The sequence below is a fragment of the Castanea sativa genome, chromosome 3 (assembly GCF_040712315.1).
Source record: "Castanea sativa cultivar Marrone di Chiusa Pesio chromosome 3, ASM4071231v1".
NCBI lineage: Eukaryota > Viridiplantae > Streptophyta > Magnoliopsida > Fagales > Fagaceae > Castanea > Castanea sativa.
The window spans coordinates 46,518,464-46,575,383 of NC_134015.1; the positions used below are offsets into that span (position 1 = coordinate 46,518,464).

The 56,920-nt window shown below is 34.3% G+C and overlaps 3 protein-coding genes across 7 annotated transcripts; 2 read left to right on the forward strand and 1 right to left on the reverse strand.

Moving 5' to 3' along the window:
* Positions 1 to 23,491: 23,491 nt before the first annotated feature.
* On the reverse strand, positions 23,492 to 25,155 carry LOC142626721 (cytochrome P450 71B34-like). Its single transcript, XM_075800429.1, has 2 exons — positions 24,227 to 25,155; positions 23,492 to 24,113 (listed from the first exon to the last, which is right to left on the reverse strand). Exons 1-2 carry the CDS (start codon positions 25,130 to 25,132, stop codon positions 23,499 to 23,501), a joined length of 1,521 nt encoding a protein of 506 aa, XP_075656544.1. The 5' UTR covers positions 25,133 to 25,155; the 3' UTR covers positions 23,492 to 23,498.
* A 15,022-nt stretch (positions 25,156 to 40,177) lies between these two features.
* Positions 40,178 to 41,884, forward strand: LOC142629048 (uncharacterized). Its single transcript, XM_075803044.1, has 4 exons — positions 40,178 to 40,275; positions 40,500 to 40,623; positions 40,804 to 40,889; positions 41,699 to 41,884. The coding sequence occupies exons 1-4, from the start codon at positions 40,186 to 40,188 to the stop codon at positions 41,882 to 41,884; spliced, it is 486 nt and encodes a 161-aa protein (XP_075659159.1). The 5' UTR covers positions 40,178 to 40,185.
* A 5,633-nt stretch (positions 41,885 to 47,517) lies between these two features.
* LOC142627049 (4-hydroxybenzoate polyprenyltransferase, mitochondrial-like) lies at positions 47,518 to 54,044 on the forward strand. Of its 5 annotated transcripts, none has more exons than XR_012842748.1 (10): positions 47,518 to 48,028; positions 48,122 to 48,257; positions 49,465 to 49,586; positions 50,602 to 50,671; positions 50,799 to 50,948; positions 52,082 to 52,217; positions 52,380 to 52,476; positions 52,629 to 52,700; positions 52,911 to 52,994; positions 53,593 to 54,044. XR_012842748.1 is itself a non-coding variant. In XM_075800835.1 (9 exons), the coding sequence occupies exons 1-8, from the start codon at positions 47,604 to 47,606 to the stop codon at positions 52,696 to 52,698; spliced, it is 1,206 nt and encodes a 401-aa protein (XP_075656950.1). In that variant the 5' UTR covers positions 47,518 to 47,603; the 3' UTR covers positions 52,699 to 52,700; positions 53,593 to 54,044. The 5 variants fall into 5 exon arrangements, 1 of the variants encoding a protein (XP_075656950.1); XR_012842750.1 differs by having other exon boundaries at positions 53,612 to 54,044; XR_012842747.1 differs by having other exon boundaries at positions 47,519 to 48,028; positions 52,935 to 52,994.
* Positions 54,045 to 56,920: the final 2,876 nt, after the last annotated feature.

Sequence of the window (56,920 nt, forward strand, 5' to 3'; positions counted from 1 at the left end):
TACACGATCTTAACAGAAACTAAAAAACAGCCCACTTAGCCGAAATAAAGCCAAGTGGTAACAGATACTTGAAACAAATCAAATACACATAAATATCCCTAAAGTCTAGGACTTTATTCTAACAGAAAAACAGCTGTAAACTCCTTCATGAAGATGGGCTTTTATTATGTTTCTTTTCTTTTGGGCCATAATGGGATGAGCCATTTTAACTGTTACTCTCTCTCCCAGCCCAGTATTAGTTTTCTCCTCCCCAAAACACACAACACTCTCTGTTCTAAAAAAGTAAATAAATCTCCGACCATCTGACTTGTAGCGTGCACATCCTCAAAGGGTCGTTAACCGGTGAACTTGTGACAATTGTTATTAATAAATTATTTTAAGAAAATTTTTATATAACTTTTATGAAAAATTGAAAAATTGATTAAAATATTAGGGTATGTTTGGAAACTGTTTTTTCTCATTATTTTTTGTTTCCAAAAACAATTTTTTATTTTTGAGACTAAAAAACTTGTTAGGCAATGCAAAATAGACAGAAAACAAAAACTGTTCTCAAAACTCAATTTGTAAAGAAAACTGAAAACATGTAAAATATTGTTTTCAGTTTCTAATTTTAAAAAGTTAATGAAAATACGTATTTAATTTAATGAATCTGTCTCATTTAATGAATTAGTATTAAAGTTCAAATCCTAATAACAACATATTTTAGTCTTTTCTAGTTTTTACTTCATTTTTTTAAAAAAATTTCAACTAACCAAACATTTTTTTTTATTTAAAAAATACAAGAAATTTTTTTTTCTTTATATTCTCAAAAACAAGTTTTTGAAAATAGAAAACAAAAATTGTTACCAAACATAACCTTAATTTTTTCTTTTTCTTTTTCCATAAATATTTTCTAAAATGATTTACTAATAAATGTCATTAGGGCACTCATTAACTTTTCCAAATCAAAAGTTATATTTTTCATTCAAAGATGGTTATACCACACAACCATGGATTCTTAATAGAACAAAATTGTGTACCTCTCTTAGCAACTCAAGAGTGTTGCCTCCCAAGGTATTCATGTTTTTCTCTCTGTTTCTTTTTGGGTTTTCAGATGACTACAATATCACTTTAGTGGTTCTGATGGTCAACTATAGATGTGAAAATTAAAAATCTTATTTGTATAAAGACTTGTAAAACCCAAAAGAGAGAGAGGACGTGGGATCATTAATAGTTTTTAAATGTTATTGACTTAACTTGAAACTTTTTTTCTTCTAAAAAAAAAAAAACTTGAAACTCTTTCAAAAATTATTCCTTTATTTTGTCAACTATGTCAAGAAAATATTTGAACTTCTACAGATTGCAATAATGTCCACCAACACACTGCAATACATATGAGGTTCTATTACTTACAATTTTATATAGGTGAAAAACTCATTTTCATCCCTATATTTTCACGCAATTCCCACTTTGGTCCTTTTTTTTTCACCGCTTTTAGTCCATATTTACAAAAAAGCCTTTCATTTTAGTCATTTTTGTCAGTACCCTAACGGCAAAGTCCTACGTGGCAGACGGAACAATTAAAATAATAATAAAATTTTTTATTTTGACATTAAAAAATTTCACGTCAGCATCTGATTTAAGAAATTAATTTATTAATTTTAACTAAATAAAAAAATTAAAAACAGAAATAAAAACCAAAAATCACATTAATTGAAATCTAAATGTGCCTTGAACAAGAACAATAAGACCACAAACTCAGATCTAAGAACACAAAATTAAAATTTAAAAATCACAAACCCAGAAAATAAGAACGGAAAATTAAACTATAATCCACATAAGAACACATGCCTAGATTTTCTAGCATTTTCTTGCCCTTTCTTGTCAACTAAACACAAAAACACAAACACAAACTAATTTCTAGCAAGAACAAAAACACAAACACAAACCCAGCAACAAATCTTCCTTGTCAACCAAACACAAAAGCAACAAACACAAACCCAATTAGAAGCAAACAACCAAACCCACCGGCCACCACCAAATATCACCACCAATCATAGGCGAAACCTATTGGCACCGCCATAGCCTAACCCTTCAATCACCAAACCCATTTGCACCACCAACCCCACCAGCGAAACCCACTCACACCACCGAACCAACCAATCATCGGCGAAACCCTCTTGCACCACTGAACTCACCAATCATCGGCAAAACCCACAAAGTCAAGACCCAAAAATACAAAGAAATTTCACAGCAAACCCACCATAAAACAAACCCATAACAAACCTCAGTTTCTTTCTCAAACTCGAAATCAACAGTGGAGAAACCAAGATTCGACGCCGTTCGTAGTGGTGGTGGTCAACGGCGATGGACTAAGATTGTGGTTTTGGCCTTGGATGCCTCACGGTGAAAAAAAAAAAGAGGAGAGAGAGATAAAGCCAGTGATACACAACGATGAACTCCAGAGATGGTGAATAGTGGTCTGAGGAAGGAGTAGCATAGCTTGAGTTTGTCCATGGAGGTTTAAGCCGTGAGAGAAAGAGAGAGAGATAGCAGAGAGTGTGAGAGAGGGAGAGTAGTGGCCAGAGAGTGAGAGAGAGAGTCAGACTGTTTTTAATTCTTTGCTTCTAACTGGGTTTGTGTTTGTTGCTTTTGTGTTTAGTTGACAAGGAAGATCTGTTGCTAGGTGTGTGTTTGCGTTTGAAATCAGTTTGTGTTTGTGTTTTTGTGTTTGGTTGACAAGAAAGGAAAAGAAAATGCTAGAAAATCTGGGCATGTGTTCTTATGAGGATCTATAGTTTAATTTTCCATTCTTATTTTCTAGGTTTGTGATTTTGGAATTTGAATTTTGTGTTTTTAGATCTGGGTTTGTGTTCTTGTTCAAGACACACTTAGATCTCAATTAATGTGATTTTTGGTTTTTATTTTTGTTTTTAATTTTTTATTTAGTTAAAATTAATAAATTAATTTTTTTACTTTAGATACTCACATTGCATTTTTTAATGTCAAAATAAAATTTTTTAGGCAAAAATCACTTTTTCGTCCCTACATTTTCAGTCAATTCTCACTTTAGTCCCTATATTTTATTTTTACCGAATTTAGTCTCTATCCTAAAAAACGCTTCTCGGTTTGGTCCCTATCGTTACATCAAAGACGGAATAAGGTGACATGGCAGATAGTAGAAATAAAAAATAATAAACTATTGTCCACGTGGCCTACTGCCCTTAGTTAGTTCCTGTGCCCGCCCTTACTTAGTCACGTGGCCCTCACGTGACAGTCCCTAACCCATAAAATTAGTTAAATTAATTTTTTTTTCTTTTTTTTTTGGAAGAACATGAAGAACTTAGCTTGCCCAGAAAATGTGTTCTTCCCCAACTAAGTTTGCCCAGAAAATTAAAAATTTACTTTTCTTTTCTTGCATTTTCTTAGCAACCAAACCCATAAAATCACTCAGATTTACAAAATAAAAAGGCATGCCCATAAAAATTTACAAAACACAAACATTCAACAAGATTTTCTTATGCTTTGAAACCAAACACAAAAAACACAAAACACAAAACTCAAACCCAGATTTTCGGCATCCATGCACGACCAAACCATAAACAACCACACAACCTCTCACTCAGTTCTTTTCCCTCTCTCCATCTTTCAGCTCTCTTACTCACTGACTGACGCCCACCCACTCATCGGCACCACTAACCGACGCCGACCCACTCATCGACGCCTACCCACTTACCATTGCCCACGCACTAACTGACGCCACTAACCCATCTTCTATTGCCTCTTGCACAGCCCCTGGGTCTGACGATAGTCTTGGGTTTTTGGTGGCTACCCAATCTTGCCTCCGTTGGGTTAGATTTTCAGATTTTTTTTTTCGATTTGGGTTTACGGAGATTTTTCTTAGCTCTCTGATCTAGATTTTTGTTTGATGCTGGTTGTCTTTTGGGTGGTTGGCAGTGGTTTGATGGTTGGTTGCAATTTTGGTAGCTGTTTTTTGAATGGTTTATGGTGTTTTTTTGAATTGTTAATGGTAGTTTGGTGGCTGGTGGTGTTTTGGTGGCCGCTTTTTTCTTCCGATGTGGAGTTTTCTGGGCAAGCTTTATTGGGGAAGAACACATTTTCTGGGCAAGCTGAGTTCTTCATGTTTTTCCAAAAAAAAGAAAAAATTAATTTAACTAATTTCTTTTCTTTTTTTTTTTTTTAAAACTAGGTTAGAAATTTTTATATTAGTTTTATCTGATGTGGCTTTTAAAAAAAAAATTAAATTGCTGATGTGGCATTTTTAAAAATGTAAATAATTTTTTTAATATTATTTTAATGGACATGTCAACATTTATTGTTGGACCGTTTGCCACGTAGGATAATTCTGTTAAATGAGTAACGGTAGGGACCAAATCGGGGAGCTTTAGGATAGAGACTAAATCTGGTAAAAATAAAGGCGTAAATGCACTTTTAGTCCCTACATTTTGGCGTTTTTTCATGTTAGTCCCTATATTTTAATTTTACTACTTTTAGTCCTTAATTCAATTAATGTGTTCCATTTTGGTCATTTTTGTTAGCCCACCAACGAAAATTGCTTAGGTGGCAAACTGATGCTGACGTGGTCAATTAAAAAATAATAAAAAATTTTAATTAGCATTAAAAATGCCATGTCAACTTCTAAATACAAAAAAAAAAAAAAATTATTAATCAATTTTAACGAAATTAAAAAAGAAAAAACAAAATTAAAAACAATAAAATAGATCAATTTAGATCTAATTCATTTTGAACAATAACACAATCACAAATTTAAACATCAACACAAGAACATGAAGCATAACCCAGAACAAAACACAAAAAACACAAACATTAACACAAGATCACAAACAAAAAGAACACAATAAAAAAAACATAAACTCCTGAGACCCATAAAACAAGATCACCACCTAAAACTCACCATCAACACCATCACAACACCATCCACAACTCACAATACAAAATCAACCAAAGTCCCACACCATAAACCCACGAAATCAACCCATAACCTAGAAACTCAGATCGGTGAGGGGCAAGACCAGTGGCGAGTTGGCGGCATGTAAGGTCGGCAGTGGTGAGATTGGCAACTTGTAAGGCAGCGGTGGTGAGATCCATAGCAAAACCAATCGAAATCCACCTCGCCGTGACCCATGCTGATCTCCACCAAACCCATCACCAATCTGAGCAACCCAGAAAAATCCACCCCCATCTCCACCTCACCGTGACCTTGCCAAAGACCCACACCATAAACCCACGAAATCAACCCACAACCCAAAAACTCAGATCGGTGAAGGGCGAGACCAGTGGCGAGTTGGTGGCATGTAAGGTCGGCAGTGGTGAGATCGACAACTTGTAAGGCAACAGTGGTGAGATCCATAGCAAAACCCATCGGAATCCACCTTGTTGTGACCCACGCCGATCTCCACCAAACCCATCACCAATCTGAGCAACCCAAAAAAATCCACCCCTATCTCCACCTCGCCGCGGCCTCGTCGACAACCAACAAAACCCAGCAACACCGAACTTGAGAGAACCACGACCTATAACCCACTTCAGCCATACCCACCTCTTCCTTTAAGCACCAGTCATAGCAAAAAAAAAAAAAAAAAAAAAAAAAACCCACAGAACCCACTGGAACAACCACAGAAAATGAACCACTGTGATGTTAATGTTGATGTTGATGTTGGGAGGAGGATGGTGTTTGAGTTTGAAGAGTTTATGTTTGTTATTGTGTTCTTTGTGTTTGTGTTTATTGTTTTTAATTTTGTTTTTTCTTTTTTAATTTCGTTAAAATTAATTAATAATTTTTTTTTTGTATTTAGAAGCTGACATGGCATTTTTTTTAAATGCTAATTAAAAATTTTTATTATTTTTTAATTGACCAAGTCAGCATCAGTTTGCTACCTAAGCAATTTCCGTTGGTGGGCTAACGAAAAGGACCAAAATGGAACGCGTCAATTGAATTAGGGACTAAAAGTGGTAAAATTAAAATGTAGGGACTAAAATGAAAAAAAACACCAAAATGTAGGGACTAAAAGTGCATTTACGCCAAAATAAAATGTAGGGACTAAAGTGAGAATTGACTGAAAATGTAGGGACGAAAAAGTGATTTCCGCCAATTTTTTATTATTACTTTACTAGTTTTGTCTGGCCACGAAAAACTTTGCCGTTAGGGCACTGATGGAAAGGACTAAAATGAAAGACATTTTTCTAAATAGGGACTAAAAGCGGTGAAAAAAAAAGAAAATAGGAACCAACATGGAAATTGCGTGAAAATGTAGGGACGAAAATGAGTTTTTCGCCTTTTATATATTTGTCCATCCACCACACCATATTCCCATAAGTCACTAGAATTGGATTAATATTATTATCATGTCTCTAGCTTAGGGGTTGTTTGGTAAGAGTATTTAAATATAGTTTTTTGTTTTGCAATCCATAAAATAGTGGATCCCACACTTAAATTTATTACTTGGCTAATATTTTCTAAATATAGTTTTCAAAAAACTGTATTCTATTTTCCTAATTTAATAAATCAATTACAAATCTACGGTTTACAAACGGTGTAACTCTTGTCAAATTACACCAGGTGTAACTTGAACTCATATATATATATATATATATATATATATATATATATATATATATATATATATATATATATATATATATATATATATATATTTTGATATCTTCATTTACAATGGAGAAATAGAATGGTGGGTATAGATGATATATATACAAATTGAATATGATCTAATCAATGCCCATTCGGGTGGCTATCCTAAGTTCTCAAATTATTTGGTCAATGTTTTTGTCTAGTCGGATAAAATTGCATACGTATGTTTCTAATCCCTGTGAAAGCTTGGCAAATATCCATCATTATTGTCGGATAATATCCCTGTAAAAGGAGTAAATTGCTATACTCCTTCTAACATACCAACTATGCTTTTAAAATTCCACTCTTATCATCTTTTTTCCCGGAATGTAGAGTGAGCAAAGAAGACCAGTAAGTAAATTTTAAGCTAAAAGTTAATTCTAGAGTCTAAAAACCGACCTCAAAAATAAAATTATACTTATCAATCACTTTCGCAGGCATGTCACTAGTCCCATTTCCCATGGCCCATACTTGTCCGCGTATATATATACACATATTTGGCAATGTTTGGCAATAACAATTACCAAGTCAAATACGTAAATAACTGCAATCATTAATATAACAAGGCACACAATATATTCTCGAAATCGTGGCTCTTCGACAATAATTTAACCATGTTTCATATAGTTTTAGATAATGACATTGGAGTGTACAATTCTATCATGTCTTCGTTCCAAAGGATGAGCTAGGCCGAACGCTTGTAAAGTGTTTGGCTGTTATCCCCATTCCTCAAATGAAAATTATTTTAAACATTTCTGTTGAAAACATTAGGAGGTGCTGCCAATTGAATTATAAGGTTCTTGACATTCTCGAACGAATATTATCAAATTAAAAATCCAAAACTAACCACAATAATTCAATTGTATATGAAAAAAAAATCTTCAAGAAAATAAAAATCTAAAATCTCATGTGCGCAAAAACTAAATCACAAAAAAACCAATTTTATTCCAAAGAGCTTGATCTTGTTTCAAGTGCATTCATCTGGGCTAAGTCTATGTTTGAAATAGGTTGGACTAAAACAAATAGCAAAACCTATGAACTTTATCGAGTTTTTAACTAATTGGGTGACCACGTATGGCTCGTTTATTTTTTTCATTGTTGACGCTAGAAAAAAAGCCCAAATTGCATATCTCAAGTATCAACCTCCTACATGTGAGGAGCTTCTTGGCAACGTGTAATCCAAGTGTGTGATTTGTGTCCTACACTAGGGTGATGTGGGTGCGAGTCTATTCTTTGTCTTTCCTTTTTAGAATCACCACTAACCATTGGTTTCTAGGGTGCAATTGGTCACCTATATGTCTAATCCCTTTATAACTATTTAACTAAGGATTTCCCTAAAGGTTCCTAAGCTAATGGGTAAAGCAAATGTCTTGAATAAAAGGCATGAACTCGACGTCTAGAAAAACTATTAGGCACCCTACAATGCCTATTCTAAGATAGTATATTGTTTTGATTTAATCATAACTTCTATCATTTGAAATGTGACTCATTTATTTGGCATTTGGGTTCAAGGAAAGATGTGAGGATGCATGTACATGTGAGCATGTAAAAATGTTTGTGCATGTGAGAATGCATGGCATGTGAGATTTATGTGCATGTGAGATACTAGGTACTAGCATACAAGATACTATGTACTAGCATGTGAGAAAATACAATTAGGAATACATAGATGAATTATTCTGTGCAAGAAACCTACCTCCCTCCATTAAAATTTTTAGCATTGCAAAATAAACACTAATGAAAAGATTAGTGCTTAGGGCGTGGAGATTTGTTGGCTTATTGATGGGCCATGGGCTTAATTGCTTTGAAGTGTGACTCATTTATTTGGCATTTGGATTCAAGGAAACACATGATGAGGATGTGTAGGGGGATTTTTCGGTGCGCAACCATGTGCTGTCTGCTAAAGGGGTGACCTTGGTAGACCCGGGTTTGTATGGGGAGTTGCATCCAAAACTTGAAATTGGGTTGCATAGTCAAATAGCTTCTAGCGTATTTTTAAGCCTACAAAATGAGTAAAGCCCAAAGTCTAAAGATCATGATAATGGTTTAAATAATAAATAATATGTGTTTGATATAATAGCTTTGATTAATTGTTGTAATAGTAGTTGAAATAAAGTAATATATATTTAAAGGTGAAGTAATCATGTATTTAATAATGTAAATTTAGAGATATGGAAACTTAGTGACTTATCTTTGTATGGTTTGTAGTTCCAGCTGTATAGCATCAATAAGTTGATAGCATTCTAGCAGGATGACTCTAGCGGTGGAGAGATAGTTTGCCGTGATAACTTCAAGATTGAAGAGAAAAAAATGGGTGCAAATAGAGGGAGAGAAAGTATGTCCAGCTATGTGTAGAGGCTGGTTAAGTTTATCCCCTTTATCATGCACTTAAATGAATTTCCTCTTGATAATGCTCTTTTAGTTATTGTGAAGTTATGAATAGTATTGTCTTCCATGGAAAGGGCTTTTGTAAGATAGGTTTGTGCCTTCCATGAGAATGGTATTTGTAAGAAGTATTTGTGCCTTCTAGGAGAAGGGTTTTAGTATTAGAAGTTTATGCCTTCCATGAGAAAGGCTTTTAGTATGTGTGTTTGATATCTCTTGAGAAGTATGAAAATAATAAAAGATATAGAAGTTGTGTGCGATGTAGTATTTGTAATTTGTAAGCTACATGGAAGTATAAGAGATATGAAGGTTAAAGATAGCAAAAACATAAGATTATAGCTACTGGAGAAGTTATAATGATGATTTGTGTTGCTTTCTAAGAGGAAAGATTTTGTAAGAGAAGAGGTTTTGTAAGAGAAATGAAGAGGGAGATGTGTTTAGAGGATATGGGCAGCAAGATAGATGTCTTTTCTGAATATGTAGAGTGGGAGAATGAGCATAAGAAGAGTAATGGTGTTGTAGTTTGTTTAGCAATGTTGTTGAGATTTTCTACTGGATGTTGGATAAAGGCTTATGAGTAGTGATATGAGGGGCATTTGTGAGCTAAGGGCTGAAGAAATTAGTTTCTAATTAGGAAACTAATATCTCAGAATCTCATAACCTCATTAAGAGTTTAAGAAGATAATTAGAGAGATAGGCAAAATAGAAAAGTTTATGAGAGAGTTGTTCTTCTCTATTGGTATGCTTTGGTATGTTGATGAAGGGATTTTTTTATAGTTGAGTTTAAGGGGGTACTTAGCAAAGAATCTCAACCAAAATCTGTCACAGTTAGCAACAAATCTTCAGACAATTCATCCTAGGATTTGACTGAAAATGGTATGTTCAGCTTTAAGGAGTTTTTGTTATTTTGGGTAATATCAGTTGGAGGAAATATCAGCAAAAAAAAGGAAAGGATTTTAGCAAAAAAAAAAGATAGTTTCTTTAGTTGGTTTTGGTTTTTAGCTAAATAAAGAAATTCAGTAATGTTAAGGCTGTTAGGTCAGCTGTCACAACTATTCTGACAAAGCTGTCCTAGCTATCAGAAAAAATGTCACAGCTGTCATAAGACAGCTGTTGCTTGGGGCTGAAGTAGATGAAGTTAGCTAGATGATGTCAAGCTGCTAGAGAGAATATTTAGCATTTATTTCATGAATTTGGCTGAAAATTGTAAGATCTATTTTAAGGATATCTTGCTATTTTGGTTATAGTAGCTGGCTGCTGGGATTGAGCATTAAATAGATGGTGATGTCACTTTTAGCTAGGTGTCAAGTGCTAAACATTCTATTGGTGTTATACTGGAAATGTTTCCTCTTTTGGGTATTTATATTTTTGGTTCAAAATTATATTACTATACATCTTTCATAAGTAATAGAATAATTAATTAATAGTTAATGAAGTTTTAGAGATCTAGTCAATGTCTCATTGTATTGTGACTTATTGGATTTCAGCCGAAAATAGTAATATAATTTATGTATAATAATATGATTAGGTTTCCAAATTTGTATAGGAACAGCTGGAGATTGAATGAATAGTTATTTGATCAGCATTTAGATGGCTGGAGATATTGAATATATGTTATATGACAAGTATTAAGTTTTACTCAAAGAGCAGTGGGGAGTTTTATCATTTTAAGTGTTTATTTGATAAGAGAAGCTTACCATATGCTACCTGTTACACACTGACTCGTCAGAGTTTAAGGAGGTGGAGAAGACACCATGGTTTTAAAAATCAGACCGGCCGGATCAATCGGTTCAACCGGGAACCGAACCTTAATCTAGTCCAGTTATTATTAAAAACCAAAAATTAAGAAAAAACCAGAAAAACCTCTGGTTTAACCGAAAAAATGGAAACCAGTACGGTTAAACCGGCTTTAAGCCGTTTTGTTCATAAACACTTCAGCCACTGTGTTTCTAATAAATAAATAAAAAAAGATAAGAGATTTTGTTTCAGATTTAAGAAGACGAGAGATTTTGACCTTGAAGATGTTGTTAAGTCTACAGCTGTGAAACTTAAGACACCCACATTGACACTAGAAATATCAGATTTACTCTTGATGAGTTGACACAATTGAGGAAGCCCAACTTCCCATTGGTGCATCCCAATGGTGGTGTGCTGCAGCTCAAGGGACGAGCTTGACGCCGTTTGCTCCACCGTTTCTAACCTCCCTTACATTTTTTTGACCTCTCTGTATAATGACCTAGCGGAGGCAGAATGTGCTCTAGTTTTAGACAAATTTCGGCAAGCCACAATGAACTAGAACCAGAATATCAGTGCCTAACTAGGAGAGAACAATGAAGTTTTTTTTTGGAATCTGGAGAGGACAGTGAAGTTGGAAAAGATGAACAATAAAAACAAAAAAACAAAGTGTGGATGTAAGATTTCAAAATATGTGGTAGGTGGAGAGTTACTGGAGTATCAACGTGTAAAGGACTAAAGGTAGATATGTGGTGGAAAAGATATGGAGTGTGGTACGGTCAACGTGTAAAGCAATAAAGGTAGATATGTGTTCGAAAAGAAATATTGGGAAATGATATTGTTACTCACTCTAGTGGCTTTTTGTTATTTAAAATATGAAAGAATAACTATAATAATTTTTGTAGTGGGCTTAAGTTTCATTGTCTAATATATAAATTAAGAGAGATGCTATATTCACAATATTTTTACAATATTTTCACAACAAATCATAAGTGGTTAGTTGTTATTAGTTCAAATTTGAACTTAACACTAAAATTACTTTTTTGCCCTAACAATAACAACTAGTAACAACTTGCCACTTAGAATTTGTTGTAAAAATGTTGTGAAAATGTTGTGGACATATCATTTCTTATAAATTAAAGTTAAAGTTTAATGTTTTACTATTATTTAATTTAATTTTTTATTTAAAATATTAGTTATAAATTTATTTATTTATATTTTATGACATCATTGGTTCGACCATTGATCGACCTCGGTCCGACCATAAAATCGAGAACCACTCTTCATTCCGGTTCGTTGACCGTACCAATTTTTAAAACCATGGAAGACACGCCATTCAATATATTTCTTTTATTAACTTTAAATCGCTGGAACTTTACTGAACATACCTTTTAGTTCTCCAAACCATGACTCCCAAAGTTTCCCCAAAAGACTCATAAGTTTGGATCATGAGCCGAAGATGAGATCACGTACCTTGGGCTTTGTTGTCATTTTGTGTAAGTATGGGCTTTTGTTGGAGAAGCCGCTCTCCATGAATATGAGAGAGGTAATATGGGCCGTGAACTTTGATTCATTGCTTGAGCTCGATCTATATGTTAATGTTGATGATGTTGTGGGTTATGATCCCAATTGATGAAGAGGAAATGTGGGCCATGAATCCACCTCTTGAAATAAGGAACTTATGGGCCATGTGAGCCCAGTCCATGTAGTTGGATAAAATATAAGCTTATTTTGGGCTTTAAAGGATATCTACCCAAAATTCAATAATATGTTGATGTGACATGGGTTTCCAATGAAGTAATGTCATGTAGCATGAAAAAAGAGTCCTCAACAGGATGTATATACATGTGAGCATGTGAAAATGTGTGTGCATGTGAGAAAGCATGACATTTGAAATACTAGGTACTAGCATACAAGATACTATGTACTAGCACATGAGAAAATACAATTAGGCATGTATAGATGAATTATTTTAAGTGCAAGAAATCTATCTCACTTAGTCATTCCATTAGAAGTTTATTGCTTAGCACTGCAAAATAAAACACTAATGAAATGATTGGTGCTTAGGGGATGGGGGATTTGTCAGCTTTTTTTGATGGGCCATGGGCTTAATTGATTTAAAGCCATGGGCCAAGCACCATTTGAAAATTATTTTGTGAAAATTGTCATTTTTTTTTGGAAAAGTGATTTATTTCTTTAGAAAAAGGTTTTTGAAATCCTTTTAAGTTTTTGTTGTAAAATACCCTCCCAAGGGTTTTAGAAAATTTTTGTTTTCTTTTTCTTTAAAAGTGGTGTAAACATCAAGCCTTTTATTGTGGGATAGATGACCTTCAATACCACCTGTGGAGATGGCATGAAGATACACACACATCCAAGAGGGAAATGACATGAACAGAATATATCAAATAAATTGCAATTGGCAATGATGAGATAAACATATTAGCATAATAAACTAGTGAATTCCAAAGAGAATATCATGCAAATCTAATCAACCAACATGTGAATTTATTGACAGAATTATTACAAAAGACACTTCATTTATTAATTTTAATGGAAATGAAAAGGAAATTAGTGACCTTGGACAAGGTTTTTGTCCAAACTAGTTTTTTTTTTTTTTTAACTTCTAATCTTATCATATATCTTTTTATTAAATGTGAATTTTGAAAATTAAGGACCCGTTTGTTACCGTGCTTTTAACAATAGTTTTCAGTATTTAAAGAATATTACACGTATTTTCACACACTTTTTCACCCCACACGTATTTCCAAAAAATACAAACAAGGTTACTAGAACAACATTACCAAATGGGCTCAATCGTTAGATTACATGTTCTTTATGTTTTTAACATACATGTTAAATTTCGTTCAAATCAAATATTATTTACTATTTGATTTATAAACATATATCTTGTGCATAATTTTTTACCAAAAACTTGAAATTTAAATATTTCATTGATGACATTGTTATTGATCTTAATCTTTTTGAAATTTTACAAGCATGAAGAATATAATAAGAACATGCAATCTAATAATTGGATTTTCAAAAATCACATGCAATAAAAAGATACATGAAGAGTTTGAATAGTTTCTCTTAGTTTGGAGAGAATGTTTCTGGTGACTTAGGGGCAAAAATGCAATTTATGAGGGTTTGGGGGTGAAAGTGTTATTTTGTGGAAAGTTTATGTGAATGGGCTAGTTGTTTGTTTTTGGGTATGAGGTTAAGTGGGCTTGAGAAAAACTATTGGGCCGATTGGGCTGAGATTTTAAAGAGTGGAGATTTGTTGATTTCGGATTGGGCTAGAATTTGAGCTAGGTTTATTACTTTATTTTCTAGGCTTGAAATGCAAGTTTCAAACTGGGCCATGAGAGAGCTAGGCTTAGACCAAGGGAGTTTAGTTGCTGGGCTGGTCTTAAGGACTGAGTTCAAACTTGGCTGGCATGGGTTGGACCTCATCAAATGGGTCAGGCAAGACCCGACCCAATCCTCCCTTTCTTCACCGAATTGGTCTTTCCCTCTCTCTATTTTTCTTTCTAGTACAAGCCCAAACCCATATTGAACCTCCATGGCCGAAACCCACTGAGTTCAAACAACCACCGAGGTGATTCTCCCAACCAAACTCGATCTCTCTCTCTAATCCAAGGCCTAAAGAAGGTCTAAGAGGCGTGTGGATTTGTTTTTGTGAATAGAGGTGTATGGGTTGAATGTTTGGCTACTGTGGTTTTTCATTTTTGCATGAATGGTTTTGAAATTTATTGTGTTTGGTGTTTTGTTGTGAAAATCTAGTGTCTCAGTGAGTGAGAATAACGTAGAATTCAAATGAGTGTGGGTTTGTGTATAGAATATAGATTGTGAAAAAATGTTACTGTCAGTTTGGCTGAAAAGGAATACAGAAATCACCATAAGTAGGATGCAATATATTCTTGAAATCGAGTCCCTTGGACAATAATTTAAGCATGTTTCATATTGTTTTAGATAATGACACTAGAGTGTACAATTCTATCATGTCTCCATTCCAACGGATGAGCTAGGCATGCCATAGCAGCCAAACACTTGTAAAGTTTTCACCTAAGTTTTCACCTTATTAAGATAGATATAAGAACTTCTTATATAATTAATTATCCCAAATGAAAATTATCCTAAACGTTTTCGACTAAGAGGTATTGTAAGTTAAATAATAAGACTCTTGAGATTTTCAAATTAATATTATCAAATTAAATCCAAAACTAACTTCAATAATTCAATTGTGAAAAACAATTTCCAAGAAAGTAAAATTCTAAAATCTCATGCACAAGAAAACAAAATAACAGAAAAACCAAATCTTATTCCAAAGAGCATGATCTCCTTTCAGGTGCATTCATCTGAGATAGATTTGCGTTTGAAATGGGTTAAACTAAGAAAAATTGTAAAACCTAAGGATCTTTATCGCATTTTACCTAGTTGGATCAACCCTATATGACCCGTTTATTTTTTTCACATACTAAAAAGTTAAGAAAGTAAAAAGAAACTAGAGAATATTTATTGTCTATCCAAATAGGTTGTAATACAAGTTAAGGCTCGCTTGGATATTGGAGAAATGTTGTTTAATCCCCATTTTGGAAATTAATAAGTGTTTTTATCTTTTTAGTAGAGGTAGAGTGAAGGAGACAATAGTAAACAAGTGGAAAAAATAAGATCAGTGAAGTAAGGCTAGCAATTGGGTCAACCCAAGTGTCAACTGAGAGTTGGATCGATCGAGATTTCGACAGAGAGAGAGGTGAACCTCTCTATGAGTTATTGTTTATTAGTTGGGTCAACCAAGTGCTAGGCAAGATTATACAAAATTGTATTTTTTTTGCAACTTTATAGCCAAACATTGTCCATTTCATATATAAATGTTTGGGAACGTTAGAAAACTATTTCAAACTTTTGCTGACTTTGATGCCCTTAACTAAATGGTGAAAATCTTTGTGCCTTGATCACGAGAATAGATTGTTTAGCTTTTTGTTAAAAATTTTTTATTGAAAGTGTACTAAAGTATACTTTTACCTTGAACAAAATGAAAAAATGTACATAAAAGTTAAAAATTAAAAACTAATGCTGAAAATTGATGCCAAATTCACTTACGTGTCCTTGTTGTCTTGCAAACTAAACTGTGTGATGTGGAAAAAAAATTTGTGATTGTCACGTACTCTGTTGGCCACAGCAAAAAGTCCCTTGTAACCGAACTTAAATTTTTATTTTTGCATCCATCTTTGTTTCCATCAAGAATAGAATGTAATTTAAACTGTGTGCCCTCTCCAAATCTTAGAAGGCTTAAGCCTTAAACTATCCAAGAGTTCCCAAGCTCTTAGCATTTTCAATTAAGGATACTTAGTTGATGGTGGGGTTGGTCTTCAGCCTCCACCATGTTGATATCTTTAACATGTCTTTGTTTTCTATCCTTGTTGCCTCAATCTTTAGTTGTTGAAAGTAGTTGGACTTCCACTTCCGTGGCTTGCTCTTGCGCCTTATAATTTTTTCCCACGCTTGTTTCTTACCTCGCCCACCATTATTTGTTTTGCTATTGTATGCTCATCAATCAAGGTTAATGAATCTAATTATACTCTCACTTTCACTTTGGAAAATTCTTAGGTACTTCCAGAGTACTAAGAAATGATGTTCTCTTCTCTCACATTTATGAGAGACTCCACCATGAATTTAATGAATGGACCCCACTATGAATGTGAGAGGAGGGAGCATCATTCTCCATGCTCCAACAGTACTTAAGAATTTCTCCTGGTTTTAATATTAACTTTCATATTTTAAATGTATTTTTATTTTTTTAAATGTGAATATGTTTATATTAATTGTGGATATTTGTATAAATAGTGGAGGTAAACTAAATAATTAGAGTCATTAGATAGAAGTCTTATTTCTTTTCTTTTTCTTTTTTGATAATTTAATAGTTAGGAAAATAAAAATTTGAACCCTAAATATCTTTATTGAAAACCCTTAATTGAATAAACCTAAAAGTTAGAGAACTGAAGTGAAATTGAGAGAAATTTAAAAAGCTAGTTTTGCTTTTTTTTTTTTTTTGGTTTGAATACGGTCTAATTTGCAAAGAAGTCAACAAGTAACTGCGTGACCTTAAATCGGCGAGGAGTATGCGTGAAGCACGTGGTCCCCCCAACAAGAGGCATGTCATGTGTCAAGAAGTGGGACCCAACCATCCAAGTTGCACAACACTGATCTCTTATTATTTTATTTTTAACAAAAAAAAGACCAAGTACTACGCTGGCGTTGGAACAGTTGCCACGTGTCGAATGCCTAGAGATTGGCAACGTAGTTTTTGGAATGGGATGGTGGTCCCCACTTGATGAGTTAGTGCATGATTCATTCACCCCCCAAGTGAAGTGAGTGCGACCGAATCCGGATCCTCCCAATTTCCCTTTGAAATGGAGAGTGTCCAATTCACGGACAAGATGTTTTTGAAAACTATCAAGGGTAAAAAACGTGCCACATCAATTAAAATACAAACACACACTTAACTATGGTTAAACACTTAAACTAAAGGGTCGTTTAACTCAACCGGACAAATTCTACTAGAAAAAAAAAAAAAAAAACCTTTTAGGAGGGAAAAGTGAAAATCAAACGTGCACAAAACAGAGGTTCAGAGAACAACCACATCTCTGTAACCACATCTCCGTTTTTTGTAGATTGGTTCAGAGAACAAGTTCAGAGCACATCTTGTTTCTATCTTGCCAAAACAGAGGTATATCCGTAAAACTTGTTTATGCTTATCTTATTTGATGTTTAATCATTTTTCTGCATTTATATTGTTGTCTTGGTGAGTTTATATTGTTGTTTTTGTGGCTGGATGCAAGTTAGAGTCTATATGAATATTTATTTTTAATTTTTTGAGATAAAGATTGAATCTTTATAATGGCTAGATGATTCTTGGAGTCCATCTCATTTTTCTGCATTTATATTGTTGTCTTGGTGAGTTTATATTGTTGTTTTGATGGCTGGATGCAAGTTAGAGTCTATCTGAACTTTTATCTGTAGTTTTTTGAGAAAAAAATTGAATCTTTATAATGGTTGGATGATTCTTGGAGTCCATCTCATTTTTTTGCATTTGTATTGTTGTCTTGGTGAGTTTATATTGTTGTTTTGATGGCTGGATGCAAGTTAGAGTCTATTTGAACTTTTATTTTTAATTTTTTGAGATAAAGATTGAATCTTTATAATGGTTGGATGATTCTTGGAGTCCATCTCTTTTTTTTGCATTTATATTGTTGTCTTGGTGAGTTTATATTGTTGTTTGATGGCTAGATGCAAGTTAGAGTCTATCTGAACTTTTATTTTTAATTTTTTGAGATAAAGATTGAATCTTTATAATGGCTGGATGATTCTTGGAGTATTTTATTTTTATTTTTTTGAGATAAAGATTGAATCTTTTTTTTTTTTAAAAGATAAAGATTGAATCTTTATTAGTATATGGCATATTTTATTGCCTGGTCTATCCACACCAATGGTCCCTGTTCTACCTGTTCTATTTCCCATTTGATTGCTGACATTCAAGACTTGGCAATGTCTTTTGTTTCTTGCAATTTTAGTTGGATTAGTAGATTTCGTAACTCTACTGCTCATTCAACAACCAAATTTTCCCTTGCTTCCAATGACTCTTTCATTTTTACTCTAGCTACTCTTTCATTTTTACTCTGTCTCATTTTTTTACATAATCTCTGTTTTGGTCAATTTTTTCTCTGGCTACTACTCATAGGTGAAAGTTATAATAAATTTATAGTCAATTTTTTCTAGGGATAATGATGGGAATACATGTTCCTTCTAATGTGCCCATGGAATCTACCCCATTTAAAGGGATGGAGTTTGAAGCAAATGAGATTGAATATGATTTTTATAATGAATATGGCAGAAAGGCTGGTTTTATCATTAGAAAAGAGTACGCTAAATAAATGTAAAAAGACTGGAGTGGTTACTTCAAGGAGATTTGTGTGCGCGAAGGAGGGAGTTCAAGGCAAAGACAAGAGAGATCAAAATATAAAGAATCCACGAGCGGAAACAAAATGTGGTTGTGAAGCACATTTGGTTATTGTACTTAATCGAGATAGTAAAAAATATGTGGTGAATGAATTTATTGTTGAGCATAACCACTATCTCCACCTTCCATCAACTGTACACATGATGCCATCACAACAGAAAGTGGCTACAACTCATGCTATTGAAATTGATTTGGCACATGAATCGGGATTAAGATTAAAGCAATCTTATGAGCTTCTTAGTAAGCAAGTTGGTGGATATGATAATCTTAGTTTTACCAAGCAAGATCATAAAAACTATTTATGCACTAAGCGACAGAGAGACATGGAGCATGGGGAAGCTGCTAGCTGGGGAAGATATTTCAATCGTCAACTTAAGGAAAATCCTACATATTATTTTGCTACTCAATTGGACTGTGAAGAGTTGATTACTAATATCTTTTAGGCTGATGCAAGAATGATCATTGACTATAGCCACTTCGATGATGTAATAACGTTTGATACAACGTATAGAGATGCAAGGCCACTTGGAGTATTTTTGGGTCTCAATCACCATAGAGAAACTATTGTATTTGGAGGTGCAATTTTATATGATAACGATTGAATCTTTTGTATGGTTATTTGAGACCTTCTTAGAAGCAATGTCTAAAAAGAAGTCAATCACTATTTTCACAGATCAAGATGCAGTAATGTCAGCTGCAATAAAAGTAGAGTTTTTCACTCATTTTGAAAGAGTTGTCAATCAAAAATGGGATAAGGAGTTAGAAGCAAAAGACAACTCTAGACATAAATTTCCAAGATTGAAGCTCGAAAGCTCTCCTATGCTTAATCAAGTAGCAACAGTGTACACGCCTACATTGTTTGATTTATTTCAGACAGAAGTTAAAGTGGTGATGGCACTTTCCATCCTAGAACGCAATGTGAGTCAAACACATAGTTATGTGGTTGGAGTTTTCAATCAATATGGAAAATATGAAGTCATTTGGAATCCATTAGATGAGACTCTATCTTGTAGTTGCCAAAAGTTTGAGTCATTTGGTATTTTATGTAGGCATAGTTTGAAAGTTCTTGATGTATTGGATATCAAGTTGATTCCTAATAGATATGTCATGAAGAGGTGGATAAGAGATGCAAAAGATGGAAGCGGAAAAAATTTCACAACACTTAACATTAAACCGGATACTCGACTGGAATATGTAGATCGGTATCAAGATTTATGGCCAAAATATATTCAATTGATGAATGAGGCATGTGAAACTAAAGAAGGCCATAATATTCTAAGTTTAGCAATTGCAGATTTGAAAAAAAAAAAAAAAAAAAAAAAAAAAAAACTTTGTGACCTTAGGAATTGCAAAGCTAATGTAGAAGAAGGCATCATTAGGCCTTCCACCGACTTTGCAGACAAAGAAGATCAATTATGTGCTTCGATTAGGATTATACCAAAAGGGATCAAGAAAAGGGAGATTTATCGTAATAAAAAGCGTAGGACGAAATCATGGATAGAAAAGATGTCGATACCAAAGGAAGGCACATCAAAGAAGCAAAAAATAAAAGAAAGTGCAGGAGGTAATCTTCTAAATTATCCTCATTTTCACCATTCTATTTTATTTTTATACGTTAATATAGTATACTATTATTGTTGCTAAACAAGTACAATTTTTACAGGAAATATATGCACATGACATCATGGCATAAAAGAAAACTGAGAATATCTCTTCTGGAAATATTACTAGTTTTACACAACTTTTAATGGTAAAGATATTTACAATTATATATTTTACTTTAATATTAATAATAGTTTAGATGCATGATTTGATTATTTTAATGCTAAGCTTGTGATATGTGTAATGTGTAATTGGTTTTTTTGTAGTCGGCTTCTACAAGTTCTGCATCACATCAGGGAGGCTCATCAGCAAGTGTTGCATTAGTATCACATTTAGAGAGTATATCAAGTGTTGTAGGCTCCAACAACAAAATTGATGGTGCAGGAGGTCTCTTGACTCAAGGAAGTGTTGCAAGTGGAGGTCCCTTGACTCAAGAAAGTGTTACAAGTGGATGGAATGAGATGGTTCATTAAGTCAAGCCATTTTTCTAGTTTAGGATCATGTTTTATAATCTATGACACATGTTGAGATTAAGTGCTCTTGTTTTGTAATTTTCCTAGTTTAGGACTGGAATTTTGATGGTCCAAAACTTAGTCACATTTGGTCACATTCAAATGTTCAATTTTTTTATTATTTGGAAAGAATAGTGTTTCTGTAGAATATGTTTGGTATAATTACTGCATAATTACTGTTTCTTCATAATTACTGCTTCTGTAAGCTGTTGAGCCAGCTGTCGAGAATTAATGATAAGCACTTCTCAGCTTATTTCTTGGACAGACTTGCATGGCTTTAACACTTGATCTTGAAACCTTATTTCTTGAAATATTAAAAACATCCTAGATCTACCCAATTACAAGTAAAGTGCGTTTTGTCAAAAGATTAGCCAATTATATAAAATAATGACATATGTTCTTATCAAGTGAACCACATATGTCCTAACAATATGCATAAAACAATTTCAGGTTATGAAATTGATTATGAATAATTTGTAATCTTGTAAGAAAAAATTCTTTGTAATATGATTTGGTGGGACGCATCATTGATTTTGATGTTGGAGTTGAAAGATTCCCTCTACATACCTTTCATTGCCACCATACATGATCAAACATTTGAACATTAAAGTCGATTTAAATTTATAATATAAATTGTAATATGATCAAAGTGAGGCTTTCTTCCTTTTTTTTTCTCCATACAGTTTGGAGTATAAAGAAAATTTGCTCGCCTAGCCTCTGCTCCGTTGTCCAAAACAATTGATTGAATGAAATAATTATGCCTATCCTTCATAATATTGAATTGAAACTATTAGTCTCAAAAATACTTTATACTCTACCGATTGTGATATGTCGTGTGTTTTATTTATTTTATTTATATTTTAAATTTTAGTTATTTTATAAGTAAAATAAAATGAATACATCATAACAAAATGGAATAGAAATAGTGGTTTTGTATTCCATGACACCGCCATAGGTAATAACGACAAACACAAATTATCTTTCAATTCCTGCCATTTATTTATAAGAAAGGATAAATGATCCACGATTGCAAAAGCCAAAACATACATGCAAATTGGCCACCATTTAGCATGTCATAATATTTGGAATGGAGTGTGAGATGGGGGAGAGAAGAAAGGGCGGGGAAGAGTGCTAGCATATGTCCTAACAATATGCATAAAACAATTTCAGGTTATGAAATTGATGATGAATAATTTGTAATCTTGTAAGAAAAAATTCTTTGTAATATGATTTGGTGGGACGCATCATTGATTTTGATGTTGGAGTTGAAAGATTCCCTCTACATACCTTTCATTGCCACCATACATGATCAAACATTTGAACATTAAAGTCGATTTAAATTTATAATATAAATTGTAATATGATCAAAGTGAGGCTTTCTTCCTTTTTTCCTTTTTTTTCTCCATACAGTTTGGAGTATAAAGAAAATTTGCTCGCCTCGCCTCTGCTCCGTTGTCCAAAACAATTGATTGAATGAAATAATTATGCCTATCCTTCATAATATTGAATTGAAACTATCAGTCTCAAAAATACTTTATACTCTACCGATTGTGATATGTCGTGTGTTTTATTTATTTTTTTTATATTTTAAATTTTAGTTATTTTATAAGTAAAATAAAATGAATACATCATAACAAAATGGAATAGAAATAGTGGTTTTGTATTCCATGACACCGCCATAGGTAATAACGACAAGCACAAATTATCTTTCAATTCTTGCCATTTATTTATAAGAAAGGATAAATGATCCACGATTGCAAAAGCCAAAACATACATGCAAATTGGCCACCATTTAGCATGTCATAATATTTGGAATGGAGTGTGAGATGGGGGAGAGAAGAAAGGGTGGGGAAGAGTGCTGGCATATGTCCTAACAATATGCATAAAACAATTTCAGGTTATGAAATTGATGATGATTAATTTGTAATCTTGTAAGAAAAAATTCTTTGTAATATGATTTGGTGGGACGCATCATTGATTTTGATGTTGGAGTTGAAAGATTCCCTCTACATACCTTTCATTGCCACCATACATGATCAAACATTTGAACATTAAAGTCGATTTAAATTTATAATATAAATTGTAATATGATCAAAGTGAGGCTTTCTTCCTTTTTTTTCTCCATACAGTTTGGAGTATAAAGAAAATTTGCTCGCCTAGCCTCTGCTCCGTTGTCCAAAACAATTGATTGAATGAAATAATTATGCCTATCCTTCATAATATTGAATTGAAACTATCAGTCTCAAAAATACTTTATACTCTACCGATTGTGATATGTCGTGTGTTTTATTTATTTTTTTTTATATTTTAAATTTTAGTTATTGTATAAGTAAAATAAAATGAATACATCATAACAAAATGGAATAGAAATGGTGGTTTTGTATTCCATGACACCGCCATAGGTAATAACGACAAACACAAATTATCTTTCAATTCTTGCCATTTATTTATAAGAAAGGATAAATGATCCACGATTGCAAAAGCCAAAACATACATGCAAATTGGCCACCATTTAGCATGTCATAATATTTGGAATGGAGTGTGAGATGAGGGAGAGAAGAAAGGGCAGGGAAGAGTGCTGGCATATACTAATATCTTAAAACAATGCGATTGGCATAAGGTTCAAAGCTGTTTTCTTACTGGTAGTAAGGCTAAGACCAGCTGCCTCTTCCATGTTGATATCTTCCTCTTTCATCCCATCAGGTAATTTCCAATTGAAACAATATAAAAGATTTGCAAGTGCAAGCTCAATTGTTGTTGTTGCCATATATATCCCAGGACAACCTCTTCGACCAGATCCAAATGTCAATAACTCAAAATTTTGACCTTTATAATCAATGGAGTTATCCATGAACCTTTCTGGGATGAATTCTTCTGGGTTCTCCCAGTATTTAGGATCTCGTCCTATTGCCCAAGCATTAACTTGTACTAACATTTTTGGGTAAATGTCGTAACCATTGATCTTAAAGTGTGACATGGTTTCTCTAGGAACAAGTAGAGTCACTGCAGGATGCAATCTAAAAGTTTCTTTAACTATCATCTTTAGATAATGAAGGTGGCCAGTGTCGCTTTCAGTGACTTTCCCTTTATTTCCAATGAAACTTCTAACTTCATCTTGTGCTTTTTTCATCAATCCGGGGTTCTTAGCAAGCTCTGACATCGCCCATATCATGGTAATTGCACCACTGTCAATTCCACCTAAAAATATATTCTGATAAACAAATATAGTAACAGGTAAGTAGATGAACATAGGCTAATTTGAAAAGGTAAGTAAAGTTAAAAAAAAAAAAAAGCCATGGGATTAGTAAAAGTTTGGCAGCTTACCAAGAGGATTGCCTTAATGTTTTGTTTTGTGAACCGAGCAGTATCGCCAGACTCAACTTGCTCCCTTTCAAATCTTAGTAGCACATCGATAATGTCTTCATGCTCTGGTTTTGTCCTCTCAAGATCAAGATGGAGATCAATGACCTGTTGGAATAAAGTATCCAACTCATGAAAAACCCTTTCAAGCCTTTTAAATCTACCAGATAAAGTGTCTATAATCCATCCCAAGAAAGGCAAGAATTCAGATGCATTGTAGCTTCCTATCATGGACTCTACCTCATGAACCACTGCTTGAAACCTTTCATTGTCTAAACCACTCCCGCGGAAACTTTTACCAAAACCAATCCTAAAAGTTATACTTGCAGTGAGGGCAAACAACTTCTCAGAAAGATCAATAGGGGTTGCAGAAGATGCATAGTGAGATATAGAATCGACAAGCAAAGCAACTTCTTCTTCCCTAATGAACTGATAGGACTGCACCCTCTTCATGCTAAAAAGTTCAAGAACACATATTTTCCTTATCTCTCTCCAGTAATCACCATAAGGTGAAAAAGCAATGTCCTTATAATTGTAGGAAAAAACTTTAGAGCAAGCTAAGGGAGGTCTACTGCAACAAGCAAGATCATGAACTTTTAAGACTTCTCTTGCAGCATCAGCAGAAGATATTATGACAGTTGTTATGCCACTGAGTTGAAGGAGCATTACAGAGCCATATTTCTTGGAGAGTTGCCACATAGATTGGTGGGGTAACACACCAAGTTGGTGTAAGTTACCTATTATAGGGAGCTTAGGAGGGCTTGGTGGAAGGTCCTTTGAACTCCTCTCATCCATCTTTTTTTTCATGAGCAATAGAAGAGGGAGAACAAGGAGAAGAGGAAGCCATAAAGGTATGGTATCAAGAGCCATTGAAGCTATATCTTTTATGTCAAGTTAGTAAGTATCCTCTAAAATTGTTCACCTATAAATAGCCTGAGATACTAGAATGAGCAAAAAAAAATATGTATGTAAGTTTTTTGTCTCCATTAGGCGGTATGATATACTTAAAAAGGAAAAATATTGCTTCACACTATTTTTTACACTCTGGTATATACTACACTCACATTTGCATGCGACATGTACACATTTTTTTTTTCTTCAATTTTTACACTTTAGTATGTACTACGTTCACATTTGCATGAGTGTAATATATATATAAAAGGGGGGTAAGTTACAGATAAAGGCCGGTTGTGGCCATGTGCGAAAAATACAGATAAAGGCCGGCTGAGGCCATGATATTACAAAACTGATAATATGCTAGAGCCATCTGATTACAATGCTAAGGGTTGTAAAGAGGAGGCAAAGCTGAGAAATTAAACTCTTGGCTGGAAGAGGAGGTTGCTAACACAATTGTTGCTGATACAATTGGACCTGCCTCAGAATGGAGAAATGGTGCCTTATATAGGCTGGAGGGAGCCTTGGATGCTGGCTGGAGACTGCTGAAATTACGGAGAGTAAATTGCTTTTACTGAGGTGAAAGCTGTTTCCACCGAAAGCAATAGTAATTCTGAATGATTGTGTCGGTGAACAGTAACTTTTACTGTTCATGAATAGTGCTTTGTCCCCTTGCTTTTCCGGATTTGGTCACTGTTGAAATAGTAACTTGTCGGGGAATCTGCTGGGTGCGGGTACTGTTCATGGTGCGGGTACTGTTCATATCAGTGGCTGGTGCTGACTTTGAATAGTAACTGGATTGGAATCTTATCCTGAGTTGCTTGGTCAGGATGCTTTTTAATCGCTGTCCATATTATATCCGCTATATGGATCTTGGGAATCCTGGAAAGGATCAATTGGATTGTGATTAACCGATGCCACTGAAGCAGTGGGAGAAACTTGTTCTTCTGATTCTAGCTGTTGTGAATGTGCTATTAGCTGATGTGCTAATTCTTTTAACTCTTTGCTAGATTTTTCGGCGATCTGAACAGAATCTAGGCTAGATTGAGACCTTGTTCTGTGAGCAATAGGCTGCTGGATTGGCTGAGGATAATCTCTATAGACTTGGTTGATGATTTGTTCAATCCTTAGACCGTCCCACCATTTTACCAAAAATTCCCTGTCTAAGAGATTGGTATTGATCTTGTACTCCCATTCGCTGATCCAGTGGATTCTGTATCTTTGGGAAAAAAGCAGAATTACTGGAAATTGGGAACGGTGGTTCGAAGTTTTATACCTTGAATCAAAGTACCTCAAAGCGTCCTGTAAAGGGTTTGGAAAAATCTGAGGGACTGATCCGAACATCTCCCACCACCTTAGGAACCAAGATGGGAGTTGACCCATGAATTCTCTGCTAAACATCGTGAACCATGAGTGGCTGAAATTTTGGTTCTGGATGAAGAGAACTTTCTCAAAGGCATCCATATAATCATAATAGCTGTAATAAAGCGCTGAGCCTGAGGGGGATCTGTAATTTTTAAGGATCCTTAATTCAGAAGGATGTTGTCTCCAATCTTGGCAACTAACAAATCCTGTGATGATGAACTTGTGATAGAGGACTACTGAGGGGTCCCTGCTGTTGAAGATGTTTTCTATTTGAACTGACTTTTCTTGACTGAGAATACTTTTATAAAACCTGATATTTTTCTCTGGATGCTTGGGTAAGAAATGCCATTCATGTGGTAGAACTTCCATGGCTAGGGCAAGAGGATCAGTTATATGAATCAGGTGGGGTTCAATATAAGAGATATGTTGGAGGAAAGATTTCTTAGCACAAGAAGAGTTTCCTCTCCTGGTTGGATAGGAAGGCTTTTGGTTTTGGATTGGGCCAAAAGGTTCTTCAACATGATAAGGGTTGATTGCTCTTGGTGCTGGAGAGGCTAAGGCTGAGCTGTAATTGGGTTGACCATAAGGTGGCCTTTCATAATTTGGTTTTGGGATTTTTGAAACCAAATAACGATTGGCAATATTTGATGGAGAAGCAGGGTTATCTTGTCTAGGGCTTTTTGCTTGGGATAATGGGACAATTTGGCTAGGAGTGATTGGTATGAGCTTGCTTGTGTTCAGTGCTTGGCTAGTACTTACAAGGTTTTGCTGTTTAGTCAATTTTGGGGGTTGGGGTTGTTGTACGGGTTTCTTCCCGGACATCTTGGCTATGACTCTGCAAAAATTCACGGGTTAGGAAATCAGGGATGCTGTTCTAGCTTCCTTCAATGAATTCTAAATCAAAGTCAAAAACTAAAAGGATGGCTTGCCATCGTGCAAAAATCTGTTTTGATGCAATGTTTTGAACATCTTTTTCTAAAACATGTTTTGCAGATTTACAATCAATCCTGATTAAAAACTTTTGATTTAAAAGATCACTTTGAAACTTTGAGATGCATAGTACTATGGATAATATTTCTTTTTTAATAGTACTATAGTTAATCTGAGTGGGAGTCCATATTCCCGAATGGAAACAGACTATCTGTTCAGGAGAATTTGGACTAGCATGCTGGAGGAGGATGCCACCATAACCTATGTTTGAGGCATCGGTCTGGACAATCTTGAAGGAATTGTCAGTAGGAATCCCTAAACAAGGAAGGGTTTTGACATATTGTTTGATATGCTGGACCACTGTAGTATGGGCTAGAGTCTAGGGGGATGGATTGGTTCGAAGTCTATCAAAAAGGAGTTTGCATTGTTGCCTGAGATTTCGATAGAAATCTGAGATGTAATTGAGAGAACCTAGAAATCTCTAAAGCTGGGTTTTATCTAGGATTTCATCTGAAAATTTATCCGCAAATTGGATAGCTCTATCTATGGGTTTGATAACACCATGATGAATATCAAATCCTAAGAAGCGAATTCTAGTTTGGAAAAGTTTGATCTTGGGGGTTGAAACAACAAGACCATTGAGCTTGATGGTATGGAGGAATGCTCTTAAGTGCTTCTGATGTTGTTCCAAGGATTCTGAAAAAATGAGTACATCATTGATGTACACAATGGCATGGCTGGAAAATGGATTAAAAATCTCATTCATGATATTTTGGAATTCAGATGGTGCATTTTTGAGACCAAAGGGCATTACATTCCATTCATAATGTCCAAAGGGTGTGGTAAAGGCTGTTTTATACCTATCGGGCTCTCTGATTTGTATTTGCCAAAATCCACTCTTCATATCAAACTTGCTGAAAACAACTGCTTTGCTAAGCCTGTTGACTAAATCTTTTTTGTTGGGAATTGGGTACCTTACCCATTCTAAGACTTTGTTGAGGGGCTTGTAGTTGATGACTAATCTAGGGACACCTCTTTTTATCTCAGCATTTTTCTGGACATAAAAGGCTGGACAAGACCATGGTGATCTAGATTTCCTGATGATTCCTTTCTTAAGGAGGTCCTCTATCTCTGTTCTGCAAGTATCTATAAGTTCCTGGTTCATCTGGATAGGTCGAGCTTTGGTAGGGATATCCTTTTCATTGAAATCTTTGACATATGGGAGTGCTACCTCGTGTCTCTTTCTATGCCAAAAAGCTGTGGGTAGATCAGAGCAGACTTCCTACTTAAGTTTTTCCTCGAACTTTCTGATTTTTTCTTGGAGGGTTTTACAAGTTAGTTGGTCCTCAACTTTCTTGTATCTTATTTCCTCCTGAAGGTACTTAAGATGTATAGTCTTGGCACTAATCATGTTTAAGGTTTTGGAGACAAAGTTTGCTTGGATAGTGCTAATGTTTCTAGGCACTGGTCCACTAAGAAACTTAAACTTGATGGTTTGGCCAAAGGGTTGGGTAGTAAGTCCTTTACTATCCACTGTGAAAGGGTAAAGGATGCAAAGGAAAGGATTCCCTAAGATAACCTTGTCTGTCATATTTTTGACAAGAACAAATGTGGTTTTGAAACACATGTTATCTTGGCAAACATGGGCTCTAGGAAGTTTGAATTCAATCTGCATTTTTCCGCCACTTGCGGATGTCAATCATTCCCTAGACTTTTTAAAGTATTTGGAGGGAATGATTCCTTCTTGAATGCAATTGAGATCAGCACCTGAATCAATTAAAGCTATGACCTCGAATTCAAAATCTTTGCTAATGACAATCCTGACTTTGGAATGCCATTTATGGAAGTTAATCCTAGTGATAGCATCTAAGAACAATTCTTTGCTGGGTTTTTGGATAAGATCATCAGTAGGGTTAACTATTTGATCAACTTTGTCATCTGAGGAATCTTCCTCATTGCTGTGATAAGGAGTGTTTTCGAGGGCTTTAAGACTTTGCTTTAAGGTTCCAATTTCACTCCTGGTTTGCTTGGTTTCTCTATGAAGGTCGTTGATCTTAACTTCCCTCTTGGGTTGGGCAATCCTATTGTGTATTTGTACAGGATTATCCTTGGGTTGTTGTTTTCTAGGCTCAGGTTTGCTAGTTTCCTATACCCAAGGTTGGTGGGTTTGGCTAGGCTCCTGAGGCTCGACAATGGGGTCACCTATTTTTATGCGAGAGGATTTGGTGCTACAATCTTTCTTGAGATGGTCACGCTTGCCGCAACTATAACATTTTCCAGGCTTAAGTGGGACATGTTTTTCAAGTTGCTTGGTTCTTTTGTAAGCTTTGGAAATAGGCCGATGGGCTCTGCTAGCACGTCTTTCAGGTCTTTTCATTCTCAGGCGTTTCCATTTGGCTTCTAGGGGTTCATCATCTGTGTCAGAGGAGGAACTGCTAGAGGTTGTATGGATTTTCAACACCTTAAGCTGACTTGTAGATTTTGGTGAAGGAATGGCTAGTTTCTTCTTTGCTAATTCTTCAAGCTTCTGGGCTACGATTTCTAAGGCTGTTTTGTCTTTAGGATAACTGAGACTAGCGTGGTTGGTTAGAGGCTTATCTAGGGGTGGATGGCTAGACCTGATAACTTCCTTAGTTGCATTAGGTCCTTCTATGGTCCAGGCTTTGGCGAGGACACAAAACTGCTTGTGTTGGCCAAAATATCTTTCGAAGTATATGAAAAAGAGGACATTACGGGATATTTCCCTCATGAATGCCGTCCATGATTCAAATACTTTTTCTTTTTGCTCTCTGGTATAATTGGCTTTGTAGGCTTCTCTCTTAGTCCTGTTTTCTTTAGAACTAAATTCCTTGCCTAGTTCTTCTAGGTCAGGGACGAATTCTCTGTTTAGGACCAAAATGTTCAAAGATTCCTCTTGCTGATCTGGAGGCTGTTCCATATCAGTTCCAGATGGGGATGGGGGGGATTGCTCTCGATCGTCTTCCTCATTGACAATCGAATCCTGATTGGCTGTGTAGCAAGGTGTGGTGAGTTGGGAATTGGTTCTAACTCCCTGAAGTTGGACACCTAAATCTCTTTTAGACCTTGGGAATGGTGATCCTAGAGGTCTGGTTGAGCTACACTGGGATGCAGATCTATCTCTAAGGTAGATAGGTGACTGCCTATGGGGCTACTGTAGATCGGTTGGAGATCTAAACCGGGATATGTCCAGAGGTTGTCTACACTCATAGTCTAAAGGAGTGCTAAGCCTAGATCTGTCGAAACTTAACCTAACCATGCCGTCGGCTAGTTGTTGGACAAATTCTAGATCTGGATTCTGGGCTGGGTTTTGGATCTGTAGAGTATGGTTCTCATTCTCTAAAGTCCAATTGGTTGGGAAAGTGACTTCTGACCATTTGAGGGTTCTTGGAACCTCAATCTTGGCACTAGGGCCAGTGGTCTGGATGAGGGTTGTCTCTCCTTTCTTTCTCCTATCAAGTGCTCCAACATTCATGTTCGTTCTCATGCACTTGTTGTATACTCTGTATATCAAGGCGATCTGACTGGTTCCCTGTGTCATAAGGGTTCCATGGGTCTTGATATTGAGTGTAAGGGCTTTGATAACTGTGCTGTCATGGAGATAGATGCTAAAATCTGGGAAACAGTTAAAATAGATGGGTCTGTTGCTAAGACTGGTTTCTATGGTTCCTAGGAGGCTGTCGTCGAATCTGATGTGACGAGCATCTCTAAGGGCCATGAGGATTGAGCTGTTTAAACCTCTTCTGGTGAGTGGTTTCACTCCAATTTGGACTAATCCTATGTGTCGAAAGTTGTGTCCTTTGTCTTTATGCTTCTGGATAGTTGAAGGAGATAACAAGTAGCACGTTTCGTACTCCTTGTTTATTCCATAGACTTGTTCTATGGTCTTAACATGGTAGTCTGTTTTGAACGCTTTGCTCAAAGACCATGAAGACTTATAGAATTGGCTGGTGGCTACTTTTGGGATATTCCAATCTCCTATGTCTAGATCTAGATCGAATAGCTCATAAGACTCCGAATTAAGTATTCCTATGTCTGCTGGGATATCTGGAATGGATGTGGGTTGGGAACATCTACTGTTGGTGGAAGAGGAACTTCTAAACAACCTATTCATGATTCTGGGGTTACAAACACAAATCAACGATCACAACCTAGTCACCTTTATCCTCAAACTTCTAGATCTAACCTTTAGATCTGAAACAAAAGTATACAACTATGGGATAGACACCTGATTCGTGAACTCCTACCTACCAGACTCTCCTCCAATAATGGGGACCACCCTAACACGCCTTCTCTCAGCTTCACACGGGCTGACCAAACCAAACCTAGGAAGATTTTCAGCCACTTTAAGGTCTGGAGACACCACAGACTTTGGTAACAAATCTCACAGGCATAAATCTGCAACAAATTATAGGGCTAAACACAAAAATAGGAAGAATCGGGATAACAGGGAAGTAAAGGTTAATCTGAACAAATAATCACAGAGTAACAAATAGAATGGTTAGAAGGAGGCTCAGCCTACCATTTGCAGATGTAATAGAAGATGATGAAATAATAGCAGACGAAGAAATAAATAAATGGGAATGGAAGAGTTATCATGAAATATATGTAAAACAAAATATGGGATATGGGAGATATATATATATATATATATATATATATATGAGATTGGTTCAAGTTACATCATTTGTAAACCGTAGATTTGTAATTGATTTAATAATTAAAATTTCCTCAAAACATAGATTTAATAGTTAAAAAAATAGCATTAAATGCTAATTGACTTACACCTCATTCACTTAATTAATAGCAATATTGTTTATCTCCCCTTATTTATTATTTAAAACATTTTACATATATTCCTTTTTTTGCCAATGACTTTACAAATATATTTGCAATACTTTTTTTTTTTTTGAGTTCGTACTACCCTTCTTTTTCTTCTTTGTCATACTTTTATAGTCTTATCACACAAATGGTATACAAACAAGTGAGAAAAAATATAATGACCATTAATTGCCATTTGTGCCTTCAATGATTTTGATTTCTTCTTCCAAACTTGTTTCTTAATTTTGTCATCCTTAAGAAAAATCCTATGATAATATTCTAATGGGTTTACTTTTATGAGGTTAGATAAAAACTTAGTAGCTAAGCAAGGACATGTTAGGATGTCTTATTGGATTGAGAAAGTTGTATAATATAAAGATCATGCAAACACATATAACATGTGTTGGCGTGTTGCCAATTTTTAAAAGTTATGCATGGTAGACACAGCCAATGTTTCCTCCGTTTGAGTTTTGAAAAGCCAAAATTAATTAATAAAAAGATTTCTTCGTGGATATGTGTTTACAATTATATTACCCAACAATTTTATTTATTTATTTATTTTAAGAAGGCAAAGAAAATATTCACAATTAACAGAGTATTTCCAGCTTAAAGAAGAAAAGAAAATGACATGAGCATTACAGACTCAGGCACACCCAAAAAAGAAGAAGAGAGATTTGCAAATATAATTGTAAAGTCATTCAAAAATAAAAAGTATCTGTGTTAATTATTATTTGAGAAACTTATTACTTAAAATCTCATTAAACAACACTTAGCCATTTATTTATTTTTAAGGAGACATGATATATATTCACAATTGATAAGACTATAAGAGTATGACCGGCTTAAAAGAAGAAGAAAAAAAAAAGTATTGCAAATATATTTGTAAAGTCATTGGCAAAAAAAGGAATATATGTAAAAGGTTTTAAATAATAAATAAGGAGAGAGAAACAAAATTGCTATTAATTAAGTGAATGAGGTGTAAGTCAATTAGCATTTAATGCTATTTTTTTAACCATTAACGTTCTATTTGTTTTACTAGAAATCTTTCTGTAAAGGTAATTTTTCACATTTTCCAGTGTTTGGTAGCACAAAAAAAACTGGTCAACGGAAAACTATCTTTAGTCAATGAAAAATCCTAATAAAAATATATTTTTTTTATAGGTTGTTTTTCAAAAAAAAAAAATTTATGGAAAACAATCTCTCTCTCACAGTACGCTCTCTCACTCTTTCTCTATTCTCTTTTCTTTTTCTTTCCTTACACTCTCACTGTCATTAACTCTGGTCTCTCCTTTTCCATAGATCTCTCTCCCTCACTCTCTCTCTCTCTCTCTCTCCATATTTCTCTTCCCCTTTATAGCACAGTTTTCTGAGTAACAATCTCTCTCTCACAGTACGCTCTCTCACTCTTTCTCTATTCTCTTTTCTTTTTCTTTCCTTACATTCTCACTGTCACTAACTCTGGTCTCTCTTTTTCCATAGATCTCTCTCCCTCACTCTCTCTCTCTCTCTCTCTCCATATTTCTCTTCCCCTTTATAGCACAGTTCTCTGAGTAGATTTTTGTTTCCCTCATTGCTCAATAATTATTTCATTTTTCTCTACCAACTTGCAAAAGAGAACATATTTGCAGCGGTAATTATTTCATTCCTCTCTACCAAAATCCCAATTCTTTACTTTGAATTTCAAACTTGATTTTATTTTTTCTCTAAGAAATTTTTGGTTTGATGGATTCCAAGCAGAAGTTTTTTTTGCACATAAAAGTGCTAAAAAAATAAAAAATAAAAAATAAAAAAGAAGAAATAATGAATGAATGAAGTAAAAGACGAAAATTTTAAACACAGTACCTATATGGCTCTAAATTGCTTTTACATAGAATAATCTTTTTCGTTGATAGATACATTATGCGGATATTATATAGTGATGATATATTATGTAGATACATTATATGAATACATAATTTTGAGTAATATTAAAGACTTGTGGTTGACCATAGTAGACAATTAGTATACCAGCAAAAAAAGTAGACAATTAAAAATTATTGTTATTTGTACTTACTAAAGATGTATTCCCTTATCAATTTTATGTATATAGACAAATGGTTGATTTATATATATATATATATATATATATATATATATATATGTATGTATGTATGTATGTATGTATGTATGTATGTATGTATGTATGTATGTGTGGACGTTTCTGTCCATATATATGAGCAAGATGAGTGGTAGAGATCATGAAAATTTGACAACTAATTTTGATTGTATCTATTGTCAAAATTTTAGTATAAAAACCAAATTCATTATTGGTTTTTTATTATTATTTATATTGATTACATTAGTTGGTTTACATAATACATATGTTTTAAATTACACAAGAAATATAAAAAATAAAAATAAAAATTTGCATACCAAACACCAGAAAACATTTTCAACCTCATTTTCAAGGTTGTTACCAAACACTGCAAAATGATATAGTTTTCCAGAAAATGCTCTTTGGAAAATGAACCATTTTTCAAAAAACGTTGATGCTGAAACAAACAGAGCGTAAAACAGGATTTTGAAAACAGCTTAGAGGTGTTTTCAGGATACAAAAAATGTTTTTAATGACATAATTGTAAATAAATTGAAAACAATGGACCCCACATATTTGTTCAAACTCTTTTATCTCTTAAATTTAGGAGTTTATCTTTATCACAAAAAATTATCATATTTCAAATTTGAAACTTATCATTAAAAATAAAATAAAAACATGATGAGCTATATTCTCTTATCATTATCCACAAAAAATGTTATTTACAGATTCTATATGTTACTTTTTGTAAATATATATATATATATATATATTAAATCTCAAAAATAGAAATGGTCTTTCAAACAATTATTTTTGTTTTTAGTATTTTGAAAATTTTTCTTAAAAGTGGGAGCCAAATACGTAAAATATAAAAATTATTATATGAAAACTAGTTTTAAGTTCAATTTTTTCAAAATTATATTTATATTGTTTTGAAAACAAAAACAAAAATCCTCCTACCAATCAAGCCCTTTTGTAACCCTATTTTCCAACTTATTTAAGCTATGTACAACTTTTTAATAAAACTTTGCTTAGCCAAATTATTATTTTTTTTCAAAGAAAAAAAAAAGAGCTCATGTGTGTAGTCATCGCCCTACGTCTAAGCTACAGGTTGGGAAAACCCAAAGGTACCACCAATGCACAAATAGACATACCACTGCTCATGCCTACTTTTTGCCAGATTATTTATTAAGCCCAATAAGCCATAAAAAAATACTAAATAAATAAAAACTCTCCCAAATGAGAAAAAACTTTTGGCCTGAATAGACCTAAAGAGGTGAGTCAAACTGGCTAGGTTGATTAGCATTTCAGTGTAAATTTCACTGCTTAAAGAAAGACTACAAAATTCTGCAATTGGAATAATCTCTCTTCAAGTTCAGAAGTTGAATAAGTATACAGGTTCAGAATCATTATCTCAAAAAAAATGAACTATAGAAATAGAAGCTTCCCATACTTCATATCAACATTTGGTATATCTCTCTTTATACTATGAAGCACGGGTGCGTTTCGGGATTCGGGTGAGGGTGCGGGAGTGGGTGCGGGACTCGGCAATTTTTGAAAAAATAGGGTGCGGGTGCGGCGATTTAAAAATTATTAAAAATATTTTTATTTATATTTTTAATATATTGCCAAGCATACTTTTTTCACATTATATAAACATATACCAAATTTAAGACTATTAATAATAACTATTAACTAAATAAAAAATCAACTATTAACAATTAACTAAGAGTGTGAGTGTGAGAGCTATGATACCCGAGGGGAGACGGAGAGCAGGGGAGACGGAGTGGAGCGCTGAAGGCAGAAAGTGTGAGAGAGCCTAGCATAGCTGAAGAGTGAAGGTAGAGAGTGGGAGAGAGGCGCAAGAAATATGAAGAGGGAGAGGGTTGAGTCAGCTGAGAGCTATGGAGCACGGACTGAGTGAAAACTAAAGAGAAATGAGAGTGTATGTGTTATAGGGTTTTGGTTTTTTTCTAAACGGTGCGTTTGCACCCTTTTTTTTTCTTTTCTTTTTTTCCAGCCAAGTTAAACGGTGCATTTCGCACTTGTTTTTTTTTTTGAATTTTGGCTGTGTCGGCCGATTTGCGCCGACATCGGTGTTGTGCCTAATACCAACCGATTCGGGCCGAATCGACGCGAATCGGCCCAATTTTGCGCGCGTCAGCCCAAATCGGCCCCATATTGGTGCGAATCATGCCGAAAAAAATATTTTTTTAATGTCTGACGCGGCACGGACGCGCAGGCAACAGCGTCGCCTACGCGTCCCCGCGTCGCGCCGAGTCGGACGCGGGTGCGGCGGCCCAAACGCCGCACCCATGCTTCCTAGCTTTTATATAGTTAAATGTTAAGAAGTTTAAGTGACCTAATCAGATGCAAAAGTTGTGCAGAAGATAATAAGTCATGTTACACTACACCGTAGTGTTAAATGTGAGGAATATACACATCCAACTTTACAGCATTAATCTTACCTCTATAATATCCTCAGGTAACAAGAAAATGGAGCACCCCAGCTCCTGTGCAACGTTGATTATATATGTTGCCTTCAAGTTCATATCTTTTTTTACAATCAAATTCAATATAATAATTTCTTAATACTAAAGCACAGTATTTATTATTACTATATATACTTATGTTGAATCGCATTAATATAACATTTTGGTCCACTTTGATTCATTTCATTTACTTCAGTTCATTTGGTCCACTTTGGTGATGCTTTGGGAGGAATGTTTGTGTAGAAAGAAGAGCTACTTCATTGAAAATTATATAAATACTCACGTGATGCATGAAAATTGATGGTTATGTTATAATTATGAAATAATGTATAATTTTTTCTCTAAATTCTGTAGAACATAATTTTTTTCTCCTTAAAAATTAAACAATTTTTTAATTTTTTTTTCATCGATCAATCTCTAAAAATATATCACTTTATTATTCTGGATATGTTTGATTGATATTATTCCTTTTTTAGGTGGTTCATATATTTTTCAAAATTATGTTATGGTGAGTTATATTTTCTTAATTTTTTTTCCTATACAACTAAACCCTTTTAAGTTTCAAATATATTATTTAAATTCTCATTTTCTTAAAGAAGATTATCATGATAATCAAAACTCCCCGTATTTCACATCAGGATTCAATATATTTCTCTTTTCTAAAATCAAATGTTAACAAGTTGAAGTGACCTAATCAGACCCAACAGTTGTAACTTTTCTCATGGAATCATTACAAAATAATTAGGCATTAGCGTCATTTTTTTTTTTTTGCAGCGTTTCTAAAACTTCTGATTCTGCATGATGACTCAATTTCCTTTATTGAAATCTGTAGGTTCAGGTTCAGCCCAATCAAATCTCTGTGAGGAAGTTGATCTCAAATCCCAAATTTTGGTATCCTTCTGAATTTTTGGTTTGATACTATTGTTTGATAACCAGAAAAATAAGTAGTAACATGTTGCCTATTATTCATGGGTGGCTTGGAAATTAAATTTAAAGATCACTTTCGAGATTGCACTTTTCCTGCTATATATGCAAGATTTATGATCAATCGAACTTGTGATTTATTGACATATTATGGTTGTTTGTTGCAGAGATACATGGAAGATTCTTCCTTCCAAGGTTAGTCTATTTTGAATTTAATCTTTAACTAACTAAAATCTGCCTTTCTAATCCATTGGTTTGTAAATTTTGAGTAAAGTCAAGGGTTGTTTTGGTTGATTTATTCATCTAATTATATTCAGGTCCTCCTTCAGTTGCTGACGTTTGATCATTGACTCATTATGGTGAACCTTATGATGGAAACACACGTTACTTCAGAAGCACATTGTTTGTCGCTGCAGTTAGATCCTGATCCTGTTATGGTGAATCTTGCTTGCTTCATGGTGTCGAATGGATGCCACCAAAACCAAAGGTCAGCCTTCAGCTTACATGAATTAAATAATTCTTCTTGATTCCAATAAGAATCTATTTCATATAGAGTGTTGATGTTGCCAGTGATGCATCTCAGTTTTTAAATAAGAATTCCACGTGGAAGTAAAAGCATCCCATGATTTTACTGTTTTTGACCTTTTTTTCCCGCTGCAATAAAAATGTAGCCTTCCATGTAAATTTTCTCATGATGTTTAAATGTTTCTTGGAAATATCTTATTCTATAGTGTCATTTTTTCTGAAACTTGTCCTACTTGGGCTGTGAATTTGAATTCAGGAGGTATAACTGAAGAACAAATGTTGAAGTTTATGGGAGCAAATACAAGCTTATCCCCATTGCTTGCAAACGATCTTCTTGAGGTCTCTGTAATTTGCATTTTGCATTCCATTGGGACATTTTTTCTCTTTTTTTTTTTTAAACTTTTGTTATTATTATTTCAGGATGAGGAGGTTGGTTTTGCATACGTAAGTCAACGTGAAACTCACACATCTCTGTATGAAAATCTCACCAAATAGTATTATTCCAGGCCTTTTTATTTATTTTTTTGGTGGCAAAACGTATCCCATTAATCCCCTTATTTCTGTGAAGGAATATTTGTTTTCAGTGCACCGAAAAGAGAAAAAGTGAAAACTGAATTTAGTTGGATTTGTTTTTTGAAAAATAAACGATTAAGTCCTTTATATTAAAGACAACATTATTTTGCCGTCTCAGTTTGAATGTGTTTCCCGACTTTATGTTAAACTAGTTACTTTAAGGAGCTAAGATTATGATTCTAGATTTTCATTAACCATCTGAATCTTTAATTTACTTCCTGCTAACATGGATAGAGAGTTACAGATGCTTTTTCCCTGATAAAACCAAAGTGCATCAAGGTTCAAGTCAAGTTGGTCATTGAAAGCACTTGCTTCTATCAACTCATATGAGAAATCAACTAAAGATGCTTTTTACTCGTCTTAATGGATCACCTTTATTGAATGAATGCTTTTCTTTTTCTTCTTTTTTTGTCCAGATAATTGTGTCTTCTTTGAAATTTTACCCTAGTTTGAAGATGAGAATATTCATCCCTTTTCCGGTCTAATGCATTCGACATGATAACTAAAAGAGATTTAAATAAAAATAGAAGTGATTTTCCAATTACATCTTTCTTAGGCTCTAGTTCTAACATTTTCTTTTTCTTCCTCTCGTTTGATTTTCAAATGAAATTATGGATTTCATCTTCTGAAGTATATTGGTATTGAGATTTCTTGATTCCTTATATTATGCTTTAATTAAAAGAAAAATCAGGGGTAGGAGGAAGCTCCTAGAAAATTATACATCTTTTGGCATACCTTGTGTGTGCTCTAGGTTTAACATGTCATATTTACTGACACTAAACTGGTTGAAGCTAATAACAAGATTTTGTGATTTCAGCTGATGCTCATACTTATAAAAAGATTATTATTGCAGTTATTCATTGATTGGTGTGAGGGAGCATATAAAAAGCGCCCCCTTGTGGCAACAGTTGAAAAGATTCAGCAATTTGTGAAGGTGAGACCTGTCATTATTTAACTACTGTATTATTACCTTTTACTGTTGGTCATTGCTGCTTCTTGATGAATACTTCGTGGAGTGAAAAAGCTCAAATGGCCTTTTAGTATATAAAAATCTCGATTCTTCCATACATCAGAATCCACAGCAAGTTAAAATGTTCCTAAATTGTTTTTATTTACTTAATCTGCAATTGATGTACCTACTTTAAAGTAAATTATCAGTCATGAACATCACATGCATGTTTATGCGTGTGTACATAAAACTTTTTTTTAGGATGAAAATTTGTCAACCACCCTTGTAAGTCTGAAGAGCTTGGTTGTCCAGAATGTAAAAAGTTTCATTTTCCGAACAGGCTTGAGGGAAGGAAGCAATGGTTGCTGGATTTTATCATGATGGTTATGAGGAACCACTGTTGATGCTTATGAAGAGAAGAGGTGTTCATTCTGGCTTGGTAGTGAAGGTCAGAACTTTGCTTTTATAAATTCTATTGCTATGTTGGATTTTTATAAATTTAACTTTCAACAACTTTGCATTGAAAGGGGATCTGCTAATTAAGAAATTAAAAGGGGTGTGCTTGCTCTCATATAATGTCAAGATGGTCTATAATGCCATTCAGTAATTCAAGTATCCACAAGGTATTCCAAGCTAACCACTTGATATAATCTGATTATGCTGTTAATGTAGGGTGAGGAAGGGGCCCTCTCGATGACAACAAGATTGCGGTCAGCTAGCATTTCAAAAGGATTTCCTGTAAACTATTGCTCAGGTTTCCGTTCACTAAGTATGGCGTCTGCTTTCGAAGTTGATGGTTTGTATCATTTTGCTACCTTATCTTCATTGTGTTCCCTTGTATTCATGTCTTTATCTATGTATTTAGTTGAGATTATGTACTTCACTTAATTTTGTCAGATCAGTTCAGTTGATTGAGATTCTGGCACCATTATTTTATCATTAATTAATACTGAAACCTTACAATTTACTGTTGCAGGTGTATCACGTCTGAATTTCAATCTCGAGGTCAATGCCATGGACTATGGTTTTGAACCTACTAATACTCCAAGAACTGATAGATCGGTAGAGTTTCTGAGTTCTCATCTGTTCTCTTTTCTCCATGGATTATCATCTGACCTTTCTTTTGATGAAAATACACTCGGCAGTCGGCAGCCACATTCCTGATAATAAATTATCTAAATGTTGTCTTTTACCTCCTAATAAGTATTTCCATGAAGTTGTCATTTGGGCAGTCAAGGAAAAGGAATTCAGTTGCAGTGGCACTAATTAAGGCAGAGGGAGGGGGGAGGGGAGGCTCTTGATTTTTGAAATTCCTCCCTCCTATTACCACAAGATTATATTGCCTCCTTATAACGTGATCTTAGATTGAGACCACGAATTTCAGCCATTAAGATTTTTACAACAAAACTTCAAAACAACATGAAAAATGGGGTTTTGAGTGTTCTTTAACTATATTTGTAGGAGGAGAGATTGCCAGGAGGAAATTTAGTATAGAATCATTTACAAATGATTTTAGAATAATTAAAGAATGTAGAGCACAAAAGCACAAATATGTAAGTAAAAGCTAATTTATGAAAGAAAATATTTGTTTTGAGCATTGGAAAAATTATTTTGATATAACTTTTACTACATATAATAACAACACATGTCATATTAAAAGGCATACTTGCTAGTTGATACATATACTCACACAAGTATTAGCAATTTTTTGTGCAACCTTTGCGAGAAAAATTTCTGGCTTTGGTATTGTGCAGGTGTAAGTGTAACCTAGTTAGCGTTGAATCCATTTTTGTAGTTCTACTTAAATTCATTTGTTACCTCTGCCATTTTTAACTTTTTATGACAAGTAATTATATTTTCTGCAAGTACAGCTCACAAAGAATATAGAATTGGGTCTAGCAGCTATTCACGGTGAAAAAGGGCCTGCTTATGATCGGATCGCCTTAAATGCCGGAATAGTAGATCACTTGCTGGGAGTGGGATGTGATGGTGCAGAGGACATATCCGCGGCCGTAGATATAGAGCCAGAGAAGCCATTGACAGTGGCAAGGCTTTAAAAAGGCTTTTAAATTACATTAAAATCTCTCACAAATTGAGCTAAATTAGGTCCAACCGGTGCTTGTATTTTTTTGGCTTGTCTTTTGTAGGTTAGAATTGTAATTTTGTATTTTTTTACACATTAGTGGATATTGGTGCTTGCATTTTTTGGCTTGTCTTTTGTAGGTTAGAATTGTAATTTTGTATTTTTTTTACACATTAGTGGATATTGATAAAGAAAGAAAGAGAACTAGAGGATTTCTTCCTTTTTTTCCCTTTATTTGTAAAAGGAAAAAGTTTCTCCCCAAACTAGTTTGGAGAGAAACCCTTCAAACTTATTAAATATTTTTATATTAAGTGTGAAATTTGAAAATCTAACTGTTGGATTGCATATTTTTATTATATTATTTATGCTTGCAAAATTTCAAGAAAATCAAAAATCAATTGCTATGTCATCAAACAAATGTTAAAATTTCAAGTTTTTGTAATATAAAATTGTGTATAAAAAATAAGTTCATTGATCAAATAGTAAATAAAATCCGATTTGAACGAAATTTGATATGCATGTTAAGAACATAAGGAACATGAAATTCAACGGTTAGATTTTCAAAATTCACACCTAAAAAAAAGATATATGATAAGTTTAAAGGGTTTCTTTCCAAACTAGTTTGGAGAGAAACTTTGTTCTTTGTAAAATTAGCTCAGCTGCCGGCCTCATAGTTTCATTTATTTCTCCCTAGCTATCATTCTTCGTCTGTCGTTGTGTCAGCAGTACAAGAGTACCTCCCAAATATTAAAATAGCAGTGTCAAAAAGGTTGATTTAGGAGTTTCTTTATTTACATGTCTTTTTACTTGCATCTATCCTGATGATTGTTACTTGGGTATTTGACCCCTCTTCAATGAAACAGTATTTAATATCAAATGATATAATGTTAGTGATATCAAAATTCTAACTAGTAAATAAAAAACATGCATTAGTGGGTATTTATTTTTACAAATATGTCTTTCATTGAGTTTTGATACGTAACGTAGTATCATTTTATATAAAATTTGAGCTACCTATTATTTTTTTCTTTCATACAGTTGTGCTATAATCATATGCAAGTGCACAACACAGCCAAAACCTACTTGATTCTAATGTCAAATTAAAGCTACATATATGGTATTGACGGACAAGCTAGATAAACCTAATGCAGATATTAGGATACGAAATGATATTAAAAATGCAAATAAGTTTTTAACATATGTGAGAATATCTAGATTGACCCCAGCAAAGCAAGGTAATGGATTAATTGTTATTTATCCTCAAAATTAGGAGTTTAACAAAGGACACAACCACAGTAATAATCACTACAGTCCAAAGCAATAAAAATTAAAATTAAAAAGAACATATGAAGCAATAAAAACTGGAATTAAAAAGAATATACTGATTCTGATGATGAAGTGGAAAACTTTAGAAAAACTCTTTTAAGAGAAAAAATACTCAGGCTAACCAATTCAGAAGCATACTCTACAACAACTTTCCAATTCAGAAGATTCAGTGGTTACCAAAAATTCATACAACAACAACAAAGCTTTGGTCTCAAAATTTTGGGTTGGTTATTGATCCTCAACAGATTAGTTAGGATTAGCCACATATATTTTTTCCTCCATTTTATTTAGTCTGAAGTCATACTTTTTTTTACTTCTTTAAATGATGTCTTTTTTTTTTTTCTTCTACTAATGTAATTTTTGGCCCTCTACATTTTTTTTTTCCCCTTAACTTGGTCACTCTTTCTTACAATGCATTAATCTTTCTCCTTGAAAATGGCCAAATCATCTCAAACATTAAGTCTTATAAAATTTTTCCTTTTAACTTACGCTCTGTTTTTTTCGATATAAAATATTTTCAAGAAAATATTTTTATTTTGTTTTAAGGTAAAACATTTGGTCAACAGTAAAATATTTTCAGTCAACTAAAACAACTAAGGCAAAAATTTGTAAAATGTTTTACACTTGAAATGTTAGTAAAATATTTTACATTTTCACTTTCTCAATCCACCCGATGCATCTGCCTCTCTCTCCCTCTCATGCTCTCTCAGTTTTGTACCCATAACCCAGTCCACCATTGATCCTTCTCTTCCACTAGCTCCACCTTCTTCAACACCACCTATAATCGGCTCTACCTTTTGCCGACGCCACCCAACACCAACTCAACCCTTTGCCAGCGCCACCCATCTCTGGCTCCACCTAAGTTCTTGTTATTCTTAAATGTTCATCGGCTCCACCGATTCTTGGCCATCTCCACCATCGTTGACTTATCCATAGGTTCTTAGTTTTGGGTTTTTTTTCTTCTTCTTCCTTTTACTGCTGTGTGGTTTATAGACCTTGGTTTTTGGATGATTTGTGGGTCATGGGTGTCTGGGTTTAACGGCGACGATAGATGGCTGGGATGGAGACGTGGGTCGACGTGTTGGTAGATTGCAGTTCTGTTTCATCTTTATAGGTTGTTTTTACGATGAATGGTGGTTGAACCCTTTTGATATGAGTTTTTGGCTTAGTGGGTTTTTGGGATTTCAATATGGGTTTGTGAGTTTTTTTTTTTGGCTTTCTTTTGGGTGGTTATGGAGTGGTTTGGTCAGATTTGTGGATTAATGCTCATATGTTGTGGATTGTTGGTGGTTTGTGCTCAAATTTGTGGTTTAACGGTCAAATTTTTAGGTGGTGGTTGTCTTTTTTCTCTCTTTCAGATCTGGTTATTGGGGTGGTTGGTGGTGGAATAATGATTTATGTTGGGTGGTGGTTTTTGCTCATTTGGGGTGGCTGGTGGTGGCTTGCATTTTCATTTATTTTGTCCTTCCAAACATTTGAAAATATTTTACAGTCAAATTTTTTACCAGTAAAATATTTTACATCAAAATAAACGAAGCATTAATATGCATTTTATTATCACACAAAACTCCCAATGACGAGCCACATTGGGCTGAAGGGGACCTTGGCCCCAAAATATTTGAAATACAATTAGTAGATAATATTAATATATGCATTGTTTTGACTAATTTAACAATTTACAAGGACTAGATATGTTTCTGGCCCTCAAATCACTTATATATATTCTAAAAAAAGAAATGCTACGTTGACAATAATTTCACAACATTTCATACTTGCCACTGTCACTGCCACTGCCACTGCCACGATACAAAACACATCTTAAAATAATCTGACTAGGAAAAGGGAATAAAAAAAATCAAATGAAATTCAAAACAAAATAAAAAGATTAAAGGAAGCAAAACAAAAGATAAAATGAAATTCAAAAACTCCATCATATTTCGGTGAAGAGGGAAGGTGTTTTGGAGGGAAAGGAAGGGGTTTTGGAGAAGAATGAATCTAGCTCTCACACACCGGAACTAGAGGCAGAGGTGGAGGCGGAGGCGGAGGCGGAGGCAGAGGCAGAGGGTAGAGGCGACATCGTCTCTCTGTAGTCGGCGGTGAGACCCACATCTAAACCTGTAGCCGCTAACACACGACTTCTTCTCCCTGTCGTCGCCCATTGTCGCTTCTCTATTTACTTCAAAATGGTGAGACCCACATCTCTCCACCTTTCTTAGATTTTTTTTTTTTTTTTTGTATTGGAATTACTGAGTTGTGATTATAATTGACATCTATGATATGGATCTAAGGGAGGTTCAGTGCAATTGTGATCTTTACAAAAAAATCAATTTCATTGGAATTTAACAATTTGGTTTGAGTTTAAGATTATAGAAAACAACGTAGGGAAGCTTAAAAAAAATTAATTTAACAATTTTGTTTGGTTTTCTAAGATTCACCCATTACCTGGTTTGGGTTTAATATAATCCCTTTTGTATTGTGGTTTGGAATTGGCTTAGGGCCCTCTAAGGACCAAATAGAAGTTAATGTTAGAAACCTAAAAGTTCCTAATGGGGATGAGTATGAATTGTAGGGGGATTGATGAGAATTGTAGGGAAATTGACTTAATTCGAGGTAGTCACCCTCCATAGAGAAAGAGAGAGATGTACTAATGCACTAAGAAATTAGTTTATTCTTCAATTCATATCTCATATTGGATTACAATCATGTATTTATAGGAGACTAGCTCTAATCTCATTGGCCCACATGGCCTTATCCTATTGTAACTATTATTCCCCATGTGCATTAATAATCTCAACATGTGCTAAATATGATTAACATTGATTCTATTATTCCCCATGTGTATTAATACTTCCAACATGTGTTAAATGTGATTAACATGCTTGCAATTGTAACTAACTAACTAACTAAATCTCAATACAAAAATTATTATCTATATGCTTATAGCATTCCTAGAGAGAAGCTTCGGTGAAAGAGAGAAGTTGATTGTTGAGGTGAGGCTGCCACCATGATGGTGGTGGCAAACGGCAAAGAAAGGTGGCTGTGGCTGAAGCTCCGGTTATGAAGGCTTGGCCGTTGTTGTTTTTTGAGTTCAGGTGAGAGAGCAGAAGAGAGGCGAGAGAGATGGAGGCTGGAAGGAAGCTTCTAGTTTCAGGGAAAAGAAGTGGGTTGGGCTGGGTTGAGCCTGATCCATTGTGTGAGGTCCGACTCGGTCCCTCAAGCCCAGATCCAGGTTGTAGTCAGCCTTGGTCCCGGACCAAAATCCATTAGGCCCATTCGTTCTTAAACTAGAGAGCTCTTAGGCCCAATTCGAGGCTTAGCAGCGTGCTCAGTACCTTGGACCAGATACAGATCTGAAACCTTTTTTTTAAAATAACTTAGAGCATCCACACCAGCTCAGTTAAAAATTTGTAAAATAAAAGAAAGTACAATTTTTACACATTTTATGCAAAAAAAACACCCACATCAGTGGGTGTATAAATAGTCAAAAATGTGGAAATCCATACACAAGCTACAGTATTGTGTAAATATACACGGCTACTGTAGCTCGTGTATGGATTATTTTATTTCTTTCCCGTTCGCTCCATTTTTCCTCTCTCTTCTCCATTCTCAACAAACTCAGTATCATCCATAGAGAAATTAACACAGATACTCAGTAACAAACTCAGACATACACTTGCTCCAAAAAAAAAAAAAAAAAAACACATAGATACACAAACACACCCACGATGCTTTGGTCGGCAGAGCTGCGAATCGAAGCTGGGATCGGTGGTGCTGGGGATCGGAGATCGGTGGTGCATGGATCGGAGATCGCGGCTGGGCTCGGCGTGGATCGGAGATCGTGGCTGGGCTTGGTGGTGCGTGGATCGGAGATCGCGGCTGGGCTCTGAGATCAGTGCTGTAGATCGGAGATCGGAGTTGGAAAATGGGTAGAGAGATGGGTAGAGAGAGAGAGAGAGAGAGAGAGAGAGAGAGATTGAAAGAGAAATGAAGAGAAGGAGAGAGAGAGAGAAAGAGAGAGAGAGAGATAAATTACCAAAAAATGAAGAGAAGGCACGCGGTAGTTGGAGAGAAATAATAAAAAAAAAGTGAGAAAATTATTATTTAATTAATAGAGGTGGTATAATAGATGAACTGATGTGAGTGATTTGTAAAAATAAATGTGTAAAATTTTAAAATGAGATTTTTTGTGTAAAATAGACGAAATTTTTATACGAGCTGACGTAGTTGCTCTTACCAATCACCCTCTACGTTTGGCAAAATTTTTGTATGCGCCAGGCGCGTGAGATACTCTCTCGTTTGTTTGCCAAACAACCTCCACCTGTTGAAATCCACTGATATAAGTCTGGGAGTGATGCAGAGGAACAAAAATGGCGTGGTATTTGGCGGGCGGAGCATTGCGTATGCGTAGGCTTCAGAAATCCTCTCTTTCTTCTTCTTCCTTCTATCTCGCTCGCTCCATCTTCAATCCCCTATCTTCTCCTCCTCCTCCTACTACTACTACTACCTTTTACCAAATCCCAATCCCTAACCCTAATTATTCCAACACCTTCACTCCCACCTCTGAAATATTCAAATGCGGTTGCGATTTTCGATTCTTTGCCCACATTTCAACAAGCAGCGTCGAGGAAAAGAACAATGATGATGGTGATCGATCCAAGGCGGCGGCGGCAGGGGCGGTGGTGTCTACTTCTTGGATTGACTTGTATTTGCCGAAACATGTTCAACCTTATGCTCATCTCGCTCGCCTCGATAAGCCCATTGGGACTTGGCTCCTTGCTTGGCCTTGTATGTGGTAAGTAACAAAAAAAAAAAAATGCTTGATTGCTTTCAATTCAATGAATTGGATAAATATGCATTCGTTTCATGTGTAATTGGTTCAGTTCAGGTCGATTAGCTTGGCGGCAATTCCAGGACATTTGCCTGATTTTAAGATGATGTTGCTGTTTGGTTGTGGATCTTTGCTTCTCAGGGGTGCTGGATGTACCATAAATGACCTCATCGATCGCGACATTGATACAAAGGTAGTATCATATGATGCAATTTTTTTCATTTTATGTTTGTGGTGGTTGGTTCTGAGCTTGAGCTTGAGCTTTAAGTATTGTCATTTTGTAAGCACATGTACAAGTAATGTAGAGAAAACCCACATAACATATAGACCAAAGAGAGAGCAATAGAGATAAAAAAAATCATCAGGGCTAGATAGCTAGCGAAATGACTGAAATACATAGGCACACTTTTATTATATGAAAGCACTAATTAGAATTAAATTTAGCCTTTTGGGGAATAAAAATTCCAGTCATCCAAAACAACACAACTGGAAGAGGGTTTCTTGGCATGAGATAGAGTGAATTCTTTCACCATTGGATGGCTTCCAGATGGTATCAATGGGTTCTTGGAATGAGAGTGAGTTTAACGGAGGGTTAAATGATCTTTTGAACTTGATCTTCGTTTTCCTAATTAATTTATAATTTTAATTTGTATGCATTCTATAGTCAGTAGTTGGCCTATGTTCATGTACCATTGATGCTACTTGATGTATACAGTATACCATAGCACTCAATTTCGTGAATCAACAAATATTTTCTCTAGGATGACTAGATCTTTGGGATGCCTTTGACTATGTTATCAATGGTTTTAATATCAATGACCTACCTTAAAAATTTTTAATACTTACCTAGTTGAAGTACTCGAGGTCTATTTAACATTGGAGTACTTGTAGAACTTGTGCTCTTTCATTACTTATTTATTTTTTTGTGCACGTGATTCAGTGCCTTGAAAATTCAAACCATATGATTGGATTTTAGAAAAATATTAGGTTTTGACATTTTATTTTAGGGTCCAGTTAATGGGTGTCCTAAGGAAATTTGTTAATAGACCATTTTAGGAAAATATTGAAACTTTTATGGGAAACATAAAAAGTTATTAAAAAATAAAAAAAATCAATTACTTTTTTCTTTTCCCATTAAAAGTTTCTAAATTTTTTTCCTAAATCAATGCACCTAGAGCATTTGTTAAAATTTCCCTTTATTTTATAGTTCTATAGTCCTCATTAATTTCATTTAGTTTTAAAGTTAAATTGCAGCATCAGACTCTCCCATCCATACAACTGTTCTTTATCTTTATATGATTGATAACAAAATGAAACCTAAGGATATTTTGATCTGAATCTTGATAGATCATTCTTCCTTCAACTAGAGCATTTTTATAAAATAACTCTCTGTAATGCAGGTGGAACGGACAAAGTTGCGACCAGTTGCAAGTGGTCTTTTGTCACCATTTCAAGGGCTTTGTCTTCTTGGGTTTCAGTTGCTTTTGGGTCTTGGGATTCTCCTTCAATTGAATGATTATAGGTTAGTGTTGTTTTAATCTGCCTTACTTGAGTTACTATGATGAATCACCAACTTTTGCAACATTTGTGACTATTTTGTTTTCTGAATTGAGAGCTATCAAGTCATCATTTGAGCAGGATCCCACAAAAACAATCAGTGAGATTTGTTGCTTCATTTCAACAAATGTTCCTAAAAATGAATTTATATTTTAACCTTTTAGACTTATCTCTGTAGAGTGACAATTGATAGCATAGTTAGGCAAGTCAAATTCAAAAGTTAGAACAAGATTTAACTTGGTTTACTAAGCATGTACAACCGGCCATACAAACTTTTAGCTTGCTTGCATGTAAATACTTTCTTTTTTGTTTTGTTAATGCATGTAAATACAATTTGATCTATGACATTAAATTTCTATTTCAACAATCTAATGTAGTTTTCTGACCATGTGAGCCATTAGTGTTCAGCACCATATGGGAGATAGGTTTGCACTACTAGTATTATACTTTGTTTTGGTAAGTTATAAATTTATTCAAAAGAGGAGATTGTTCAAATATATTGTGTGTGTACCAAACCACTCCCAAAAATTTACAATCTCAGATTCAATAAATCTAAGAATTCTAAAACAGAACATAGTTGAATGCACACCCCACAGTGTTTTCAATGGTGAACTATCAAATTCCAGAAAAAGGGTGTTCTCGTTGCATTTTGTGAAGGAAGAGAGCATTGATGCAATTTTAAAGCTTAAGCACTTTGTGAAATAAATCAAAATCATTGCAATGATAATTTACTCTGATCATTGATCTGGGTGGAAGCTAGCAATGAGTTTATAAGCTTTATAAACTGAATGATTTCAAGTTTGTTTTCAAGGTCTTGATTCTACTATTTTACTCTCTTTGTGAAACCTAGTTAAACAATGCTGCAAAGGGACAACAGTTTTGTTGTGTAATTTGTGAATTTTCTTCTTGTTTTCATTTTTCTTTTGCAAATTTTCTTTGTAAATCTAATCAAATTAATGTGGCTCATCTATTTCTTCCAGCCGCATTTTGGGGGCTTCATCCTTGTTGCTAGTATTCTCCTATCCTCTTATGAAGAGGTTTACATTTTGGGTAATGATGTTTACATGTCTGTTTCTGCTAACATATGCAAGAATAACTTTGTTTCTTTCTTTCATTTGATGATCAATTTCATGAAGTTTAACTAATATTCTGATTAAGTACAACTTTGTCACTGCAGCCTCAAGCCTATCTAGGTTTGACCTTTAACTGGGGTGCTCTGTTAGGCTGGGCTGCGGTTAAAGGAAGTCTGGATCCAGCTATAGTGCTTCCATTGTACATTTCTGGAGTATTTTGGACTCTTGTGTATGATACAATATATGCACATCAGGTACTATTATATATCTGTTCGAGGTTGTAATCTCATTTCCTTTTGCCTCATTCTCTGCAATTGCTCCATGTAACTGTATTGACTTGTAGGAGCCATTTAGAACAACATTTCTTAGGGCAAATTCTTTTCTCATGGTTTTTGTCAGTAGTAGTTTATTTTACTTTATGTTTTGCTCTTTTCTTTGACAGATAAATTGGTATCTTGGTTTTCCCTTAATCTCATCTAGGCTGAAGAAAGTGGACTATTTTAGTTTGCATATTTGCATAAGAGCTATTATTATTTTGATTTCATCTAGCATTCTGCACTTCCATATTTTTTATTATTAAAAAGTTTTTATGTATTGTTTTAAGGGGGTTCCATTGTTAGTTTTTGGTTAATGCATATGCACCTTTTTTGTTGCTCTGGTTGTATCTACTATAAATCCTCAGGTAATAATACTTTTAGTTATATAACCTTTAAACATTAGAAAGAGAAAGGCATTGAAAAAACTAGATTCTTTTTTTAGTTTTGAAAAAACTTGTTGGAATTTTAAATTTTTGGTTAAATAACGAATTTGGTCCTCCCAACTATTGGGTAAGGTTCAATTTGATCCCTCAACCATTGATTATTTCAAATTAGTCTCTCAGCTATTAATTGTGCCAATTTAATCCTCAAAATTTCAAAACTAAGTCAATTTCATCCTTGATTTTACTATCCTTTAAAATTTTAATGAATATAGTTAATGTGGAAAATGGAGCACAAGTTAAAAGGTTATTATAGAAAGTGTAAAAATTTTGAACTCCAATCAATTTCAACTATTATTTCATTAAAATTTAAACAGATAGGAGATCCAAGGATGAAATTGACTTGATTTTGAAAGTTGAGGGACTAAATTCAAAGAATTAATAGTTGAGGGACTAAATTTCTCTTTACCCAATAGTTGGAGGACCAAATTAATTATTAAATCTAAATTTTTTATTCATTGTTTTTTATCTTATGGTGTAATTTATTGGTAAGAAGAAACTTAATCTGTTGTGTCTTTCTTGATCAGAAATAATTATAATTTAAGGGTTTGTGGTTTCCAAGATCTGCTGGGTTGAGTAATAGCACTTCTCCTTGCTTTCTAATAAATAATGCTGTTAACATGCATTCAGGATAAAGAAGATGATTTGAAAGTGGGTGTTAAATCTACAGCTTTGAGATTTGGGGATTCGACTAAGGAGTGGATTAATGGGTTTGGAATAGCATCCATCAGTAGTCTTGCCCTCTGTGGATATAATGCTGGGATTGGTATGTGCTCTATTTTCTGTACCTGCAACTCTGTGTTAACAATTGGGCTTATAATGGATTTAATTTTGGGATTGGTATTTCTATTTTTCTGTATTTTCAATTTCCTTTTAAATGTACTGGTCTTATAGTCTTTTTTATTTTGGGGAAAAAATTGTGGAGCAGGGTGGCCATATTATGCATTTCTGACAGCTGCATCTGGACAATTAGCTTGGCAGATATGGACGGTTGACCTATCATCACGTGCTGATTGCAATAGGAAGTGCGTAATTTTATTTTAAGACAATTTACTTATAAAAATAATTAATAATGAGTCTCAATTTAGTTTGTTTTAAGAAGTTCTCTTTCTTCTTTGTTGATCTTTGACCACTACCAGCTCATCTTTTTTATTGAATTGTCTTTGCTTGTTTTCAGATTTGTTTCCAACAAGTGGTTTGGTGCTATTATTTTCAGTGGGATCTTATTTGGAAGAATTTCATCATAGTGGTATGGTTACCTTTTCTATAAAAGATGATACCTGATAAACTTCAAATCTAAGTCTTCCCTGCTCATGTCACCTTGATTACATGATGATTCCATTGATAAATATCCCATTTGGGCACTTGTGTATGCATCTCTGGGTTTTTTTTTTTTTGGCCTCATCCTCCATAAAACAGCACGGATGTTTGAATATGTTAAATTTCAAATGATTCACAGGGACACTGTATATTGGATTTGCAGGGAATGAAGGCTTCCGAATTGAATAAATGGTTGAACAGTTTAAGTTCATTTAAAACAATAGTAAGCTGCTCTCTCTCTCACCAAGACATGAATATACACTGAATTGATAGACTTGAATGGGTGTTCGTGGGTCAGTTCAGGTTGGTCGCATATTGACCCACTACAGACCGACGGGTATGGTGAAACCACCCACCCAATGGGATCATTGGGTTGGGTTGCATGTTAGAGAAAACCAATCTTGATTCTTGTTTGGATGGTGTTCAGAATTATCTTCCATTGAGATGCATGATTTAGGTGGACTTTTTAGTACAAAATTACTTGAGGTTTAAACCAGACCAGATGGTTCAACTGGGAACTAGGCCCTAAACCGGTCTGGTAAAAGCCAGGAACCGATCCCTTTTCAGGTTCTTCTACCATTCTTGTATTTAAAACCATGGTTTTTTTGTTTTTTTGTTTTTTTTTTGGGATGAGATTTCAAAGTAGTCAGTTTACAAGAAATTTGAAAATTTTAAACATTGTCGAATATTTGGACCACTTAGCTATGTCAAAGATGGAAGACAGTGCTGCAACGTACCTTCTGTTAGTACAAGTGATTGGCTCTGAGTCCATTATATTTCAGATTCATTATTGATTTTTTTTTTTTTTTTATTTGAATCAGCTGTGGGCTGCTTTTTCAGACATTTGTTGTTGATGATAAATGGTTGGGGGATGGATCTTTGGGAAAGTTTGGCGGAAAATTGAGAGAGAGAAGAGGAGTGGTATGTATGTAAAGCCCAATTGCTTTTAATTAGAAATTGGGGGAGATTCTAAAGTGGACCTTTTTAAAAGTCCAGCTTTGGAAATTTTGTGGTCATTGTAAAATTATATTTTAGAGAGTTGTATGGAATCTATGGATACTGTTGTAAGATTCATTTCTTTTCCTTTTTTTTATTTATTTATTTAATATCTTTTAGAGAGCTGTATGTGTACTGCTGTAAGATTCATTTTTATTGATACTGTATTTGTTTTTTGTTTTTTGTTTTTTTTTTCAGAGAGCTGTATGGATACTGATGTAAGATTCATTTTTATGAAGAAATGTAGATGGGATGAAAATGGTATACTTTAACATTATTTTTTCTAATATATGGTTAAAAGTAATGTGACTTGCCTTTAGGAGGGTTATCCCAATTCAACAACCCGGAATTTAAAAAAGTGCATACGTTTAGAATGTATCACTATGATTATAATAAAAATAAAAAGACTCACGAATGCTGTAGAAGTTGTCAAGGGCACACAATTATGTGAGGCACATTTGGTAGTCATCTCTTTTCTTCAAAGGTCACATTCTAATAAATTGCGGAAATTTGATCACCAGATTGAAGATTGTGGACTTGCAATACTAGAACCGACTCTATTTCTCTGGCGCAAGAAATTAATGTGGAAATGCAATTTACCGGTATTCGAGTTTAGATTTCCATAATAAATGTGTCCATCTATTTGTTGGTTATGGGTATAAATAAGGTTCATTGGATGGTGATTAGATTGATGACATCTAAAGGTTCCTTCTGGAGATTATATAATCAAATAACATTTTCCTAGGTTTGCATATTCTAGATTCTAGTCTCTGCCTAACATGTTTGAGCCGAAAATTTCTATCATCCAGTTCGAAAGTCTGGAAAATCATTCCCCCTCTTTTTGTTAGGGGAAGTGACCCAAATCTAATATTGTTTTAATGCAGCTTAAATAGTCCCATTCATTATAAATGTATTTTTATGAAAAATTTCACCTCTATATATTAAGAGGATTTAGAAAGTTAGTTATTGTCTTTCTTACTTTCAAAAATACCCCCAATTTAATTAACTTATCCTTATTCTTAAAATAAAAAAATGAGGTTAAAACTATAAATTGACAAAAATTAAAAACAAAAACTCTACCCATGTCTATAAAACTACCCCATGTTCTATAAAACTTCCCACTAGGAGCGGAGCCAGGAATTTTTGTTTGGGGGGGCCAAGTTGCAGCACTAATATATTTATCAAGACAACCCTCATATACATATATATATATATATACACACACGTTTTTTTATTTTATATACACACATATATACACACTTTTTTATTTGACAAGTTATATATATACACTCACCCAACCAAAAAAAAAAAAAAACTTAGTATTTTCAATCAGAGTTATATTTGATGACGATCTTTATAAAATAAAATTCTTTTTTTTTTTCCATTTTCATAGTGAAATTCTTAAAAAGTTTCATTTCAAATACAAATTATCAAATTTTATGCTAAAGTAAAAAATCTTTCAATTGAACTAATGAAAATTTCAAAAACATGCAACTAAAGACATTAAAATAAGTTAGGCTCCAAACATATTTAAAACTATCTTGCTCTAACCTATTATGTGTCAACTAAAGACACATATCATGTGTAGTTCTAGTGACAAGATTTTTTTAATGAATCGATGGCTTGTTAATCGCCACGTAATGGGTTAAAAAAGATAAATTCAAATATGTTTGATGCCAAACTTTATTAAATATTTAACAGATGTAAAAGCACATTTTACAATAAAAAATAGAATTTGTAAAAATAAAATTATATCTCTATAACTATTAGACCAATTATTTTTTTTAAGAGCATCATTGAACTAATTCAAATATTTGGGGGCTCTTATTTTTATAGACTAAACTTTGAAAATACTAAAATAATTATATATATATAATTTAAATTTTTTCAAAATTTTGATGGCCCCCCCAACCTTCAACACAGCTCCACCCCTGCTTCCCACTACTCCATCTACACAACCAAAACTACCCCATGTTCCTAAAAAAAAAAAAAAAACTACCCCAAATTCTAAAAAAAAAAAAAACCTATCCCAAGTTCCTTTTTTTTTTATAAAAAAAATATCTAAAAAAAAATAGTCACGTATGAAGCGCGTGTGATGAGGCTAATATATTTTAATGGTCTGTCTTATTCTGATAATTATATGTTGTTTTGTCATTTTTTCTCTTTTACATCTTATTTTTTAACATATCTAAATAAAGTGGAGCAGTAATTATTCCTCTTCCTTGGAAAGAAGGGTAATGGAAAGATATGCTTATGAATCACCCATTTCACTGGGTCAAAAAAGAAAGAAAGAAAGACACAAAGCAGGGTAAAAAGCGCATTTCATATTTGGGAAATGAATACAAATTGCATTACATATTTGACAGTTAAATAATTAAATGGTATGAGATACATAATTTACATGTGTACGTGAAATGATACACTAGTCAACCAATGATTGAATGTGTTACAATTGGAGATATGGTCATACTATTCGGGCAAAAGGGGCAGCCTAGTAACACTTGTACCTCTGCCACTGCAAGTTAATGGTGTAAAATCTGCTTCTTTTCGAAAACTACCACCACCAATTTTTGTTTCACAACTACCACCACACCGATCTCAGCCACTCTCTAAACCCAGATCAAAACTATGGAAGGTTGTGGAGAGGGGAGGAAACAAGGAGGGGCGAGCCAAAAGGGGAATTGGGGAGGGAGAGACAACGGTTTAAGACAGAGAGACCCACCGAGAGAGAAAGACATCGATCTGAGCTATAGAGAGAGAGAGCAAAGCACCGATCTGAGCTAAGAGCTTGAGGCATTTGGGTTTGGGTTTGAGACAAATCAAGAGATAAAGATAATGGGTCAGTCTAAGAAAAAAAAAAAGCACCACAACCAGTTGTGGTGGTGGCGGTGGCAATGAGCAAGGAGGTAGAGCTCGAAACTTTTGGCCATGAACGTGTTTTGGAAGAGAGAGATCTTCGTTTTTTGGAAGAGAGAGAGGAAGCTTTGAGTTTTGGAAGAGAGAGGAAGCTTGGAGAATGTTTTAGAAGGGTTGGGGGAATCGATTTTTGATAAGGAAGTTTTGGGTTGAAGTTTTTTCTGGGTTTGTGTTCATGTGATTGAATATTTTGGTTTTGTGTTCTTTCTTGTTCATGTTTAAGATGAGACCAGATCT

What these genes read in the sequence shown, in the direction of transcription:
- LOC142626721 (XM_075800429.1), bottom strand. Translation starts at nt 25,132, where the DNA reads ATGGCTCTTGATACCATACCTTTATGGCTTCCTCTTCTCCTTGTTCTC. An exon ending in ACATTAAGGCAATCCTCTTG is followed by an intron (nt 24,114 to 24,226) that starts GTAAGCTGCCAA and finishes TTTGTTTATCAG; the next exon opens with AATATATTTTTAGGTGGAAT.
- LOC142629048 (XM_075803044.1), top strand. Translation starts at nt 40,186, where the DNA reads ATGGTTGCTGGATTTTATCATGATGGTTATGAGGAACCACTGTTGATG. An exon ending in ATTCTGGCTTGGTAGTGAAG is followed by an intron (nt 40,276 to 40,499) that starts GTCAGAACTTTG and finishes CTGTTAATGTAG; the next exon opens with GGTGAGGAAGGGGCCCTCTC. An exon ending in GTCTGCTTTCGAAGTTGATG is followed by an intron (nt 40,624 to 40,803) that starts GTTTGTATCATT and finishes TTACTGTTGCAG; the next exon opens with GTGTATCACGTCTGAATTTC.
- LOC142627049 (XM_075800835.1), top strand. Translation starts at nt 47,604, where the DNA reads ATGGCGTGGTATTTGGCGGGCGGAGCATTGCGTATGCGTAGGCTTCAG. An exon ending in CTTCAATTGAATGATTATAG is followed by an intron (nt 49,587 to 50,601) that starts GTTAGTGTTGTT and finishes TATTTCTTCCAG; the next exon opens with CCGCATTTTGGGGGCTTCAT. An exon ending in TGGATATAATGCTGGGATTG is followed by an intron (nt 52,218 to 52,379) that starts GTATGTGCTCTA and finishes ATTGTGGAGCAG; the next exon opens with GGTGGCCATATTATGCATTT.